General features: G+C 35.3%; 1 protein-coding gene across 1 annotated transcript; it reads right to left on the bottom strand.

The window, feature by feature from the left end:
• Window positions 1-31139: 31139 nt before the first annotated feature.
• LOC134360443 (NKG2-C type II integral membrane protein-like) lies at window positions 31140-55294 on the bottom strand. Its single transcript, XM_063074825.1, has 6 exons — window positions 55108-55294; window positions 36335-36433; window positions 35792-35845; window positions 35100-35272; window positions 33316-33416; window positions 31140-32995 (listed from the first exon to the last, which is right to left on the bottom strand). Exons 1-6 carry the CDS (start codon window positions 55292-55294, stop codon window positions 32854-32856), a joined length of 756 nt encoding a protein of 251 aa, XP_062930895.1. The 3' UTR covers window positions 31140-32853.
• Between the last annotated feature and the right edge of the window lie 16795 nt (window positions 55295-72089).

The raw sequence follows: 72089 nt of genomic DNA, 5'->3' as shown, positions 1-72089 counted from the left end.
AATTCCTACTTGATAATTTTTTTTTATTTGCAAAGTCAGTGAGTAGAAGAAAAAACCCAAGCTTTATGAATGGCTCATATTTGGTATCCAATATATTTTGAATCCCATTTATTCTCCAACTAATAATAAAATCACAAGCAATGCTGATATGGTTTGAATACTTTTGTCCTCTTCAAAATGCATGTGTTGGAAACTAAATCTCCAATGCAACAGTATTGGGGGTAGAGCCTTTTGGGGATGTGTTTAGGTCATGAGGACTCCACCCTCATGACTGGATTAATGCTGATATAAAAAGGTCTTGGGGGAGTAGTTCACTCTCTTCTGCTTTTGTGCAATGTTGAGGACATAGCATTCCTCCCCTTCAGATGATGCGGCTTTCAAGGCATCAGCTCGGAAGCAGAGACTGGGCCCTAACCTGCTGGAAGTCTTGATCCTGGACTTCCTGGTCTCCTGAACTTTGAGAAATAAATTCCTGTCCTTTGTAAATTACCCAATTTCAGACATCCTGTTATAGCAGCACAAATGGACTCAAAATTAACTACCTTATATGTATATTACTTGGGTCTTTTCACACTCTCTTGTGTCTACTCTCTTATTTTGCTAAATATGAGCATTTCCTTAATAAAGGATTGAACATACAATAAAACTGCATTTGTCTATCATGATTGATTGGAGTTTTGACGATTTTAGAAAGATATAATATTTAGCCCTAACAATCAAAAGTATTGGAAGTGTACCGGACAAAGCTAATAGTCACTGTCGTTTCTAGAAGGTACAGTAGTAGGAACAAGTGAAATTTTTCTGCTTTGCTCTTTTCTGCTAGAAAATACTGTGATTGAAATCATGGTAATAAGTAGCACTATTTAGTATGAGATTATTAAGACAATGTGAAAGCTGGAACTCAGAGAGCAAAGGAAGGAACAGAGGTAGCAGGCAAGACTCTTCCTGCACAAGTGTAAGACTTCAAAACTCAAAGAGATAAGTTTTTTCACTTATACTTAATCACTCTTCTTAGTTTGGCATATTTTATTTTCTCTTTCTCTCTGGTCATGTATTCACATGTACCTTTCTTGGATCTTTCTCTGCTCAAGACTTATATATTGATTTTCACGATGATACATTTTTCACTCCACAGTCTCCATCCATGAACTTACCTATTACAACCTTTCTTAGTCCATTCGTGCTGCGATGACAAATTACCACAGACTGTGTAACTTACAAAGAACAGAAATTTATATTATCCAGTCATCCATTGATGGGACATTTAGGTTGTTTCTAACTCTTGATGATTGTATATAGAGCTGCAATGAACATGAGAGTGCAGGTATCCCTTCGACATAATGATTTCCATTGCTTTGAGTACATACCGCAAAGCGGACCATATGGCAGTTCTATCTGTAGCTCTGTGAGGAAACTCCACACCGTTGTCCATAATGGCTGCGCTAATTTACAGTCCCACCAACAGTGCAGGAGGGTTCTCCTTTCTCCACATCCTCGCCAGCATTTGCTATTCTCTGTCCTTTTGATAATGGCCAGTCTAACTGGGGTGAAATGATATCTCAGTGTGGTTTTTATTTGCATTTCCCTCATACTTAACGAGGAGCACTTTTTCATGTTTCTCTTGCCCATTTGTATTTCTTACTTGGAGAAATGCCTATTCAGCTCCTTTGCTCATTTTTTAATTGGAAATACTACTCTACCATTTTAAATTCTACTCTACCACTCTAAATTCTGCCATTCACTGCAACATGGATGAATTAGAGAAAATTATATTAAGTGAAATAAGAAAGGCATAGAAAGAGAAATACTGCATGTCCTCATCTGTAAGTGGGAGCTGAGAAATAAATTAATTAATTCTGAAAAAAAGAAAGAAAAATGACAAGAATTTGTTGAACTTCCAAAAGAAGAGAACAGAACTGTGGCCACCGGAAGTGAAAAAGAGGAGAGAGGGTTAGCAAGAAAATTGGTAAAGGGCCATTAAAAATGATTATATTGCATAATGTTGACTATACTAATTATCCTGACTTGAGCATCACATACAGGTATGGATATTCAAAGATATACCCCACAGATATGTACAGTCAATTATGTTCTAATAATAATGAAAACAAAACAAAACAGACATTTATTTCTCACAGTTCTATATGCTGAGAAGTCTAAGATCAAGTTGCCAGCTGGTTTGGTGTCTGTTGTTGAGAAATCTATCTCTGCTTCCAAGATAGCACTTTGTTTTTTAGTTTGTGTTTTGTTTTGTTTTATTTTTTTTAACAACTTTAATGTATTTTATTTAAACCACTACATTCAAAGTAACATTTCCACTTAATATGCAAACTGAATATTTTACATTTTCTTTTTTGTACTAAGTCCTCAAAATCCAATGTGTATTTTACACTTCCAGTACATCTCAGTTTGAACTAGCCATATTTCCAGTGCTCAATAGCCACATGTGGCTAATGGCTACTATATTGGACAGCACGGTTCTAGAAAGATCACTTTTTCTTTGTGGCCTGTCACCAGTGTAATGGCGAATTCGTCTTGGGTATTAAGGTTTAATTTGTAAAATTGGAATGTGTAGGTTGGAAGTAGTGCTTAGTTAAATGTGATTTTGAAATGCTTACTGGATTATTGTTTTATGGTGATTAGGGGTAAATATTTTTGCCATGTGAGCACATAACAAACATGATAACAGATTCTGAAATATTTCAGGGTTCTTAAAATTTTTTGTAAGATGACACCCTGCAATTTTCTCTCTTCTATGAATAATGCAATGCTAATCCTTAGTGCTGTCTCTCTTTAGATTTTAAATTACAAATACATGGAGTATAAATTGAGGTTTGGGTGGTGAGAATAAGGACAGAGCCAGAAGTAAATCATGTGAATGGTTATCACATAAAGGTGAGAACCTAGGTTATACAGAATGGTAAGGTGATTGAAGCAGGGCTGAAGTTTTGGTTATATTTGGTTTTGTTTTTATTAATAACAGCTTCATTGAGATATAATTCACATACCATAGAATTCACTCACTTAAAGTGTACAAGTCAATGGTTTTTAGTATATTCAGAGTTGTGCAACCATGATCACAATTAATTTTACCACATTTTTATTACCCCAATAAGAAACCCGATACCCCTCAGCAGTCACTTTGAATCTTACCCCAGCCCCTGACAACCACTATTTTCTTGGCAAGAACTACTTTCAGTCTCTGTAGAATTGTCTATTCTAACCATCTGATAGAAATGAAATTATACCATATGTGGCCTTCTGTGACTGCTTTCACTTGGCATAATGTTTTCAAGTTTTATTCATGTTGCAGCATGTGTCAGTACTTCATTCTTTTTTATAGGCAAATATTTCACATACAAATATGCCACATTTATACATCAATTGATGGACATTTGGGGTTGTTAACTATTATAAACAATGCTGCTATAAACATTTTTGTACAAGTTTTTGTATGGTCATATGTTTTAATTTCTCTTGGGTATATAGCTAGGTGTGGAATTGCTGAGTCATGCAGTAACTCTGTTTAATGCCAGACTGCTTTCCAATTTACATTTTCACAAGGAGTGTAAGAGAGTTTCAATTTTCCCACATCTTCGCCAACACTTGTTATTGTCTTTTTTATTATAGCCATCCTAGCAGGTATTAGGTGGTATCTCAGTGTGGTTTTGATTTGCATATCCCTAATGACTAATTATGTTGAACATCTTTTTTTATGCTTATTGGCCATTTGTCTATGTTCTTTGAAGAAGTGTCTATTGAGATCCTTTGCCCATTTTGTGGAGTTGCCTTTACATTGTTGAGTTCTTAGACTTTTTTATATATTCTTGATACAAGTCCCTTCCGAGGTAGCACTTTGAATGCTGTGTCCTACAGATGGAAGGATCTCATTGGTCTCACATGGCAGGAGGCAAAAAGGCCTCCCTCCATCAAGCCCTTTCATTAGGGCACCTAATCCAATTCACAATGGCTCCACCCTACTGACTTAATCGCCTCCTAAAGGCCCCACCACTTATTATTGTTACATTGATGATTAAGTATCAACATAAATTTTGAAGGAGACACAAATGTTCAAACCAAGGCACAACATTTTCCAACCACTTTCTGGAGATCCAGCGTCTAAGATACAATTTTATTATAGACATTTTCCTGTAAACTATCAAGAGACATTGAAATGCTATATGCCATTTCACTTTTACTGAATTAATATTATCGATAGATTAGTTTCCTAGTGGTGGATAAGATTACTAACTACTCAATCACTTAATCTGAGAACTTTTACTTAAATTGTCCCATTAACAATGAGGTCTTACAAGTATTACCTCCAAAATATTCTTAAATCTTTTTTCTTCTATAGTTTCTCTTTTCTGTGTCAATAAATTATGTTCATTACTTGAAGCTACTGGTTATTTCTCCTTCATCTTTTAGGCCTCATAACAAGTCCAGAGAAGGCCCATAGTAAAAAGTCAATAAATATTTATGTGACTGAATTAAACTAAACTGAGTTGAAAGCTCACATAAAAAATTATCTTTAAAATGCAGTCATTCACTGCATAGCAACATTTAGGTCAACAACAGACCGCATATATAATGGTGGTCCATACAATTATAATGGCTGTGCCATATAGCCTAGGAGTGTAGAAGGCTATAACATCTAGGTTGGTGTAAGTATGATGTTGGCACGGTGACAAAATTACCAAACACATTTCTCAGAAAGTATCCTTATCTTTAAGTGACACATGACTTTAACATGGAAAAGCTTAGAGTTTTTGCAAACTTCATACAATTAAAGAAACAGTTCTTACAAGTAGTAAGGCAATCCTATTGGAATCTGGCTCAGGGATATTTTGGAAGAAATGAACATAGTGAAGTACTATTTCAGAGACAATTTATTCCGTGGTAGTGTCCTGAAATAGTTAAGGAGGGTACTGAAGAAAGGTAATTAGTATAATGTGGCAATTTTGTAATGGTTTTGAGAGGGATAATCTTCTAAATCCGAGAATCAAGATCTACATTATAACCAAGTATATGTATATATCACTGCACCTTTTTTTTTTTTTTTTTTTTCCTATCAAACTATTTTCTGTGCTGGGGATAAGATGATTTCTGAAGTCTTTGTTTCATATAGCGTACTTGCTGTTCACTCAATATGACATTGCTTTGTTCAGTTTTAAATGTTCTTTGTTTCTGTGAAGGTTTAGGAAATTTTATTTCTGTGCGAGTTCTCTCTTGCCTATTTACTATACCTTTATCTTGTGTATTCTAGATATTTTTGTTCTGAAAATACTTAGACTGCCTCAGCTAGATCTCGATATCTTGCCACATTTTCTCTTTAATGTCTATGCAACAAAAATGTGAGGAGGAGTTAAGTGGTCACTGCATTATCAACACAGTGAATAATGCATTCATTCTGATGTACAAGTAGCATTTACTACAGCAGTAAAGGATGGAAAAAAGAAGAAATGCAAATCTATAGCTCTCTTTCAACTTTGCAGTCTTTCTTATTCAGAAAAATAATTTCACCCTCCTTTAATAAGGCTATAATTTTTTTCCCTCTTAGAATCAAGTTTTGAAATCAGTAGATTAAGAAGTATAATATTTTTCCTTTTCAGCATTCTCTGTATAATGAATAGTGTCAATAATGCACGGACAATGGTTAAAATAAAGCTATGTATAGTAAAGAATTGAAAGTTTGAATTAGGTAAGTCTCTTTAATACGTTCAGATTGATATAAAGTTTATTTTATCACTGAAATAATCTGTGATTCAGTGGATTCTAGTATTAGTAGGGGGAAAACATCTCTTTCAGGAACTGAGTAAATTCTACATTTGTAAAAAAACAGGTATCTATTAGTCTGTCAGCCTATCATCTTTTCTCTACCTAACCCATCATATTGACTTACACACACACTCTCACACATGAAAGGGCACACATATTAACCCGCTAAATGACTGGGACAATGCCAATTAACCATCAAAAATGAACAAAAGAAATAAACAGGTATTCACATTATCCAATACAAATATGGTATCTTCAGCCTTACTTAGAAATAAATAAATGCAAATTAAAATAATGAAACAATTTTAACCAATAAAAACACTACATATCTTAAATAATTTATACTTTTCTGAATTGGAAAATGACTGTGTACAAAATTATTTATTAATATTTACTAAAACAAAATATACAGGCTTTTAATTTTCCACTTGAAGTAATTCATCTACATAAACATTAAATATATATTCCCAGTTATGCAGCTCAGATTTTTTTTTTCGTAGTAGATATATTGGAAAAGCAAAACAGAACAAGAAAGTTATCAACAAAAATGTTCATGATGAAGAAAGTTGCTAAATATATAATGATACATCTGTATGCTAATACACCATTCATTGTTAAATATAACAAGTAGTATTGATATATAAAGCAAAACAACAGATTTGTACTATGTTGTGTCTGCAGTAGTTACATGTACAAAGTGTTTAAAAGGTTTGTATTACTTTCTATTTTACTGAAAATTAAAGAACATGTTAAAAACTGCTTAAATGTGAAATTTTGAGTGTTTAGAAATATTGAATAATAAATAACTTTATATATAGGAACTTTTCTCCATATTCATGATTATTTCCAGAAAAAATTTAAAACACTGAAATAAAAAATTAAGAATTTTTACACTGTTGAATTGTTTCCTGAAAATGTTTGGCCAATTCTTATATTCACTAGTAGATATGATAGTTAATTTAAGGAAATGGTGGGATTGTAAGACTTATGCTGTTTAAATATTTGGTATATATAAACTATTTTTTATACAAGGGAAGGAAGTAAAATTCTGCTAATACAGTAAGCATGATGATAGAATCAGATTGAAAACTGGTTCAAAATTGGAGCATTATATATATTTACATCACAAATTTTAAATCATGTTCTCAAACAAATTTCAGTTAAACCAAAATGGTAACAGTAAACCATGAGATATAAAAGAATTTTTAAAAAGTACAGGTAAATAATTATAACTTTCTAGGCACACACAGGTGAGGGAAAGAGTTAGGTTCAACTATAGAGTCATGATTTTTATTGATAATGCAAAAAATTTTATCACAAATAAACATAAAAAATTGTATTTCACCACTAATCAAAGAAATACAAACCAAAATATTAATTATATATTACTTTTACTTATAAAATTAGTAAATATTTATAACCAAATACACTCACACATTCAGACAATTTGCAGGAAAGGAAAACAGGTACCTTTTCACATGTACTTCTGGATAATTTATTAATTGGCACCATTTTCCTGAAAACAGATTTGTCAGGATGTCTCAGAAGCCAAATATATGCAGCTATTGATCCAACATTTCAAAATAGTCATAACATGATGGTTTATTCAATAAGTTAATTCAGAACAGACGGTAGACAGTTGGAAAAGTCAAACAACAAGAGACTCCCAAGGCAAAAGAAACAAAAGCGATAGCTGGATTCATACCTCACACTGTGTTTTATAAAATAGAGACATACCATATTTTCACAGAAACTGCTGTATCCCCAAGCTATCATTTACAGTCTGAGTTGAGAGTTAAAAATAATAGCCAAGAACGATGGACATTTTTCACTTCTTGAAAGAAGCAAATAAATGAAAGCAATTATACTCACAAACTTGAAGAGTAAATTTGAAAGTTCTGTAGGACAGTAGTAGGTATGAAACAATATAAAATTATTGCAGACTGAAATTGATAAAACTGCATAGCTAACTACCTGGAGGTAATAACCTCCAGGCAAGATTTTAGGTTAAAGGATCTAATGACCTGTGATATTTTGTTAATCAGATTCTGTGAAAAACTACAAAGGAAGTTCTTATGTAAGTGCTGATTTGAAGTTTACATACAAACAGAATAGCTGCCAGGGTGTGAAAATGTGACTTCGATATGTCATGACCTATGATACTTTAAGATATATTTCATAAATCATAGCTAAAAACATTTAAAATGAATAAAAATATTAAATATAAAAACCACTTAATGAGAAAAATCCCAATATCAATTCTGAGGACTTAAAGAAAAAAAAAATATGAACCAGTTGAATGTTGCATTAGAGGTTACATGGAACAAGAGTAGCACAGGATACATAGAAAAGCATATAGATTTGTTAGAATGGAAATTATCTTTTTACACTTGCCAGCTAAATTATAACTAATATTTCTTAGTGGCAGCTGACGTCAGAACCCATTGCATAGTGTTTATATTTTGTTTATTATAGTGTAGTATAGAATAATGAAGTCTGGTATAGTATAATAAATAATTGCATAATTTGAAAAACTCCAGTGGTCATCAGCTTGTGGATACTCAAGATATTACCCCTCTATTGATTTCCAAATTTAGCTCTCCTGTTAGTTTGTGCCTGACCACTCAGAACCATACTACTGACGTCATTCTCTTCTAACCTCTCACACTTAATCTTCTCACAAATTAAACCATTTTCCCACTAGAGTTTATTTTCCAGTTCACGTTGCTGCCTGTGTCCTCTCAGGCATCTTCGTTATGCATCATTAACCATGATTCACAACCTTCCCCTCCGTCAATTTCTGTACCCATGATTCTCCTACATTTTGGCCACTAGGTCTCTTTGCCTCTCCACCTTCAAATAACTACTCTTCTACTCAGCCTCAGCAACCACTCGCATAGGAACACCTTGTCCTTTGTCATAAACATTAAATTTTACATCTCAAAAATGACTTATTAAATTCTGTATGGTGTTCCCATTTTGTTTATTATAGCAAAATATAGCATATCACAGATGGTATGACATCATACGTAGGACTTTGCCATGACCTTTAAATGGTTATTCTCAAAAATGTCCTGTGAAATTCTCCCATCCTCTGCACCACCTCTTGAGCTTGCATGCCAGTCTCTTTTCGACATAAAAATGCTATGATTTCACTAACATCTCCAGCCCTGTCTCCGACTCTACTTTGTTCTAATCTTTCAGTCCATTTTATTTTTTTTTCCATTTCTCCATGTCCCTATTGATTCCATGGTATGTTATTTCAAAACACTTCTGCCCATACACTGAACTCCCTTGAACCACTTTTGCCCCACTTGTTCACCAAAATTATAATCCTATACTAAATTATCTATTTCTGTAAATGCTTGAAAAGTCAAGTGCTTGTAGAAAAGGTCATATTTACTGCAGTAGAAATTCATTGTCACCAACATGAAATTTCTTTGACACTGCTAAGAGTCCTTTTATGTTTTTCAGGTCTCCACTCTTACACTTACACATTCTCTGCACTTCATTTTATTACACATTCTCTGTTCTTATCAAAAGTCTGGCTCTTCCACATTCCCTCTTATTCTGAGAAGATGACCTGCATTAACAGAGTAATAAAAGTCACCAGTTATCTGGCTGAAAATCTCTTAGCTTCCTACCTGTATATATGCATGCTTTTTTATCTTCATTCTGTCCTGTTACAAAAGTGTGCTCTTCTACTCTTGGGTGAGGTCAATTTCATCTGTATTTGACCCTCCACTCTTGCCACCCAAGAATTATACACTGTTCATCACTCCTCTTTCCTTTTGAGTCTGCAGGTTTTCTTAGTAGTATCCTTTCCATCAGCTTGAAATTATATGCCATTTTAAAGCTTATTTGACATCGACCCCAAATATACCTACTCTCCTCATTCTCTGTCACTCCTAAAAACGGAAAAGCGCTGTGTGCATTTCATTTCTGTTTCTTATATTTTACTCTCACTACTCAACCTATTACAATCTGGCTCCTCCTCTTATGACTCCACAGCACCTGCACTCTTTTAGGTCACAAGCAATCTCTGTTTCACATACAGACCCTTTTATTTCTGTTTTATTTGCGCTCTCAGTGACATTCAACACTATTCATTACTGTGTTCATCTTAAACACTTCTTCCCTTAATCTACATTTTCTTGGTATCTTCGTCCACACTCATTGTTTCAATTACTAGTAATAAGCAAGTGCTCATGAACATTCTGAAAATATTTTTTTTCAGCTCATACTTTTTTTATCAATTAAATCTCCTCTTAATGCCCCAAATACAAACTGCTCAAACTCAATGCTCCAAAATGAAAATGAAGTAAGCAATGACATCATCCACCTATAAGATGTTCCTATATTAGTAAAGATCACCACTTTTCAATGTGTTAGTAAAAGAACCTGGTCTTGTCCTACTCAGCTCCTTCTTTGTACATCCTTGTCAGCTGCGAGACCTGGCCTATATTAAATAATAAATTTTTCTCAAACTGTCTGCCTCTGGTCTGACTCTATACGTCTTTGAAGCTCCACAGACCATACACTCGCTCCACGCCATTGTTTCCTAACTCCATGAGCCATTCTTACTTACACCATGAAGGCTTTACACACCTAATGTCTTTGCCTTAAACACACTCTCCCCCTTTTCTTTACTTAAGTATCAAAAGGACAATGTTTTTTCATACCTATCTAAATTCACAGTCCCTTTAGACACCTTTAGGGAACTCCTGAAGTAGGTCAATTACTCCTATTATACTTCTCAGAGTATCATGTTTATAATTTACCTTTCCTTTTAGGCAATAGTTAAAATTGTAGTTTTTAAAAGTATTTCTATGATCATTTGATTAGTACTTATTTTTTTCAAAAATTCTAATTTTCATGAAGAAAGATCCTATGCTCATTGTTGCATAACATTTTATGTCTTGACATATAGTAGATACCAAAAATAGGTTGCTTAAATGAGTGAATCAGACAATAAACTATAGATGATTCAATAAATTGTGTTTGAACAATTGGCTATTCTTTCGGAAAAATAAATTAAAAATGTAAGAGTGAATGAAATACTAAATATAAGCAACATATGCTTAGAGGAAAAGATAAATGTAATTTTAACCTTTGAGAAGAAAAATAAATATGTTCAGACCAAAAAGTTTATAATTTATGTAAATTGATGTGTAGCCACATGTATTAAAAGCACATAGAGATCAACAAGAAAAGACTGTCAACCTTTACAACTGGGCAAAAAGTTGAACAGACATATAATACATGCACAAATGAGAGAGATTCTTTTTGGCCATTATATCGAGAAAATTAATGAGCTTCAAAATCAGAAAAGACCCATGCTAAGACTGGCAACTGTGTTTTTAAGTGGCATTCATAAACTTGGGGGTATACAAATATAAAGATTTGTTTTGTACCTAAATCTTATATTAAATAATAAAATGATGAATATGGAGAATCAAAAGTCCTTAAAAAGATTTTCTGATATCGTTGACTAATATCCTTTAGAAAGAGAATGTTATGCATTGCACATTGCACACTAGAGGCTATGTCATCAAAAACCATAAGAGTATTATATGTGCAACAACACTGAAAGAATTCAAATACTTATATCAAAAAGTAACTCTTAACAATATAATTCATTCTGTAAAATATATACGACCATGTTCATGGGGAAAAAAGAAAAATCCTATATTTATCTATTATTCAAAATATGAAAAAATGTATAGCCTTTATAATTTATAATTTATAATATGGAGTATATGTTATATTTATGTTATATGTAACATATGTATAAAAAAGGATGAAATCTGATTTTAACATAATTATTTTCTTTCTAGAATGGTTAATTAGGAGTATTTTCTGCTATATAAAATGCCAATTCTATTTTTATTTTATTTCTTGTTATTATTTTTTTAATGTGCTGCTTTAATTATAACTTTACCCTGTTTATATCTATATTGTTAAAGCAGAATTTTTCCAAAAAAAAAATTAGTAATAGAGTTTCTGGGTACAGCAGAATCTTATGAGAATTTAATAATTTGAATTATTTAAATATCTAATACAAAGCATTTCCATATACTGCTTTCTCTGTGTCAGAATACCCAATAATGATTCTAATTTATATCTTTCCCATCTAAGATATATTATTTTTAAATAGCCAAAACTTTGTGATTCTTTTCTTCAGGGTATTTATTTTTTTGACATCCAAAAATCTCTGCGTATTTAAAGTGTAACTTCATGAGTTTGGAAATGACATACACCCATGAAACCTTCACCACAATTTATGCCATAAACCTTCCTATCACTTCCAAACATTCCCTTCCACCTTGTTACTTACTATTATTATCTGTGATAAAAACACTTAAGATCTATCCTCTTAGCAAATTTTTTAAGTGTGCAGTACAGTATCGTTATTTTTCATTTTTCATCTTTATTTTTTAGTTGACGGACTGGTATGTGGATCCAAACCATTTACACTGGTATCATAACACTGTGCTCTAACTGACTGAGCTAACTGGCCAGCCCCACTACAGTTCTAGGCACTGTGCTGCACAGTTGGCCTTTAGGACTTATTCATCTTGTGAAACTAAAATTTTGTAACCTCTGACTAAAATGTCCCCTCATTCCCTGGCAAAGAACATTCTACTCTCTGTTTCCATGAGTTTGACTACTTTAGATTCATCATCAAGTGTATGTAGTATATGTTTTTCTGTGTCTTGCTGGCAAAAATTCTGTCTTGTCTGGCAAAACTTCATTAGTTTTTATGAATTGTCTTTTATAACTTTAAGAGATTTGATACAATAAGTGAAGTGGCCATATATGCCAAATTTATTGAACATGATCCAATAAAGGGATCATATTATTAGATGGAAATTTTAAAAATTAATTATTATTATTATTTATATTCTAAGATATTGATGTGGTGTAGTTGGTGGGAGCAGGGAGGAGGAAGGAGAGGGAAATAGGGTAGGAAGAGGAGAAAGGAGGAAGGGGCATGCCCGAGGCCTGTGGCACCCCCTCACTCTGGTAGGGGAGCCCAGGAGTCTAGGTCATAGCTGGACTGGATGTGGATATCAGGGGTGTGGCTGAGGCCCTCAGCTCCACCCCTGGCTTAGGAGCCTGGGGTGCTTCTGTTAGTGGCTTGGTGGTCGTTTCTGGGCTGGGTGCAGATGTCAGGGGGGCATCTCGGCTCCCCCCTACTGTAGCTTGGGAGCTGGGGGGGGGGCTTCCGGTCCTTCTAGATTTTACAGGTATTCTTTGGTGGCATTAGACCTTTACTGGTTAATATCAGAAATTTGTCTCTTCTGTGGTTATTTTGTTTTTTCTTTCACTTCTGTGTTAGATTATTCACTGTTCCTACCAATTAAACTCTGCACTGAAACTAGTTTGTTGTCCTTTGCTTACTTCTAAAATGGGGGAACTTCCTGTGAGGACCAGCACTCGAGCTCTGTGGTTGAGCTAAATTGCTGCTTTGCTGCTGATTCTCTGGGGAAGGCTTTTTGTGCAGCTCAGGATTTAATTGTTGATCTTTTAAGCACTTCTAGGTCTTGTGAGGTCTGGTACACCTGGGTTGTGTTGAATCCGGTCTGGACCTGAGTCTTGTCAGCAAGCTGCACCCCCTGCAGTTCTATATTCCTGACCAGTCTCCTCTAAGTGGGCCTGTGCTAACCGGAGGGCAGATGATCTGTCCATGCTGTGCCCCAATGTTCTCTCAGTGGGCCCATCTCCCCTACCCCCCACACTCAAACACCTCTCATGGGACGGGCCACACACTGTTCCCTTGCAATGACTCACCAGACTCTGAGTGGTCCTTATTTCAGTTGTCTGTGGCCCCTCACTCCTACGTGGGTCCACAGGAAACTACTCAGTGGTCTTGCTGGCCTGGGGACCACCAAGGTCCTCCTCTCCCCTGCCTCCTCCAAGCAAACTCATATGAAAGGCACAGCTGTGGCTTTTCCCAATTCCTGTTCCACGTGCTCATCAGGGTCAGGCTTGAAGTGGCTGGAGCTCAAAATCGTTGGAGTGGTCCTTACTTTGTCTCACCATAGCTTCTCCTGCCTTCATGCACTCTGTAGGTCTCTCCTCCTCTTCCCCTGAGCTCTAGCAGCCCCAGCTTGGCAGTCATTGTCCTTTAATAGTTGTAATTGGTTAATTGTGGGAGAGGGTGATAACGGCGACCATCTTCTGCCATCTTGACCAGAAGTCCTGGAAAAATTTTTGATAGTGTACTTTTATTTCTATATTTAAATAGCAAAAAGGTGTCTTATTATAATGTCCTCCTAATATAGCTATGCCTTTGTTTCTAAAAACCATGTGGCATCCCTATTTTGGAGAAACATATATATTGGGAATATTATTATTTTTCTTCATTTATTTATATTATACATATTTGTGGGGCACAAAGTTGACTATCAACTTTGTGTACAATTTGTGATGGTCAAATTAGGGTAAATAGCTTATTGATCATTACAGTAGGAAATCACTTTTTGTCTGTGAACTACTTTCTCATTATCACCCTTTCCTTTCTTCTCCCCGCCCCCTTCCCACCTTTAGTAACCACAGTTATGTTCTCCTTCTAAGAGTTCAGTGTATTGTGATTGTTGTTTCTTTCTTTCTCTCTCTCTCTCGCTCTTTATTCATTGCTCATTTTTTTATTTATGAATTCAATTCCCACTTATGAATTAGAACAATGGTATTTCTCTTTCAGCACATGGGTTTTTTCACTTATGATAATTTTCTCTAGACTCATCCATGTTGCTGCAAATGGTAGAATTACATTCTGTTTTATGGCTGAGTAGTAGCCCATGGTGTATATATACCACATTTTCCTTATTCTTTCATCCATCTGTGGACATTTAGGTTGGTTCCATATTTTGGCTGTTGTAAATAGAGTTGCAATAAACATGGGAGTTCAGGTATCCCTTTGACATGATGATTTCCATCCTTTTGAGTATATACCAAGTAGATGAATTACTGGATTGTATGGCAGTTCTATCTGGAATTGTTTAAGGAACCTCCATGATGTTCTCCATAACGGCTGTACTAATTTACCATCCCACCAACAGAGCAAAAGCGTTTGGGGATGCTATGAAAAGTAAACTTACTGCATGGAAAATTGCTGAGAAAGCCAATTAGGGATAGACATTTGCCTCAGTAAGCAATCAAAAGGATATATAAAGAGAGTGAGGCACTTAGAACCATCATATCAATCAAGACAGGCACAGTAACAAACAATTCCAAAATAGTAGAGGCTTACATCAACAAAAATTTGTTTCCAACAAAGATTCATGGTCTATAGCTCATGCTCTATATTCATGCTATATTCTTATTCATGCTCTATAGGTCTTACTCATATCACCTGCATTCCTGGACAAAGTTTTATGGAGGAGCCTCTAACCAGATCACTGTGGGTCCTTATGGCAGAGAGAAAAAGAGCCACAGCCAAGCATGGCTTGCCTCTCAGTCCTTCACTTTGGAAGTGTCCCACTTGAGCTCAAAGAGTGAAGGTATATAACCCTCTCACCCAGAACATCAGTATAACAAGCCATTAAATTGAATTTAATTGTTATAAATTCAACTAGCCTGACTAAATCGATTAGGCAAATGAAATAAATAGAATACTAGAAAAATATAACAATAGTGAAGAAAAAAATTATATATATATATATATATATATATATATATATATATATATATATATATAGCAGAAGTAAATACTAGCAAGGCCTACACAATTCAAAAGTTGTAAAAGGCAATGTCAGGAAGTCATGGGGTAGTTATCAAGCCAAATCATGCATCTAGACTACATTTTAAGCAGTAAGTAGTGGTTTCAGTTTAGGAATATGCTGAAGATGGCTTTTCCAGTTGCAAAAATTGTAAAAGTGGTATGAAAATCTTTCTTAGGACACAGATTTTTTAGACAAATATTTCTAAAACAAAAGGTAGACAGAGCAACCAGTGTCAGATAGGACTAAAATTGTCAGTTCAGAGAGAATGTAGAAATTTTGTCACAAGACATGACCCACACTCAATGTACTATCCGAGTTCCAGACACATAGAGATCAAAGGGAAAGTCAAAATTCTTAGATTTTTTAGTTGTGCAAGTAAAGCACTTGAAGTAAGAGCTGGTAAGTTGAATTGAAAACTTTCACATTACCAAATTTGCAGAAAAAGCAATATGTCTAAGAGATGACAATATTAGAAGTTTGTTTTTATTCCTGATATATAAATAAACTGTCATATTTAACATGTGTTAATTTCAAAATAAGTAATTTTGTACTATTTTTTTTTTGTCCTTGTACCCTGTGTTTTGATTTTTTTGGGGATTATTTGATTTTTTATTTTACTCTTTTTTAAGAATTCTATTTCAATACATGTTGTCATTATATTTGTAGTGGTTGTTCTAAAGATTACAGTATACACCCATAACTTTTTGCAGTCTGATTAAAGTTAATTTTTACAATTTAAGAAACCTTGAAACTGCACACATTATGGTTGTATGTGTTGCACACACATTTGTTGTATGTATTACATCTTATACACATTATGAACACCTGAAGATTATAATTTTTTTGTTTTTAATAGTCATATGTATTGCAAAAAATTTAAAAGCAGATAGTATTTCACACTTACCAAGATACTTACAATATTTCCTGCTCTTTTTACCTTCTCAAATACATAATTTTCAGTCTGGTGCTATTTACCATAAGCCTGAAGAATTTTCTTCTTTTAGCATTTTTTGTAGTGTAGGCCTGCTAAGTAGGATTTTCTCGGCATTTTTGAAAAATATTTAATTTACCTTTATATTTGAAGAATTTCATTGATATAAAATTCTGTGTTGTCAGATTTTCTTTGCTGTTGTTCTTTCTTGAGGTCAATTTTTGACTATCTTCTAACTTGTGTAATTTCTAATGATTTTATGAGTGTATAAAGTGTCATTAGTCTCTTGTTGCTTCCAAGCTCTTCTCATTATCTCTTTTGGATATTTAACTCTGGTGTATCTACTTATGATTTAGTTTTTGCTTATCCTCTTTGGGTTTTGCTGAATCCAAATTTGAATTTTTCAATTTGAAAATCATTTCAACCACTATTTGTTCAAATAATTTTCTTTCAGAAGTTTTCTTCTTTCCTTGTAAGTTTACAGCTATACATGTATTATATCTTCTGTTGCTATCACATTGGTCATTTTTCTAAAAATTATTTTTGCTCTTTTCTTCAGATTGGGTCATTCCTATCATGTATGTTAAATTTGATTGCTTCTGTTAAATCTATTGTGTTGTGAAGCCTGTAAAGTGGGTTATTGTACTAACATAAGAAATGAAAGACATGCATCACTATAGACCCCATGGGTATTAAAAAGATAGTAAGGGCATATTATGAACTATTTAATGCCACAAATTTGATAATCTAGGGGAAATGGACTAATTTTTTGACAGACAGAATCTGTCAAAACTCACATAAAAAGAAATAGACAATCTGAATAATCTTGTTCTCTTTATTTTGATTTAATGTTTTAAAGAAATTGAATAAATAATAACTCTCCAAAACAGAAAACACCAGGCCAGATGGGCTCACTAGTGCATTCTAACAAATAATTAAGAATGACATTATAGCAATTCTGTACAATGCAGAGAGAGTGCTCGTCAAGTCATTCTATGAGGATAGCATTACCATAAAACCAAAGACAAAGATATCACAAGAAAAGAAAACTACAGACCAATACGTCTCATGAACATAATTGTAAAAATATGTAACAAAATATTAATAAATCAAATACAGAAATGTATAAAAACAATTATAAACCCCAATCAAGTAAACTTTTTCTGAATTATGCAAGGCTCATTCGACATTAGAAAATCAGTTGATGTAATTTGTCACATCAACAGGCTAATGAAGAAAAATCACAGTATAATATCAATAGATGCAAGCATTTGACAAAATCCAGCATATTTACGGTAAAAACTATCAGTAAAGTAGAATCAAAGGGGACTTCCTTTTTTCTTTCTCTCATCGTGGCTTCCCCTGCCTTCATGAACTCTGTAGGTCTCTCCTCCTCTTCTCTCTCCTCCTCTTCCCCTGAGCTCTAGCAGCCCCAGCTTGGCCGTCGTTGCTTTATAATAGTTGTAAATTGGTTTATGTGTGGGAGAGAGCGATGCTGCCATCTTGACAAGAAGCCTCTGGAAAATCTTAAAGAATCGGCCAAAAACCTCCTGGAACTAATGAGTCATGATAGCAAGGATGCAAAATACAAGGCTAACATAAAGCATTTAATTTCTCTTCTATATACCAGCAATAAACAATTAAAATTTGAAATTATCTTTGTATCTCATGAATATTCTTAATAAGTAAATAAATAAATAAAAATAAGTAAAAAATAAAAATAAAATAAAAAAAGAAATTGAAGAGACAATGCCATTTGTATTAGCATCCTAAAATTTAAATATTTAGGTATAAATCTAACAAAATATGTACAATATTTATATAATGAAAACTGCAAAACTCTGATAAAAAAATCAAAGAAAAACTAGTACATGGAAACATATTTCATGTTATAAATAAACAGTATTTTGAAGATGTCAGTTGTTTCCAACTTAATCTATAGATTTAATAAAGTGAATTATTTATTTCACATATTGTAGTTTTTGAAATGTTCTGTTTTACACCATGTGCTGAGATTTATTTTTTCATTTATCGTGAGCATATTTTCTTAACTTTAAGTATCCTTTTAACATTGCTTTAAAAATATTTGTCTAATAATTCAGAAATCAGCATCAGCAATAAAAAAATAAAATTTGAAATTAAGGAGACACTATCATTTATATTACCATCCTAAGAATTAAATATTTAGGCGTGAATCTAACAAAATATGTACAAGATCTATATGATGAATACTGCAAGTCTCTTATAAAAAAATCAAAGAAAAACCAAATAAGTGGAGACATGTTTCATATTTATAAATAGAAAGGCTCAATATTTTGAAGGTGTCAGTTCTTTCCATCTTAATCTTGATTCAACAAAGTGAATTATTTATTTTGCATATCTATATTTTAAAATATTCTGTTTTACACCATTTGCTGAGATTTCTTCCATTTATTGTGAGCATATTTTCTTATCATCCTTAAGCATTCTTTTAATATTTCTTTAAAAATATTTCTCTAATCATTCAGAAATCCAGATCGTCTTGGATGATCCTATTTGTCATTTCTTTTGAGCTTGGTCACATTTTCTCAGTTTTGTATTGTTAAATTACATTAAATCATGAATTCCTTTTGGGAATTCTGAGATTTGATGGGTGAAAGGAGAAAGGAGGAAGACAAAGTTTGAGAACTTGGGTTCTCTTGGAAATCAGATTTTGCTGAATATTTGGGGAATAGAACTATGAAAACATTACATATGGAAAGAATTTAATCTGGTTAGACTTCATATGAAGGATCTTTGTGCATTATGTTATTTATTCTCGGAGCAACAGAACAGTGTAGCCACAGTTACAGTTATCATGTCACGGATAATGGAACTGAAACAAAGTTTTTAAGTAGAAACCACTAAGATTTTTGATTACTAATGTGCTAGTAGCTGCTTTTCAAGTGATTTTTAAATAATCCTCAAGTAACTCTATCAATAACACACTATTTCTGTCATATTTTACAAAGGAGGAAAAAGAGCCAGAAGGTTTTGTAACTAAGTCGCATATATAAAAATTAACTCAAAATGAATTAAATATTTAACCATAAGACCAAAAACAATAAAACTCCTAAAAGAAAACATAGGGGAAAAGCTTCATAGAATTGGATTTGGGAGTGATTAATATGATGCCAAAACACAGGCAACAAAAGCAAACATAGACAAATCAGAGTATGTCAAACTTAAAAACTTCTGCACATCAAACAACAGAATAGAAAGGCAACCTACAAAATGGGAGAAAATATATGCAAATCACATATCTGATAAGGTGTTAACATCACAAGTATATAAAGAACTCCTGTAACTCAAAGACAAAAAACCAAATAAACCTATTAAAAAATGATGAAGGAACTCAATAGATATTTCTCCAAATAAGATATACAAATGGTCAATAAGAATGTGAAAAGATGCTCAATACCACTAATCATTAGAAAAATGTTAATTAAAATCACAATGAAACATCACCTCACACCCAATAGCGCAGCCATCGCAAACCCAGAACATCACAAGTATTGATGAAGTTGTGGAGAAATTGAAACTCTTCTGCACTATCGATGGGAAGGTAAAACAGTGCATTCACTTGCAAAGCTTTATAGAAGTCACTCAGAAAACTGAAAATAGAACTATCACATGATCCATCAATCCCACTTCTAGTTATATGCCCAAAGGTATTGAGAGCAGAATCTTGAGGAGATATCTGCACTTCCACGTTCACTGCAGCATTATTTTCAATAGCCAGAACATGGAAGCAAGATAAACATTCATCAAAGAATGGGTGGATAAAGAAAATGTGGCACATACATGAATGGCAATATAATCCAGCCTTTAAAAAGAAGGAAATCCTTCCATTTGCAACAACATGGATGAACCTAGAAGACATTATGCTAAGTGTAATAAGCTAGACACATAAGGACAATACTACATCATACTATTTATATGAGAGATCTAAAAATAGTAAAATTCATAGAAGCAGAGAGTAGAATAGTGGTTGACAGGGGCTGGGGAGATGGAGAAATGGGGATATTAGTCAAAGTGTACAAAGTTTCAGTTATATAAAATAAATAAGTTCTAGAGATCTTCTGTGCCACATAGAGCATATACTTAACAATACTGCATTGCATAAATTTTGGCTTAAGAGTGTAGATCTTATAGTAAGTGTACATATCACAAAAAGTAATAATAATAATTAATAAAGATGTTGGGAGGAAACTTTTGGAGGAGACTAATATGTTGATGGCATAGATTGCAATGATAGTTTCACAGGTTTATACATATCTCTAATCTCATCAGATTGTATACATTAAAAATGCACAGCTTTTGTAAGTCAATCTTGCATCAATAAAGTCTTTTAAAAAATTTAAAAACTAACATGGGAGACTGGTCAAGATGGTGGCGTAGTCAGTTCTGGGTGTCTCTCTCTCCCACAGAGTGAACAATTTGCAGCTTTTGAGGAACAGCCACAGATGACCCGAAAGTGGTGCTGGAAAAGACAGGAGTTGCCTGCCATGGGACTCCAGTTCAGGTTGCTCCCCATTTCATAGAGAGACGTTAGAGCTTCTGGGACCACATGCCCTAAGACTGCCAACCAGAGAAGGCAGTCGGGGTCGGTGTGGGACTTCCAGCACAGGCCGTCCCATCTCCATGAGCGACCTGAGAGGCGCTGGACTCCCATGCCCCTGACCAGCTGGTGAAGGCAGGTGGGGCAGAACTTCTGGTCCAGGCTAGTTTCTTCTGTCCAGAAGTAGCAGTCCCTTCAGGATCCAAGCCAGACATCAGGGTGAAATGAGTGAACTGTGATACCCCTGGCCACAATGACTAAAAACACCAAAGGAAAGAAACCAGAAATACGAAAAATCAAGAAAGTACATTGCTACCAAAAGAAATTAGTAACTTTCAAGCACTAAATCCTATAGAACAGGAAGTCTTTGAAATGACAAACAGGAATTTAGAGTAACCATTCTAAGAAAACTAAACGAGATACAAGAAAACTCAGTGAAACAACACAATGAAATGCGAAAAAACATACAGGATCTGAAAGAAGAAATGTACAAAGAAATCAATGCATTGAAAAAGAATGTAGCTGAGCTTGTGGAGCTGAAGGATTCATTTAACAAAATAAACAATACAACAGAGAGTTTAACCTGCAGACTTGAATAAGCAGAAGAGAGAATTTCTGTCCTCAAAGACAGGCTGTTTGAATTATCAGAGGCAGACCAGAAAAAAGAACCAAAAAAATTGAAGAAAACTTAAGACAGACAACTGACAACCTTAAGCACTCAAATATCTGAATCATGGGTATTCCATAAGGGGAGGAAAAAGGAAATGGCATTGAAAACATATTCAATGAGATAATAGCAGAAAACTTCCCAGGTATAGGGAATGTCACAGATCCCCATATTCAGGAAGCCTGAAGAGCACCAAACACATTCAACCCAAAAAGGTCCTCTCCAAGACATGTGATAGTTAAACTGACAAAATTCAAAGACAAAGAGAGAATCTTAAAAACCACAATAGAGAAGCAGCAAGTCACCTATAAGGGAGCCCCAATCAGAATAACATCACACTTTTCATCAGAAACTCTAAAAGCTAGAAAAGAATGGGATGATATATTCAAAACACTAAAGGACAAAAAATGCCAGCCAAAAATACTTTACCCAGCAAGGCTATCCTTCCAAAATGAAGGACAAATAGTATGTTTCTCAGACAAACAAAAACTGCAGGAGTTCACTACCACACGACCAGCCCTACAAGAAATTCTCAAGGAAGTACTGGATTTGATACCACAAAAACGACCATCACTGCCATGAATACGCAAGAAAGAACAATACCTACCAGGAAAACAAAATTTCAAACAAAAGAGGAAAAAAAATAGTTTATCTATCACCCCAGGAAACCAACAAATACAGAAGACAAACAGAAAATTTGAAAGAAAGAAGCAAAAGATGCTTAAGACATCTAAACAAAAATCAGTATAATGCTAGGAGTAAATCAACACCTGTCAATAGTAACTCTGAATGTAAAGGGACTAAATTCCCCATTCAAAAGATACAGACTGAGTGACTGGATTAAAAAGATGGACCCAACAATATGCCATATCCAAGAGACTTACTGGGCCTGTAAGGACATATGTAGACTAAGAGTGAAAGGATGGAAAAAGATATATCATGCAAGTAGAAATGAAAAATGAGCTGGAGTAACTATTCTTATGTCAAATAAAGTAGACTTTAAAGTAAAAACCATTAAAAGAGATAAAGATGGCCAATATATAATGATAAAAGTATCTAACCATCAAGAAGACATAATAATCATAAATATATACACACCTAATGTTGGAGCAGCCAAATTTACAAAGCAAACACTATTAGATCTAAAGAAAGAAATAGACACTAACACCATAATAGCAGGGGACCTGAACACCCCACTCTCATCATTGGACAGATCATCTAGGCGAAAAATCAGCAGAGAAACACAGGATCTAAACAATACTTTAGAAAATTGGATTTGGCAGATATCTACAGAATAGTCCACCCAACAACCTCAGAATAGTCATTCTTCTCATCAGTACATGGAATATTCTCTAGGATAAACCACATCTTATGTCACAAAGCAAGTCTTAACAAATTCAAAAAAATTGGAATTATTCCATGTATTTTTTTCTGATCACAATGGATTAATATTAGAAATCAATAATAAACGAAACTCTGAAAAGTATATAACCTCATGGAAATTAAACAACTTTTTACTTAATGACATGTGGGTCCAAGAAGAAATTAAACAGGAAATCAAAAAATTTCTTTAAACTAATGAAAATAGTGACAAATCATACAAAACCTGTGGGATATTGCAAAAGCAGTTTTAAGAGTGAAATTTACTGCATTAAATGCTTACTTCAGAACAATGGAAAGATGGCAAATAAATAACCTATACTTCACCTTAAAGATCTAGAAAAACAAGAACAATCCAAACCTAAAGTTAGTAGACGGAAAGAAATAATTAAGATCAGAGCAGAACTAAATGAAATAGAAACACGAAAAACAATACAAAAGATCAATGAAACAAAAAATTGGTTTTTTGAAAAGATTAATAAAATTGACAAACCTTTAGCAAGACTAAGAAGAGAGAAGACCCAAATAACAAAACTTAGAAATGAAAAAGGTGATATTGCAAATGACACCTCAGAAATACAAGGAATCAGTAGAGACTACTATAAACATCTATATGCTAAGAAATTTAATAATCTGGAGGAAATGGATAAGTTTCTGATGCATACAAGCTACCAAAACCGAGGCAAGAAGATATCGAAAATCTGAACAGACCAATAACAATAAAAGAGATTGAAGCTGTTATCAGAAGGCTCCCAACAAAGAAAAGCCCAGGACTGGACAGGTTCACTGCAGAGTTCTACCAAATCTTCAAAGAAGAACTGATACCAATTTTCTACAAACTGTTCCAAAAGATTGAAACAGAGGCCATTCTCCCAAACTCATTCTATGAGGTAAATATCATCCTGATACCAAAACCAGACAAAGATGCAGGAAAAAGAGAAAACTACAGGTCAATATCCTTCATGAATATAGATGCAAAAATCCTCAATAAAATACTAGCTAACAGAATACAGCAATGCATTTAAAAGATTATACACCATGCTCAAGTAGGATTCATCCTAGGGATGCAAGGTTCTTTCAACATATGCAAATCAATAAATGTGATACACCATGTTAATAAAAGCAAAGAGAAAAACCACATGATCATCTCTGTTGACACTGAAAAAGCATTTGCCAAAATTCAACATCCTTTAATGATAAAGACTCTCCAAAAGTTAGGCATAGATGGAAAGTATCTCAACATAATTAAAGCTATATATGGTAAGCCCACTTCCAATATCCTGAATGGGAAAAAGTTGAAATCTTTTCCCTTAAAAACAGGAACTAGACAAGGATTTCCACTCTCACCAATCTTATTCAACATAGTGTTGGAAGTACTAGCCAGAGCAAACAGAGAAGAAAAAGAAATAAAGGACATCCAGATTGGAAAGGATGAAGTCAAGCTGTCCCTTTTTGCAGGTGATATGATCCTATACATTGGACTGCCTAAGGCTTCTATAAAAAAAAAAAACTCCTAGAGTTGATAAGGATTTCAGCAAAGTTGCAGGTTGCAAAATCAAAACACAAAAATCACTAGCATTTCTATACTCCACCAGTGAACATGCAGAAAAAGAAATCAAGAAAGCTAGGCCATTTACAATAGCCACCAAAAAAAAAAAATATTTAGGAATAAAGCTGACCAAGGATGTCAAAAATCTCTACGAAGAGAACTACAAACCACTGTTGAGAGACATTAAAGAGGACACAAGAAGATGGAAAGATATCCCACGCTCTTGGATTGGAAGAAATAACATTGTGAAAATGGCCATATTACCCAAAGTGATCTACAGATTCAATGCAATCCCCATCAAAATTCCAATGACATTTTTCTCAGAATTGGGAAAAGCCATCCAGACATTTATATGGAACAACAAAAGACCATGCATAGACAAAGCAATCCTGAGCAAATAAATAAATAAATAAATAAAGCTGGAGGCATAACACTACCTGACTTTAAATTATATTACAAAGCTATAATAACCAAAACAGCATGGTACTGGCATAAAAATAGACACACAGACCAATGGAATAGAACAGAGAACCCAGAAATCAAACCACACACCTACAGCCATCTGATGTTTGACAAAGGTGGCAAAGCTACATACTGGGGAAGAAACTGCCTTTTCAACAAGTGGTGCTGGGAAAACTGGATACTAATATGTAGGAGAATGAAACTAGACCCGTATCTTTCACCATACAGCAAAATAAACTGAAAATGGATCAAAAAATTTAATATACATCCTGAAACAATAAAACTCCTTAAAGAAAACATTGGGAAAACACTCCAGGAAGTTGGAGTTGGTACAGAATTTATGAATAGGACCCAAAAAGCACAAGCAACTGAAGGTAAGATAAACAAATGGGATTATATCAAACTAAAAAGCTTCTATACAGCAAAAGAAACAATCAACAGAGTAAAAAAAAAAAAAAAAAAAAAACCAACAGAGTGGGAGAAAATTTTTGCAAAATATACATCTGAAAAAGGATTAATATCCAGAATATATAAAGAACTAAGACAACTTTACAACGTAAAAACAAATAACCCAATTAAAAAATGGGCAAAGGAGCTGAACAGATATTTCTCAAAGGAAGACATATGAATGGCCAACAGACACATGAAAAAGTCCTCAATATCCCTCAACATCTGGGAAATGCAAATCAAAACCATATTGAGATACCATCTCACTCCAGGTAGAATAGCTAACATCCGAAAGACTGAGAACGATAAGTGCTGGAGACGTTGCAGAGAAAAAGAAACTCTCATCCACTGTTGGTGGGACTGCAAAATGGTGCAGCCTTTAGGCAAAATGATATGGAGGTTCCTCAAACAATTACAGATAGATCTACCATATGACCCAGCTATTTCACTGCTGAGAATATACCCAGAGGGATGGAAATCTTCACGCCGAAGGGATACCTGTACTCCAATGTTTATTGCAGCTCTATATTCAATAGTCAAGAGCTGGACCTAGCCCAAATGTCCATCATATGATGAGTGGATAAGGAAACTGTGGTACCATCTACACAATGGAATACTACTCTGCTATAAAAAAAGAATGAAATACTACCATTGCAACAACGTGGATGGACTTAGAGAAACTTATATTAAGTGAAACAAGTCAGGCACAGAAAGAGAAATATCACATGTTCTCACTTATTTGTGGGAGCTAACAATTAATAAATAAACACACAAACAAACAAAGGGTGGGGGGAAGAAGACAGAATAACCACAAAAATTCCTTGAACCATTTAAGCCAAGTGCACAGATATGATGTGGGGGGCACGGAGGGGGTGGAAAGGAACAGCTAAAGGGGCATCAAAATCAAGTACAATGTATTTTGAGAAGTAAAATTAAATTAAATTAAAATTTTAAAAAATTAAAAAGTAAAAAATGAGAAGAAAAAGTGTTTTAAGAAAATCCTTTAATGCAATGTGAATGAATCTTGAGGTCATCACACTAAATAAGCCAGTCGCAAAAGGAGAAATAATTCACTTATATGAAGTATTTATTTATTATTAGCATATTCACTATTACAAATCATAATTATTCTTTATGCCTTTACACAACCAATTACTCCTCAACCCCACTCCCTCCAGCCCTATCTCTAGTATTCTTAGGTTTGTTCTCTCCTTCCGAAAGTTCAACAAATTATTGTGGTTTTTCTTTCTTTCTCTTTCTTTCTTTCTTTTTTTCCTTCCTTCCTTCCTAGCACCCAGTATGACTGAGGACATGTGGTATTTCTCTTTCTTTGTCTATCTTATTTTCTTTAACATAATTTTCTCCAAGCTCATGCATGTTTCAACCAACGGCAGAATTTCATTCTTTTCTGTGGCTGAGTTCCATTGTGTATATGTACCACATTTTCCTTACCCAATCATTTGTCAATGGACTTTTAGGTTAGTTCCATATTTTGGCTATTGTAAATAGAGCTGCGATAAACATGGAAGCACAGGTATCCCTTCAACATGATGATTTCCATTCCTTTGGGTATATACCGAATAGTGAGATTGCTGGATTACATGGTAGTTCTATCTGTAGTTGTTTGAGGAATCTCCATACTGTTTTCCACAGTGGCTGTACTAATTTACAGTCCCACCAACAGTGTAGGAGCGTTCCCATTTCCCTGCATCCTTGACAGAATTTGTTATTCTCAGTCTTTGTAATAATGGCCAGTCTAAATGGGGAGAGATGATATCTCAGTGTGGTTTTGATTTGCTTTTCCCTGATGATTAGTGATTGTATTAGGCTGTTTCTGTTGCTTCTAACAAAATACTTGAAACTGGGTGACTTATAAAGAAAATGAAATTTATTACTTATAGTTTCTAAGGCTGAGAAGTACAAAGTCCATCTGGTGGTGGTAACAGTGACCCAGGGCTCTCACACTGCAAGATGATGGAAGCAGAGAGAGCAGAGACAGACAGACTCTCCTCTTCTTACAAAGCCCTCAAAACCACGCTCCTGACTGCCAATTTTAATCCACTGACTACTGCACTTTCCTACAATCCAATCACCTCTTCAAGGCTCCACCTTTCAATTACCATAATAGGATTTCCCACCCTCTTAAAAGTCACAGTGGGGGCTAAATTTCTAATGCATAAAACTTGGGGAACACAATTCTTGCTTCAATGTGTTTTGTGGGAATATAATTCAATCCACTACAGTGACATAGAGCATTTTTTAAAGTACCTGTTGGCCATTTGTATGTCTTCCTTTGAAAAATGTTTATTCAGCTCCTTTGCCTATTTTTTAATTGGATTATTTGCTTTTTTACCGTGAAGTTGAGTTCCTTGTATATTCTGGATAATAATCCCTTGTCAGAGTACAGTTTGCAAATATGTTCTTCCATTCCACAGGTTGTGTTTCTGCTCTGTTGATTATCACCTTTGCTGTGCAGAAGCTTTTTAGTTTGATATAATCCCATTTGTTTATTTTTTCTTTTGTTGCTTGTGCTTTGGGGGTCTTATTCATAAGCCTTTGCCCAGTCCTACTTCCTGAAGTATTTCCTCTATGTTTTCTTTAAGTATTTTTGTGGTTGTGGGTCTTATAGTTAATCCATTTTGAATTGATTTTGTTATATGGTGAGAGGTACAAGTACAGTTTCACTCTTCTGCATATGGATGAAATTTTCCCAGCACCATTTATTGAACAGCCTATCTTTCCCCCAATGTATGTTCTTGTTGCCTTTGTCAAAGATCAGTTGGCTGTAAGTCTGTGGGTTGGTTCCCAGGTATTACCCTCTGTTCCCTTGGTCCAAGTATCTGTTTTTATTCTAGTACCATGCTGTTTTGATAACAATATAATTTGAAGTCATGTAATGTTGTGCCTCCAGCTTTATTTTTTGGCTCAGTATTCTTTGGCTATTCAGAGTCTTTTGTTGTTCCATGTGAATGTTAGGACTGTTTTTTCTGTTTCTGTGAAGAATGTTGCTGGCATTTTGATGGAGATTGCATTGAATCTGTAGGTTGCTTTGGGCAGTATGGATATTTTCACAATGCTAGTTCTTTCAATCCAAGAACATGGTATGTCTTTCCACATTATTGTGTCCTCCTTAATTTTTTTCAGTAGTGTTTTGTAGTTCTCATTGTAGAGATCTTTTGCCTCCTTGGTTTTTAACCTTGATTCCTAGGTATTTTATTTTTTTTTGGTGACTATTGCAAATAGACTTGCTTTCTTAATTTCTTTTTCTGCTAGTTCATTATTGGAGTATAACAACTCTACTGATTTGGGGGTGTTTATTTTGTATCTTGCAACATTACTGAAATTGTCAACCAGCTGTGAGAGTTTTTTGATAGAGTATTTAGGTTTTTCTATATATAGGATCACGTCATCTGCAAACAGGGACAGTTTGACTTGTCCTTTCCGTTCTGGATGACATTTATTTCTTTCTCGTCTGATTTCTCTGGCCGGTACTTCCAATCCTATGTTAAATAGGGGTGATGAGAGTGGGCACCCTTGTCTTGTTTCTGTTCTTAAGGGAAAAGCTGAAAATTTTCCCCCATTCTGGATGATATTGGTGATTGGTAGTTGTTACACCAAGTGGGCTTCAGACACCTACAGAATATTTCATTGAACAACTACAGCATACACATTCTTCTCATCAGCATATGGAACATTCTCCAGGATAGACCATGTGTTAGGCCACAAATAAGGTGTTAGCAAATTTTTAAAAAATCAAAATCATTTCAAGTATATTTACAGATCACAATGGATTAAAACTGGAAATCAATAACGAGTGAAACTCTGGAAACTGTATAAATACAAGGAAACTAAACAACAGGCCCCTGAATAACCTATGGGTCTGAGAAGAAATTAAACAGGAAGTCAAAAATTTCTTGATATTAATGAAAATAAAGATACATCATACCGAAACCTGTGGGATACTACAAACACAGTACAAAGAGGGAAATTTATTGCAATTAATGCTTACATCAAAAGAATAGAAAAACTTCACATAAACAACCTAATGCTACACCTTAAAGAACTAGAAAAACAAAAATGATCCAATCCTAAAAGTAGCAGACAGAAAGAAATAATTAACTTAGAGAAGAACTAAATGAAATAGAGAACCCAAAAATGATACAAAAGATCAATGAAACAAAAATTTGGTTTTTTGAGAAGATGGACAAAACAGACAAACCATTAGCTAGGTTAACAAAAAAAGAAGAGAGAAGACCCAATAACAAAAATGGGAAATGAAAAGGGAGATGTTACAAATGATACCACAGAAATGTGAAGAATCATGAGATATTATTATGAACAAATGTATGCCAACCAATATGAAAACCTGGAGGAAATGGATAAATTTCTGGATACATGCAGAAGACTGATACTGAACCAAGAAGAAATCGAAAGCCTGAACAAACCAATAACAAGCAATGAGGTTGACGCAGCAATCAGCAATATTCCAACAAAGAAAAGCCCAGGACCATATGGCTTTACTGCTGAATTCTATCAAACATTTAAGGAGGAATTAATACCACTTCTCTTTAAACTATTCCAAAAAATTGAAACAGGAGCCATTCTCCCAAACTCATGGTATGAGGCTAGCATCACCCTGATACCAAAACAAGAAAAACATACAACAAAGAAAGAATATTACAGACCAATCTTGGAAGAACATGGATGCAAAATCCTCAACAAAATATTAGCAATCAGAATACAGCCATACGTTAAAAAAAATTATACACCTTGATCAAGTGGGATTCATTCCAGGGATGCAAGGATGGTTCAACATATGCAAGTCAATAAATGTGATATATGAAATATTTAAAGTAGCCAAAGTTATAGAAACAGAAAATAGAATGGTGATTGATGGTGGAAGGTGGTGGAGGATGTTGTTTAATGTGTATAGAGTTTCAGGTTTGCCAGATGAACAAATTCTAGAGATCTGTTGTGCTATTACAACCCTGTACTGTATTGCTGTGTAATGCTACTATAGTTAATGCTACTAAACTGTTCACTTAAAAATGGTTAAGATGTTTGATATGGTTAGGATGTAATGGTTAAGATGTAATATACTGTATGAGTCCAACTATGACTGCTGGGAAAAAGAAGTTTAATAGTCTACCATAGTGCTAGGCATGTGTAATTAACAGTAATCCATTGCATGTTCTCAAATGGCTAAGAGAGGAATTCGAATGCTTTCATCACAAAGAAAGGATAAGTTTTTGTGATAATGGGGATGCTAATTAGCCTGATTTGATATTCACACATTGTATACTTGTATTGAAATATAACTCTGTACCCCATAAATATGCACAATTAATACACAGCAATTTAAAAATAAATAAACTAAAAAAAACATTAAAAACAGAGTAGCTGAAATTAACTGAAATGAAATGCAAGTGAATTAGAAGGAAAAAAACAATAAATAGTACAAAATTATGACAAAGAACAAAATTACAGTAGAGAGGATCAATAAGGCCAAATGCATTTTCATTAAAAAGACTTATTTAAATTGATAAAAGACTATTGAAGAAAGAATCTGTAAAGGCACAAATATTTTATTTATCAATTAAACAAGGGAACACCATTATGGTTTTTACAGATACTGAACAGAAAATAAAGCCATATTATGAACACATTTTAATGCCATAAGAAAAAAAAAATTCCTAGAAACACAATTTACCAAAATGCAGTACAACAAACAGAAATCTAAGTAAATCTTATATGTATTAAAGAAATTAAGTTGGTGATATAAACCTTCCTACCAAAATATCGTACAGAGTCTATGGCCTGTACACTAGTGAATAACCTTTAAAACAGTACTCTCACACATACTTTCAGGTTATCTGTAAAAAAAGAAATGCTTCCCAATGTAGCCTTGATAGCAACCTGTCAATTTCACATAGCTATAAATGAAAACACAGCTGAATCTCCTTGTGAACATATCTTACTCTGAGTATATTATACGCACTGATTTTCTTGGAAGGGTAAAACAGAATGACCAATTTCATTTTACATTTGAAAGAAATAATGTTTGCATACTTTATAAACATTATACAGAGAAGAAATATTATTCCAAATGATAGAAAAATAATAAAAATGTAATATCGATAAAATCTACTAGAAAGATAGAATATTATACAACTCCTTCAATATCAGAAGTATGGTTTTTTAAAAACCTTTGTAAATATGGATGAAATATCAAAATCTTTTCCCCTAAATTAGGAAATCATAAGTATGACACATGTAGAACCTTTACTATACCTTTTATTCAACATTGGAAATAAAACCCTCCCTAGTACAAATGTCACCATTGCCCCTGCCTTTCCTAAACTCTAGTAAGCACAATTCTACTCTGTACTCCTAAAATTTCAAATTATTATTTTTATTATTTTTATTTTTAGCTCCCACATATGACTGAGAGCATGTAGTATTCATCTTTCAGAGAATGACTTATTACACTTAACATAATATATCCAGACTCATCAATGTTGTTGCAAATGACAGGGTTTCATTCTTTTTCATGGCTCAGTAGTATTCCATTGTGTATATATACCACATTTTCTTTCTCCATTCATCTGTCAATAGACATCTAAATTGATTCCATATCTTGGCTATTGTGCATAGTGCTGAAATAAACTTGAGGTATCTCATCACTATGCTAATACTCTGCAAGACATCAACAGCAAAAAGTACAAACATGATAGAGAGAAATTAAAGAAAACCTAACTCATTGAAGGACATATCATAATATTGATTAGAAATGTCTAATCTTTAAAAAGTACTTTAAAGATTAAATGTAGTCCCAAACATAATTCCAGGAGACTTTTTCTTAACACTTTAATTGAAGTGTAATGCACATAGCATAAAATTCATTCATTTAAGGTATAAAAATCAGTAATGTTTAGTGTATTTGCAGAGTTACAACTTTCACCACAATCAAAATGTAGCAAGTTTTCATCAACCCAAAAAAGAAACACTGTAGAAATTAGCAGTCACTTCCTATTCCAACCTCCCCTCAGCCCTTCGTAAACACTGATCCACATTCTGTCTCTGTGGGTTTGTCCATTCTTCATATTTCGTATAACAGACTCACACAAAATGTGAACTTTTAGAAAGATGGATGCCACAAACATAATGCTGAGCAAAAAGAGCCCGACAAAATGTAATGATATCTGTCCTTTGTGGTGCGTGTTTTATACTTCAATGATTGGTTTTGGAAATGTTTTTGTTATTAGAATAACACAAATTATTTTAAGACATCCAATTATAATATGGTTTCCATTTCATTCAATATAAAATTACCTAACAGACTCCAGACTCAGGTGGTTCAATTCTAAGGCTTATGCTTTCAATAATGCATTTGTGAAGATCCACACTGTCTGATTTTAGATATCCTGAGAGTAGCACAACACAATTATGTTCATGATCGCCTGATTCTGTTAACCTGCAATGGAGAAAAATGCATAATTCTATTATATATCATGGGGACAATACATGAAACAATAGCACTTTCCATGTACTGTAATAAAAGCATGTTGTGAAAATAGATAACATTTTTCATATAATATTGGTAAGAGTGGATTATTATAAAAACTGAGTAGTCTAATCTTTAATATTTATGTCAACATTTTACTAATTTTCATCATCTTTCTTTAGGTCTGTAATTCATTAATATTAAATAATATTAAATTTATTAATATTATTATTCTTAATTTCTCTTTTTCATATATTTTCTCTTATATAACATCATTCAAAAAAACTTACTTTAGTTTGAAAGTTGAGCCATTTATTGACGCCCACGGACGATCACTGCTGTTACGAAAGACTCCAACCCATGATACAAATGATAGAGACATCAGAACTTTCTACCAGAAAATAAAGAAGTTTCATCTAAATAGCCATTATGGAAGCTTTTAATAATTTTTTTAAATGCATGTAGTGTACTGTTTCATAGGATCTTTAATTTTAAAAACAAAATGAACATGTGCAAAAATATAATAAAGTATAATAAAGTCGAAAACAATCTTTCATATTGCCAAAAGCTTCACAAATGTTTGTAATTTTGATTTTAAGTGAACTTATATTTATACCCATGTACTTAGTTTATACTTAGTAGTTTCATTATTCTTCTTATATTAATAAGAAAAAACGTGATTCATATAACTTAATAGCTACCCATTTTGGGGAAAAAAACATAGCATGTATTAAAATGTTTCTGGATATTATGCATTCATTTTCAAGATACTGCGACTAAATACATGTGGTACTTTTCTATTGTGTTACTCAGACATTGGGGTTGAGACAGAAATTAACGGGTTTCCACTAAGGAATTAAATGAAATAGAAGACAAAATTTGGTTTTTAACTAGATAAGCCCCCACTTTTAACTGTATCTGTGTTGGTGAAATGCCAGTGGTCTAGACAAAGTGGCATAGAATCATTTCTCTCTGCTACTTCCTACTAAACACAACTGTGAACTCTTGAGCCAATGAAGTACAAAAGCGAAAGAGAGCTCTGAAAGGTAGAAAGAGAAAGGTAAAATGATTTGTGAACACAAGATCAGGGATCAACAGAGTGGTAGGGAATCTTAAGTCCCACATGCGACAGAAGAAAGTGACCAAGGTATGCTGTGACCCAGCACCCAACCTATCAAGGAGAGGTGGCTCAGATAAGTTCAGTCCTACCCTGTATTGAAAGAGCCCTGCCAGCAACAGGCCAGGCTGGTGCCACTGGCAAGAGGTGTCTATCAGGAGATCTGCTAAAAATCAGCAGCCAGAGGAAGTGCTTCTTCCGTACCAACAGACAGCAGTGTGAGGTGTGGGAGTGGGGGAGCAGCAAAGGGAGCCCGGGGACTACAAGTGATGACCCAGGAAGCCTCTTTACGCTGAGACATGACACACCTTTTCTATCAAGAAACAATGGATAGACTGGATTTTAATATGTCATATTCACATAATATAGTTGTAAAAATGAATAGATTACAGCTAACTGCAGTAGTATAGATGGATTGAACAAATATATGGAAGTGAAAGGAGACACATAAGATACCTACTGAATGAGTCCATTGATATCAATTCAAAAACAGGCAAAGCTTATTTGTAACATCAAAATTGATGGTAGTGGTTTAGATAGAAGACAGGGAAGTGATGGGAGCACACACAGGGACAGGGCTGCAGGAGCTGGAAACTTCTATTTTGTGATCTGACTTGTAATTACATGGATCAGTTCACTTTGGAATCAATCTGCACCATCATGAGATGTTTAATTTTCTTTCTGTATTGTAAAAGCAAAAGCAATTTTTTTTATTTTAGAAGAAAAGCATTTTCATAAGCATGATTTTCCATGAAAAGCAAGAAGAACTGAAATGATCAAATGTGCATTTAGAGCATGCAAAAATAAATAAAATAGAGTAAATTCAAACAATAGAATAGTGTACAGATTTGAAAAAAAATAAATTAAAAATATACACAGGAATATGGATGAATTTTATGAATATAATGTGGACTGAAGTCAATTTTAATAAAATGCTTAAAACATCTAAAATCTTACCATTTCTTCTTCATCATCAATGTAAAGAAGACTAGAATTCTTAGAAGCACAGGCAATCAAACTCTCATTCCAAGTCTTTCTTTCCATACTGATGAAATAACAACTGCTGGAATATGTGAACCACTCCTTTTCACAGTGACCACAATGATACACTGAAGAAAGATTATGAATTTCTATCCAGAAAAAATGTGAATATTTTGATATTAAAATTAACTTACCTATTTGCATAGAAATGAACATATGTATATATACATAGCATATCTATATACCCTAATTAAAAAAGTACATATTTTAAAAAGCATACTCATCCAACAATGACAGAACAAGGTCATCCCCTAATTTATGTGACTATATAAAGCAAACAAACAAAAATCCACCCAACACATGTCTTGAAAGTCACTGAATAAAAATTCTTTTTAAGATTAGTAAAATAATTGATCTTCTCTCATATTATAGCAGTAGGGAATTTGAGAAAATTGGGGAAAAAAAAGCATATAGTGATTTTAAATGAAAATTTCTACTTATTGTTGGAGTAAAGGGATTGCTCTACTACAATCTGTACTTATGAGAATTTAATGCTCAATTTTGTAGTTTAATTTCCCCAAAAAACCCGTATTATCATTTTGCATGCCTTAAGGTAGAGACAATGTATAAACTGTACAAATATCAAAACTTTGAAAATCATTATGTACCTTTCTGGCTTCTTGTTTTCAGAGAAGAATTATTCTGTTCCAGTATCACGGTCACTAGAAAAATTAAAATAATTCTTATAAAAATTAATATCCAAATAAATCATAATAATTTTAGAGTCTTAGTTTGAAATTTTGTGAATTATTTAGATTTGGGATGATTTGGAATGCACTGGACTTTTCCTACAAAAATTAAAGAAATGATGTGACTTTGGAAAAAAAACTCTAAAAGCCTAAAGCATCAAACTCTACCATCTCTTGCAGTATTTGATTTAAACACTTTCAAGAACTGATTTGTATTTTTAAATATTTTTCAGTCCCCTAAAGCATATTTGAGTTATGAAATCAGAATATATATCTATATTCAATTAAAACAAATGCTCTCTACAATCATTTTGCTTTGAAAAATTCAGAATAATCATTTCACATTGGGTTCAAAGACATACATTAAAATCAGAATTCTATTCCCTAATATTATGAAATGTTGAGGCACTTTCAATCATTAAAGTGAAAAGTTCCTTTATAATCTTCCAAAAATATACTTACAGTAAATAAGAACCATCAATTTTAACACAGTGACCATTAAGACAAGAGAAATGTATCCCAAGATCTCAGCAGTGAGCTTCCCTGGAGGTGACAGTGAATCTGTAGATGAAAAATGGAAACACTGACAATGGAGAGATGGACACAGTTATTTATCAAGTTTACACACAAGAGAACCCAGAAGTACAGAGAACTATGAAGATCAACCTAGACCCCAATCCCACATCTAGCACTGTAATATTTCTCTCAGAATATACCATTGCATTTTCAGTACGTAAAATCCTCTATGAGTCGTTTTTCAAGGACTACAAATTTTTGCAATGCCTGAATAAAATTAGTCTTCAGAGTTGACACTAGAATACCATACCCCAACTTCAACCTCTCATACTCACAAGTGAGGAATATTTCCTCTCCTTTCCCCGCACCTCTGCCCTCCAGCTGCACATCCTGAGAAGCATTTTGAAGGTATAATTCCCCATGGGTTATTTCCTGTTCAGTGACTGAAATGGAGCATTTAGTGTCCTCATGGTTTTTTTTCTGTTTCTTTGGGATTTTGGCCAGATTCTATTCTGGGTAGGTTACTCTTTGTTTATTCATCTCTGCAGTGGAGTCATGTCAGGGCCTGTGCTCTGTGGTAACTGTACATAGGAAGTTGACAAGTTGTGTGTGCAGTAACAACGTCACTGGTATAGTCAAACTAGGTGTGCTGAGGGGCTGAGTGACAAAATCTGTTTTGCAGTTAAATGATTTAAATGTCTGGTACTAACTTTATTAGAGCTTTAAAGAAGGGTCTCATGATACAATAGGTAATTTTAAAAAGATATTCTGCATTTTACATAATATATTGGTTAAACTATGAAAACCATTAAATTAGTGAGGAATAAGGAATTCATGAATGAGAATATCCTCATTAGTTTAAAGTCAGATTCCACAGACATACTGTAACACAATTAGAATAGCTGTGTTAAAAATTAAAATGCCATTAAGAAAGAAAGGTAATGCACTAATTTTATGAACATTTTAAAATTCATAAACGATTAAAGATTGAGTGCTATGAAATGGAGGAGTAGTAATGATAGTTTATATAGCAATTTATTCCACTACAATACTTTTAATTAGCGACTTTCATTTATTTATTAAGAGCATGATATGTTATGACTTTTATTGTGAATGAGAGGAATTTTGAGAAAGCATTAAAAATTTAAAGAAATATTTTATGTCTTGGAAAATGTTACAATATACTTATGCATGAGCTAAACAATACTAAAATATATTTTTAAATATACACTTTATTTAGAAATTAGCAAATGATTTAATGACTAAAATATGAAATCGTAGAATGATAAATACAAGTTTAGAACATCTATAAAAGAACATGTTTGATTCAAACTTCCAGAAAGATCCAATTGTTGTCAAAGTCAGTGAGGGTCACTTTATTTGCGTAATTATAAAATTCAGATAATGTAATGTAACAATTCAGTCAATGAGCTGAGCAATAAGTGAGATACAAAATTCACTCTGGCTTTGATACTTACAATGTGTGACCTTTAAAAAGTTACTTAGTGTTTAGTTACCTAGTTTACTAATCTAGAATGGGAATAATAATTTGTAAAACATAATACATGTAAAACACTTAACATTCAACCTGGCATTCATTAACCTTCAATAAATATTCCTTATTTTAATTATTTTGAAGACAATTGCCATGTTGTTACTTATGATTCATATTAGTTAGACCATGTAAAATAACTCAGCAGATAGGAATCTCTTATATAAGTGTGGTATGTCATTTTTTCAATGTTTTCTTCAGTTTCTTTAAGTCTTTCAGTTGTTTATAGTTAAGTTTAGGTGAACATTTTATGGATGCTAAGGTATCATTATTTTTGTTGGAAGTAAAAACTGCTTTACTTAATCTAAGTGTATGAAAAATTGTTTGACATTCATAATTTGAGGTGTTCATTTAAAAAATCTATTTGTAAAGGCTGAGCTAAATATTAAATATTATTATACCTGTCCTGATTTTAAAAATCCAAAATTAATTGTTCATTGTCCTGATGGTTATGGGTTTCACTTTAAATTATATTAATTAGCAAACCTAGTATCATGTGTGTGTATGCATTCAACTAATTCTCCACAGGAAATAAACTGAGTATTTTAAAAAATCCTCCAACATATTTCATATTTCAGGCTTGTTTTTCACCCTGGATAATTCACGTAAATACACCAATGTTCCACCTTGATTTTACTCTATAGTAATCGCACCTCATTTGCATCACATCTAGAAGTTGCAATCTCCCACTAAACTAGGGGGCTAGTAGAGACAGAAAAGCAGTGAAACATACCTTCCGTCACCAGTAAGTCCTGTGTCCACCACTGTGGAAGGCCACATCATGCTCGTAAAAAAAAAAAAAAAAATTATCTGTGATCTTCACAGACTGCCCTGTGAGGGTTCAGAGTGAGGCAAGTGTGGAACGATAGATTTCTCAGCGTCATGTCACTTAAGGTTTGAGCAGGAAATTCTCACACGGGCTAATCTGAAGACAGTTCATTCTCATCACACATTTTCTGAATATAGGAGACTTTGGGCACCTCATGTGTTGTTTAATTTGTTCCTTTTCAAGTGTCTCTGAGAAATTATTTTCAAATTCTAAATGATATGGGAGGACAGAAGCTTGACTACCCATTCAGTTAACTTGTTTTTGACTCAATCGCAAAGACTAAAACCTTAAACCTTGTTAAAAGGATCTTAGATGTTTGAGACAAGATCGCTAAATTTTGACATGACACACTTCTTCTTATATCCTTGTTATATTATCATTAAATGATTAAAAATTATAAAACCATAGTCATATTGTTAATAGGCATTTAAGTATATTTGTCAATAACTGTTCTGAGGAGTAACTACATTTTCAACTTTGTTGTAACTGGCCTCAGTTCCCAAACTTATCTTCTTTATTTCTCTGCCTTTGTTTTTAAAATTCATGTATTCAATTTTATTCTTTGTAAAAAGTTAATCAGACTCCCCTGATTAAAGAAAGTCTCTTAGAATGATAAAATAATAAACAATATTAAATTATATCACCATGCCTGAGATCGAAATATTAAACATCTACTCATTATGTTTTTTATTGATTCATTCTCCAATCATGACTAATTGTCTATATGTACATAGGAATATTTGTTGTAAATCGTAAAAGCCCAAGTCAAACTACGTAGGAAGAAAAAAAATAATTAAAAAAAATGTCGCCTAACTAAAAAAGTGGAGGGGGCAGAAAAAGTAGACTTTTAAAACACATGATACGTGAATATTAGAGAAGAACTTCAAATCTAAATTATCTAGTCTATATCAAATGGAAATTTTTTCATCATTCTTCATCTAGTATCAAGAAAAGGAGGAATGCTCGTTATTTGTAATTCCAAAGGATATTCGCTTCCATAAAACCATCTGGGGACTGAGTAAATCCCAAATCTTTATCTCTCTAATATCTAGAAAAATGCAACTTAAATTCATAGTTATGGTCATGGAATCTAGACTATCATTTGAGCCTTCCATAACAATGGCTAGAGTTGGCTTACTATATATGCATTTCTGTTAATTATATTTCAATATATTTTCATAAACTAAATTAATAATCATATATATGCTAGTGTATATGTATATATTTCTATTTATTGCAAATAAATGCATTTATATTTATGTATTTATCACATTTTCATAAACAAAATTAATAAACTCTTTTTAGTCATATTTTAGAATTAAAACAATGAAATCATTCATTAGAGATGCCAAATAATATCACATTCACTACTGTTCTCTTTTTAAACTTGAGATAATTATGTCTACTATACATACAGATATCCACTTTGTGTTTTCAATTAAATGTTATATAACGTGTCCTTTATTGCATGCAATAATATTTATCTTTACTCTTTAAGCATTTAAGATTAATAAAGTCTGCAAAAAAATATAATAGCACAACAAAAATTACTCAAAATAACCAGAGTAGTTAGAATATATTCTACATGATAAACGTTAAGTGTGTATACATATGTGTGTGTGTATGTGTATATATATATACACATAAAGAATCTAAACACGTATTACGGTGACTATTTTCAATAATGTCAACATGTAGTATCCTAAGAGAGACAGGTAAATTGGGAGTCAATAACAATTAAAAGTATCCTTTTAATATGATGGCAAAATACATTATCAAGGAATTTTAAAAAATGGACTCAATTACTAATTCACTGTAACTGAAGGATCTTCTAAGATGAAGCATTTCCTCCCAATAAAAACTTGAACACGCAGAATGGAGACTTGATGAAAAAAATGTGGGTATATTTAAATGGATATTGAATGGATAAAACATTAAGAACCAACTTTTAAATTGTAAAATATATGTTTGTATTAGAATTCAGGGAGCAAATACAGCATAAGCAATAATGAAAGGGAGGGTTATTTTAGTCAATTTGTGCTGCTATTTCAAAATACCGCAGACTAGGTAGTTTATAAACAATAGAAGTTTATTTCTCACAGATCTGGAGGTGGAGAAGTCCAGCAGGTCTGGTGTCTGGTGAAGCTGTTCTCTGCTTCCAAGATGATGCCTTGTATCTGGGTCTCCACACAGTAGAAGGCAGAAGGACAGAAGGACAAACACTGGTTTGTCCTTTCATAAGGCCCTACAGCCCTTTCATAAGGCACTAATCCACTTATGAGTGCAGAGCTCTCACGGCTTAGTCACCTCCTGAAAGACCCCACCTCTTCATACCACCACACTGTGGATTAAGTTTCCACTTAAACTTTGGTGAGGACACTAACTTTCAAGCCATAGCAAGGGTACTGAGAACAGTTCACTGTGTAAGAAGTGCTAAAAGAACTAATTTGTTAGTATTTTAATGAGTAAAGAATATATGGTGTTAAATGCAGAGCATTAATAAAAGTATATTAACAGAACATTAATTAACAAGTTTGTATAGTGGAAAGTGAACAATAAAAATATTGTGAAAAGATTTTTAAAAAGCAAGTAGAGTTCAAAAACTTAGTAGTCAATCCAGATTAAATAAAAATTATATTATAATATATAATTGTATTATATTTAAACATTTACATAAAAAGAAAATGAATAATTATATATTAAAATTTGATAATTATATGAAATATAAATAGAACAATTTTAATTAAATACAAATAGTGATTATATTAGAAAAATAACTGCTGTCTAAATGAGACACTCCTTTAATATAAACATAAGCTAGCAGGTTACCTCACTTGGTTAGAGAATGTTGTTGATAACACCAGGGTTTGATCCTTCTACTGATCAGTAAAATAAATTAGCAAGCATAAAGAAAGGTGAAAACCAGGAGATGAAAAAATATAGCATGTAACACAAACCAGTAGAAAACTGCTATGGTTATATTAGTGTCATAAGATAAGGCAAGAACCGCAACTGCAAATAAAGAAACATGTTTTATAATCATAGATTCATTGTCCAAAACTTTTGCAATAATTTTTAATAATTTATATGTACCTAATAATACAAATTTAACATAGAATTTAAAGAAATGAGCGAGTAAACTATCATAAATGATGATTTGAACACTTTTCTCTCACTGCTAATATCACAAGTAGATACTCAATAGACTGTAGAAAGATTTAAACTGTAAGAGTACCCAAACACAAATGCATAAGCACACATACTCACACATAAGCTTTATACTAACACAGAATATTTATATATTAAAAGTCACATGAAAATTTTACAAAGGTACACTATATTTTCATATTCCCAAGGTTATTAAAATAGAAAGTACAGAACTGTGCAGTAAATGCAATAACCACTAGCCAAGTATGGCTGGTTAACACTCAAAATATAGCAATTTAATTTTAATATTAATTAATTAAAAATAAATAATATTTCAAATCAATTTCTCAGTCACTAGCCACATTTAACCAAAAATAAAACAATCCCAGCCTAGTAGAAAATTTTATAACTATAGTTTAACTAAAATAAAAGTGAGAAGTGGTGGACTAATGGGTACAAACTATGCTATCTACCCTAAGTGAATCATTGTTCAGTGATGTATTGAACTGACATACTGTATCTCACAAATGAGTACAAGTATATGTTAAAATATTTTGAATAAACATTTTAAATAAAAAGTAAAAGAAAAAAGTCTGTAACCAAATTTTGAAAATTGTATATGATTTTTGATTGAGTGATGTAGAGTGATGTATTTCTAAATAATTTATGAGCCAAAAATATTATTACAAGAATATTCACAATTATTAGGTGTATAACAAGGAAAAGAAAGTAAAAGTCTGTCACATAAACATATGATTGCTTAGACACATAAAAAATGCACAACATCACAAAGCATCAGGGAAATGCAAATCAAAACTGCATTGAGAGATCATCTCACACCAGTTCCACTGGCTGTTACCAAAAAGACAGAAAATAACAAATGCTGGAAAGGATGCAGAGAAAAGGGAATTCTTTTGCACTGTTGTGGGGACTGTAAAATAGTGCAGCCATTATGGAAAACAGTATGGAGATTCCTCAAATAAATACAGATAGAACTGACATATGACCCAGCAACCCCACTGCTGGGTATATATCCAACGGAATAAAAATCGTCATATTGAAGGGATACCTGCACTCCCATGTTTATTGTAGCTCTATTTACAACAGCCAAGAGTTGGAACCAACCTAAATACTCAATGGGATACTACCCTGCTATAAAAAAGAATAAAATTTCTCCCATTCACTGCAACATGGGAGAACTTAGAGTAAACTAGGAGACATAAGCCAGGCTCAGGAAGAGAAATACCATGTTCTCAACTCATAAGTGGGAACTAAAAAAAGAAAAACAAAACAAAACATAAATTAAAAAAAAACAAAGAGAAAGATATAACAATCAATAATTTGCTTAATTTTCAAAAACAGGGAACAGAATTGAGGCCCCCTCAAAGGTGAGAAAGGTGGGGGAGGGTAGTAAGAAATTGGTAAAGGGCCACAAAAAATGATTACATCGTATAATGTTGAATCTACTAATTATCCAGATTTGAGCATCACATATTGTACACTCTTATTGATATTCATTGCTGCACCCCACAGATACATACAATCAATTATTTGTCAAGAAAAAATATATAAACATAAAGAAAATGCTTAAATGCATATATTACTTAAAGTGAAAGCAAAAATTTAATTATTTAACAGTGCATCAAAAGAAATTAAGAACCAAAAAGCTGAAATTGAACACAAGTAAAGTAGAAAGAAAAAAAAAAATATAATACAAAATCATGATAAAGAATGAAATTACAATAGAGAGGATCAATAAGGCCAAAGGTATTTTCATTGAAAAGGCTTAATACAATTGATAAGAGATTACTGAAGGAAGAATCTGAGAAGGCAGAAATATTTTATTTGTGGATTCAACATGGATACACCATAATGTTTTTCACAGATGTTAAGCACATATAACTTATAACATACTGTACTATGAATACATTTTAATATCCATATGAAATAGAATATTCTTAGAAAATGCAAAGTACCAAAATTCAGTACAACAAACAAACTTGAGCAAACCCTACATGTATTAAAGAAATCGAATGTGTTATATAAACCTTCCTAATATTCTAAAATATTCTGTGAACTCAGATGGCATCACTAGTGAATAATATTTAGAAATAAGAAAATTGTGGGAAGATGGCAGACTAGAGAAACCTAGGATGTGTTTTTCCCACAGAAAAAGACCAGAACAGGCACTTTCCTGCCAGCACTGCACTTTCCTGCCAGCACTGCACTTTCCTGCCAGCACTGCACTTTCCTGCCAGCACTGCACTTGCAGTGACATCATCAGGAACTGGAACCATCACCCACCTTCCTTCTGTGAGTTTCGCCCCATCCCATGCTGCTGTTGCCTGCAGTATGGCTGCAGCTGCTGCTGTTGCTGGAAACTACCCAAACCAGCACTACAGCAATGACCAGGCTAGATGTGCACAGGATCCCTGCCCACACTGCTAGGCCAGTCAGCCCTACCATGTGTGGGTCCTCTGCCACAGCCACCTGCAGTGCAGCATACTTTGCTAGCAGCTGTCTACACCACTGCACCAGCCAGACCAACAACTCACAGGACCCCTGCCAAGCAGCTTCAACAGCCAGCTCAGCCTCTTGCGGATCCCCTGCTGTAGTTGCGCACAGTGCGGCTGCTGCTGCCCTAGCCATCCATCAGTAAGACCAGCTGGTCTGAGGGAGTGAGCAAGGAAGTGGCAGACCCCAGCTCTGCTGATTCCAATATGAACTAACGCTGCAGCTGCAAAGCCACAGAGGAAGTGATGGAGAGAGCACTGCCCCTGCAGTGAATTGACCCTGCAGCCACCAGGGCCACTGCAGACAAGAGTGGCACAGTTGCAGCCATTGCTGCTGCTATTGTCAACATAAGGTAACTCCGCTGCCACCTAGGACAACACCAAGGACACCACAGAGGAGAGTGAGGTAGTTCCAACCACCGGTGGCACTGCTGCCCTCCTGAGGTAACATCCCTACTGCTGTGGACACCACAGAGGTGTCAGAGGCTATTTCAGCTAAAAGTACCATAGCCACCCCACAAGGTAGCCCTGCTTCCTTTGCTTTCACTGAGGACATCATAGATGGGAGGGAGAGAGGTGTAGCCTCTGGCACCACTGCTGCCCACACCAGGTAACTCTGCAATCACGGCAGACACAACAAACTCAAGGGAGGCAGTTGCAGCTGCCAGTGCTGCTGCCACCCTCACAAGGTAACCCCACTACTGCTGTGGACAGTGTAGATGCCAGGGAAGCAGTTACAGCCACTGGTGCAGCTTCCACCTCTGTGAATTAACCCAGATGTTGCTGCAGCCACTGTGGCTGCACCGGCAACTGTGGAGATCACTACAGCCAAGCAGGCAGCTAGTGCAAACATCACTGCTCCAGTCACTGCCACCACCAGCACTATCAGATAGCCACAATCATTGTGCAAGTAGCCTGCCACTGCTGGAGCCACTTCTGTCACTCAGGCAACCCGCCAAAGCCACTGCCACACGAGGGTGACCTGCTACCACAGGTGAAGCCATAGCAGCCACTGCAGCTGTGCAGACAGACAACCAATCACTCACTCATCTGAATTGACACAAAGAAGGCCACCAGCAGAGTCCAGGGAAAGAGTAATAGAAAAAGGACAGCTCTTCCAGATAACTAAACATCAATGTAAAGATAAGAAAAATATGAAAATACAAGAAAATATGAGTCCACCAAAAGAATATCATGACCCTCAAGAGCCAGACCCCACAGAAGAGGAAACACTTGAAATGACTGAGAAGGAATTCTGTGTAAAAATCTTTAGGAAACTAAATGAGATACAAGAAGATACAGTTAGATGACACAATGAACTGAGCAAAACTATCCTGGATATGAAGGAGGAAATCTACAAAGAGATTAATACTTTAAAAACGAATGTAACAGAACTCATGGAACTGACGAGTCATTCAACAAAGTAGACAACACATCTGAAAGCATAAGCAACAGGATAGAGCAAGTGGAAGAAAGAATTTCTGATCTTGAAGACAATCTCTTCAAAATGACTCAGGCCAATTAAAAAAAGAATTTAAAAAATGAAGATAATCTAAGACAGAGAGTAGACAACCTTAAGCATGCAAACATCCAAATCATGGTTATTCCTGAAGTGGAGGACAAAGGAAAAGTCATTGAGACCATATTCAATGAAATAATATCAGAAAAATTTCCCAGGTATAAGGACAGACATGGACCTTCAGATTTGAGAAACTCAACAATCCCCAAGCAGCTTCAATCCAAGAAGGTCTTCTCTGAGACACATTGTAGTCAAACTATTCAAAGTCAAAGACAAAGAGAGAATCCTAAAAACAGCCAAAGAAAAGTGTTAAGTCACATATAAAGGAGTCCTCATCAGACTAACAGCAGACTTCTCAATAGAAATTCTACAAGCCAGAAAAGAATGGGATGATATATTCAAAATACTGAAAGAAAAAAACTGCCAGCCAAGAATACTATATCCCAGGAAGCTATCATTCAGAAATGAAGGAGAAACAGTGCATTTCCCAGACAAACAAAAACTGTTCACCACCACATGAAAAGCCCTACAAGAAATTCTCAAGGGAGTCTGGCATCTGGAATACAAGAAACAATAATCACTTCCATGAATACATAAGAAAGAACAAAACCCACAAATAGCACAAAAATGCAAATGAGAAACAGAAATAAACAGTATCTCACCACTTCAAAAAAACAAAAATACCAAACAAAAACATCAAAATGGGAAGAAAGAAACATGAGACATTCAAAACATCCAAATGAAGATCAATAAAATGACAGAAGCAGCAGAACACTTTTCAGTCACAATCCTAAATGTAAATGGATTAAATTCCGCACTCAAAAGACACAGACTGGCTAATTGGATTAAAAAGATAGACTCTACTATATGCTGCTTACAAGAGACATACCTCACCTGTAAAGAAACACACAGACTAAGAGTGAAGGGATGGAAAAAGATTTACCATGCCAACAGAAATCAAAAATGAGCAAGAGTAGTTATTCTTATATCAGATAAAATACACTTTGAGCCAAAATATATAAAAAAGACAAAGAAGGCCACTATACAATGATAAAGGTATCTATCCAGCAAGAAGACATTACAATCATAAATATATATGCAACCAACATTGGAGCACCCAGACATATAAAACAAACACTATTAGACTTAAGGAAAGAGATAGACCCCAATACTATAACAGTAGGGGGCCTAAACACCCCTCTCTCAAAATTGGACAGGTCATCTAGGCAACAAGTCAATAGAGAAACACAGGATTTAAACCATGCTTTGGACCTATTAGATTTGGTGGACATATACATAACATTTGATCCAACAACTACAGAATACACATACTTCTCGCCATTTCATGGAACATTTTCCAGGATAGTCCACATACTAGGTTACAAATCAAACCTCAACAACTATTAAAAAGTTGAGATAATTTCAAGTATCTTTTCAGACCACAATAGATTAATACTAGATATCAGCAACAAGTGAAACTCTGGAAATGATACGAATATGAGGAAATTAAACAACATGCTTCTGAATGACATATGGGTGCAAGAACAAATTAAATAAGAAATCAAAAACTTTCTTGAAACTAATGAAAATAATGAAACATCATACAAAACATATGGGATACTGCAAAAGTAGTTCTAAGAGGGAAGTTTATTGCTTTAAATGTTTAAATCAAAAGAACAGAAAGTTTTCAAATTAACAATTTAACATTACAAATAAGAAAATTAGAAAAACAAGAACAATCAAATCCAAATCTAGTAGACAGAGGAAATAATTAAGATCAGAGCAGAACTAAATTAAATAGAAACCTGAAAAGCCACACAAAAGATCAAACAAAAAGTTGGTTTTTCAAGAAGATAAATAAAATAGACAAGCCATTAGCTAGATTAAGAAAAAAAAAAAAAAAAAAGGACGAGAGAAGACAAAAATAACAAAAATCAGATATGACAACCAATACCACATATATGAAAATCTGGAAGATATGGATAAGTTTGTAGATGTATACAAACTACCAAGACTGAACCAAGAAGAGATAGAAAACCTGAACAGATCAATAAGAAGCAAGATGTTTGAAGCAGTAATTAACAATATTCCAACAACAACAACAAAAAAGTCCTGGTCTGGATGGTTTTACAGCTGAATTCTATCAAACTTTTAAAGAGTAGTTAATGCCAATTCTCCTTAAAATATTCTGAACAATTGAAACAGAACATACTCTTCCAAACTAATTCTATGAGGCCAATATAACTCTGATAACAAAACCAGACAAAGATATAACACAAAAAAGAAAGTTACAGGCCAATATCCTTGATAAACCTAGATGCAAAAATCCTCAACAAAATATTATCAATCAGAATACAGGAACATATTTTAAAAATTATGCACTATGATCAAGTGGGATTCATCCCAGGGGTGCAAGGATGATTCAACATATGAAAGTCAATAAATGTGATACATCACATCAACAGACTCAAGAACAAAGACCATATGATTATCTCAATAGATGCTGAAAAAGCATTTTACAAAATTCAGCATCCCTTCATGATAAAGACTCTCAACAAAGTAGGTATAGAAGGAAACACAACACAATAGAAACCTCAACACAATAGAAGCCATCTAAGACAAGCCCACTGCCAGTACCACCTGAATGGGAAAAACTGAGGGCATTTCCCTTTAAGAACAGGAACAAGACAAGGAAACCCATTCTCACCACTTCTATTTAACATAGTACTTGAGGTACTAGCCAGAGCAATCAGGCAAGAGAAAGAAATAAAGGAAATCCAGATTGGAAAGGACGAAGTCGAACTTTCCCTATTTGCAGATGACATGACACTATATATAGAAAAACCTGAAGACTCTATCAAAAAACTCCTAGAGCTGATTAATAACTTCAGTAACACTGCAGGATACAAAATAAATGCCCCCAAATTAGTTGCATTTATATACTCAAATAATTAACTAACAGAAAGAGAAATAAAGAAAGTAAGCCTATTTACAATTGTCACCAAAAAAAAAAAAAAAAAAAAAAAATAGAACACTTAGGGATCATTTTAACCAAGGAGGTGAAAGACCTCTATCATGAGAATTACAAACCACTTCTGAAAGAAATTGAAGATGCAAAAAGATGGAAAGATATTCCATGCTCTTGGATTGGAAGAATTAACATTGTGAAAATGTCTATAGTACCCAAAGCAATCTACACATTCAATGAAATCCCCATCCAAATACCAACGACATTCTTCACAGAAATGGAAAAAAACAATCTTACCATTCACACGGAACAACAAAAGACTTGAAACTGTTACATTACCAAGGGAAAATATAGATGAAACACTTCAGCAACTAGGTCTGGGCACAGATTTTATGAATATGACCCTGAAAGTACAAGCAGCAAAAGAAAATATAAACAAATGGGACTATATCAAAATAAAAAGCTTCTACACAGCAAAGTAAACAATCAAGAGAGTGAAACAACAACCTATGGAGTGGGAGAAAATTTTTTCTACCTATGCATCCAACAAGGGATTGATTAATATCCATAATGTACAAGGAACTCAAGCAATTACACTGTAAAAAAAAAAAAAATACAACAAATTACCCAAAGGAGCTGATTAGACATTTTTCAAAGGAAGACATACAAATGGCCAACAGATACATGAAAAAATGCTCAACATCACTAGTCATCAGGGAAATGCAAATTAATACTATATTGAGATACCACCTCACCTCATGTAGACTGGCTATAATAAAAAAGACAGTGAATAACAAAAGCTGGAGAGGGTGTGGAGAGAAGGGAACACTCCTACACTGTTGGTGGGACTGTAATTTAGTACAGCCACTATGGAAAACAGTATGGAGGTTTCTCAAACATCTACAGATAGATCTTCCATGTGATTCAGCAATCCCACTCTGGGTATATATCCAGAGGAATAGAAATCATCATGTTGAAGGGATACTTGAACTCCCATGTTCATCACAGCTCTGTTCACAATAGCCAATACATGGAACCAACCTAAATGTCCATTTATGGATGATTGGATAAGGAAAATGTGGTATATATACACCATGGAATACTACTCTTCCATAAAAAAGAATGAAACACTCCCATTTGCAACAACACGGATGAGCCTAGAGAAACTTGTGTTGAGTGAAATAAGCAAAGCTGAGAGGGATAAATACCACGTGTACTCACTCATATGTGGGAGCTAAGAAGAGAAAGAAGGCAGAAAAGAAAGACCACAGTAGTGCATTGGACTTGCAGAGGGAGAGAACATTCCTTGGGCTACAAAGTTGAGTTGGGGGGAAACGAAGGAAGAAGGAGGTTGGGGATAATTGGGTGGGGGATATGGGGTACAAATGCAATTTGTGGTAATGGGTATGCTGCCAGTATGAATCTGGCCCTCACATCATGGGCACAAGGGGTAACAATCAGCTTTGTATCTCATAAATATTCACAACCAGTAAAAAAAATTAATTAATTAATTAATTAATTTTAAAATGGTCAAAGGAAAAAAAAAAGCAGGAATATATGAATGTGAAATACCTACATATCTGTATGATTTCAATAACAAAAAATACAAAATGGAAAAAATCAAAATATATTTGCAAAAATCTGATACATTGAAAGACATAGCTTGATAATGATTAGAAAAGTCAATATTATAAAGAAGACTAATCTTTAACAATTACTTTAACGATTAAATGCATTCCCAAACATAATCCCAGGACAGATTTTCTTTTAACACATAATTTATTGAGGTGTAATGTACATAGTATAAATTTTATTCTTGTAAAGTATATGTCACTGATTTTTAGCATATTCACAGTTACAATCATTACCACAATCAAAAGTTAATACGTTTACATTACCACAAAACGATACACCGTAGCAATTAGCAGTCACTTCCTTTTCCAACCTCCCCTCTGCCCCTTGGGAGCACTAACCCACTATCTGTCTCTACGGCTTTGCTAATTCTTCATATGTCCTATAAACAGACTTGCACAACTTGAGAACTTCTAGAAAGGTTGAATGCCACAAATATAATGTTGAACAAAAAGGGCCAAACACAACAGGAATGATATGCGCACTTTGTGGTATGTGTATTATACTTCTGTAACTGCTCCTGAAAATATCTTTGTTATTTGAACAAATAACTCTATTTAAAGACAGGCAATTACAATATGAATTCCATTTCATTCCACATAAAATTACCTGACAAACCTCAAACTCAGGTGGTTCAATTCTAAGGCTTATGCTTACAATAATGCATTTGTGAAGATCCACAACTGTCTGATTTAAGATATCCTGAGTGTAGCACAACACATTTATGTTCATGATCTCCTGATTCTGTTACTCTGTAATAGAGAAAAACGTAAAATTCTGTTATATATCCTGGGGACAATAAAAGAAACAATAGCATCTTCCAGGTGCTGTAGTAAAAGCATGTTGTGAAAATAGAAATGTTTTTCATATAACATTGGCATGAATGGATTACTATAAAAACCTAGTTCTTTCTTTAATATTTATATCAACATTTTACTAATTTTCATCATTTTTCTTTAGTTCTATAATTCAGTATAAATTTAGTAATATTATTCTTATGAATTTCTCTTTTTTATACATTTTTTTCCATATAGCATCATTCAACAAAACTTACTGTAGTTTGAAAATCGATCCATTTATTGACTTCCATGGATGATCAGTGCTGTTACGAAAGACTCCAACCCATGATACAAATGATAGGAGCATCAGAACTTTCTACCAGCAAAAAAGAAGTTGCATTTAAATAATAATTATGAAAGCTTTTAATAATTTAAAGAAACGCAGGTAGTGTAGTGTTTCATAGGATCTTTAAAAAAACAAAATGAATATATTCAACATTACAATAAAGTTGAAAATCACTTTTCATACTGCCAAAACCTTCACAAATGTTTGTAATTTTAATTTTAAATGAACTATTGTTTATACCTTATGATTTATACTTAGTATGTACTTAGTTGTTTCAGCCTTCTCATATTAATAAGGAAAATTGTGATTGATGTAACTTATAGTTACAATGTTGACAAAATAAACATAGTACAGATTTGAATAAGTTTCTAGATATTGCGCATTCATTTCTCCTGATATTGTGACTAAATTCATGTATCTTTCTATTGCCTTACATAGATACTGGGGTTTAGAAAGAAATTCATGTGCTGCCACTGAGGAAATAAATAACAGAGAAAACAAAATTTGTCTTTCTGGGCACAATATCATCTTTTAACTAGATAAGCCCCCACTTTTATCTGTGTCTGTATTAGTGAAATACCAATGGTCCAGAAAAAGTGGCATAGACTCGTTCCTCTCTGTGACTTCTTACTAAATACAACTGCAAACTCTGGAACTAAAGAAAGACAAAAGCAAAAGAGAACTCTGAAAGTAGAAGGAGAACGGGAAAATGGTTTGTGGCCCAGTGGCAGGGATCAACAGAGTCGCGGGGCATCTTAAGTCCCCCAGACAACAGGAAAAAGTGACCTAGACATGCTGTTGCCCAGCACCCAACCTAGCAAGGAGAGGTGGCTCAGGTAAGTTCAGTCTTGCTCTTATTGAAAGGGAGCCCTGCTAGCGAAACCAGATAAGGCTTATCCCACCGGCAAGAGGGGTCTATCAGGAGACCTGCTGAAAATCAGCAGCCAGAGGAAGTGCTTCCTCCATAACCAGACACACCAGAGTGGGGTGTGGATATGGGGGCCAGCAAAGGGAACCGCACAATTGCAAGTGTTCCGCCCAGGAAGCCTCTTTGTGCTCATGTGTGAGCCTCCCTTGTTGATGTAGAAACACTGTATAGAATGGATTTTAATTGTTATATTCACATAATATAGCAGTGAAAATCAACAAACTACAGGTAACTGCAGTAATATGGATGGATTGCACAAATATATGGGAGTAAAAGGAGACAGACGAAAAATGCATGCTGTATGAGTCCACTGATATCAATTCAAAAACAGGCAAAGCTTATTTGTAATATCAAAAGTGAAGATAGTGGTTTAGGGAGGAGGCAGGGAAAGTGATGAGAGCACACACAGGGCCAGGGCTGCTGGGGCTGGAAACTTCTGTTTTGTGATCTGACTTGCAATTACATGGGTCAGTTCACTTTGTGATCAATCTGCACAAGTATGAGATGTTTAGTTTTCTTTACATATGGTAAAATTAAACAGCAAAGTTTTATTTTGAAGAAAAGCATTTGTGGAAGCATGATTTTCCATGAAAAGCAAGAACTGGAAATAATCAAATGTGCATTAGAAGTATACAAAAATAAATAAAATATTGGAGGGTCAAACAATGGAATACTGAACAAATTTGAAAATAAACTAATATATGGGAATATGGATGACTTTTACAAATATATTGTGGACTGCAGTTGCTTTTAATAAAATGCTAAAAACTTTTAAAATCTTACCATTTCTTCTTCATCATCTATATAAAGGAGAGTAGAGTTCATAGAAGCACAGGCCATCAAACTTTCATTCCAAGTTTTTCTTTCCATATTAATGGAATAACAATTGTTGGAATACGTGAACCACTCCTTTGGACAACAACCACCATAATGTACTGAGGAAAGACTATGAATTACTTTCCAGAAACAAGATAAATTTTTTAAAAATGAAAATGAATTTATATATTTGCATAGGTATAAAAATATATGTACATAGCATATCTATGTACACTCACTGACTTGTACATAGGAAACAAAACATAATTGCTCATACAAACAACATAGAAAAGTGTCAGCCTGTCACCCCCTAATTTATATGCCAGCATATGACAAAGGAACAAACAAGTCCATCCTACACATTTGCCTGAAAGTCACTGAACAAAACCCTTATTTTAGAATAGAAAATTATTTATCTCATCACATTACAGCAATAGAAAATTTGAGCCAATTGGTAAAAAGACTTTATAGTAATTTTAAATGAGTACTCATAAACATTTATTGCTCATTTTTCTAGTTTATTTTTCCCCAAATAAATATCTATTGCCCATTTTTCTAATTTATTTTTCCCCAAATAATTTATAATTTTTGCATGTCTTAAGTTAGAGACAAAATATAAACTGCACTAATTCAAGAACTTTTAAAATCATTCTGTACCTTTATGGGTTCTTGTTAGGGAAGAATTGTCCTGCTCCTGTATTACAGTAACTAGAAAAATTAAAGTAATTCTTACAAAAATAATATCTAAACAAATCATAGTAATTTTAGTTACACAGTTTGAAGTTAATACATTGTTTAAAATTAGAATAATGTGAAATAAAACTTATTTTACCAGGATAAAAGTAATAAAGTAATGAAAGTTTTTGGGAAAATTACTTAAGGAGCCTAAAGGACCAAAGTTCACCACCTTTTACAGGATTTGATATAACTACTTTCAAAAGTTAATTTGTTTATCTCAATAAGATTTTTCAGGATCCTAAAGCATATCTTTGAATGATGAAATAAGATCATATACATACAATTAAAAACAAATGCTCTCTACAATACTTCTGTTACATATACTTTTGACAAATTCAGAATAGCCATTCCCCAGTCAGTCCAAATGTGTACATTGAAATGAAAGCTCTGTTTCCTGATATTATGAGATGTTTAAAAGCACTTCCAATCATTAAAGTGAAAAGTTCCCCTATAATCTTTCAAAAATATACCTACAGGGAGTAACAACTGTCATTGTTATCACCACGGTGGCCATTAAAACAAGGCACATGGTTCCCAGGATCCTAGCAATGAGAGGAGGTGATGGTAAATCTGCAGGGAGAGAGGCAGGAACACTGAGAAAGGAGCTGGAGACGGCTGTTCAAAAGGTTTGCATTCAAGAGAGCCCTGATGCGCAGAGAATAATGAACATAAACCTGGACCCCAAATCCACAGCTACCATTGTGATCTGTCTCTAGAATACGCCGTTGTATTTGTAGTAAATATAGTGCTCCATGAGATCTGGGTCGAGGACACACATTTCAACAGTTTATGAGTAAAATTAGACTTCCTATTTCACGTTAGAATAACATCTCGACTTAGAGCTCCTGTCCTCACACATGAAAAATCCGGAAACTTATTCCCTGTTCTCTCCCCACACCATCGCATCCCAGCTGCACACCCTGGAACAGCTCAAAAGTATCACATGCTTTACCTTTGCAGGGAGAGCGCTGGTCATTTCCTTGAAGATCCTGAGAAGCGTCTGGAAGGTTTAATTCCACATAGATTATTTCCTGTTCAGTGACCGAAATGGAGCTTTTTGTGCTCTTAGGTGTCCTTTGCTGCTTCTTTGGGTTCTTGGCCAGACTCAGTTCTGAGTAGGCTACTCGTTCGTCATTCATCTCTGCAGGCGAGTGATCTCACGAGCTGTCCTCTTACAATTGTCCTCAAGAAGTTAATGAACGGTGTGCACAGGACACGACCCCAAGTGCAGTCAAAATGGGCGGGGTGACGAGTGAGTGTCGTGCTCGTTTGCAGCTGGAGAACCTTAGAGTCTGGGACCTTAGAGATGCGAACCAGGGTCGCACAGTCAAATAAGTGAGTTTAAAAGATATTCTTCTTCTGACATATTTTATTCATGGGACGATGAAAAGCAATAAATTAGTGTGAAGAATAAAGATGTTCATAAAAAAGAATATCTTTGTTAATGTCAGTTTCCACAGAAATATTTCAACACCATGAGAATACCTGCACTAAAAATTGAAATGCTATATTACAAAAAAGTTATGAACTGATTTTTAAGATAATTTTGAAATTCAATAATGGCTTAGACTAAGTGTTTTAAACATGAAAAATAAGATATATTAATATCAATAATAATTTTTTGCACTAGGTTACTTTTATTTAGTAGCTTACATTTATTTATTAAAATGGATTAGGGATTATTAAATGGTCTTCTATTTTGATAATTGAAGATTTCTGAGAAATCATTAAAAAATTAAGGATATTTTATCTGTTATAACATGTTACAAGACACAATAAACTTATGCATACTTAATTTTGGAAAATTGCAAAAAAAAATTTAAATAACTATTTTACGGAAGAAATTGGGAATTGATTTAATGGCTAAAATATGAAACCATAAGTGATAAATAAAAGTGCAGACCATCTATGGAAGAACACTGTTGGTTCAGACTTTCAGAAAGATCTTATGGTGGTCAAAGTCAGTGAGGGTAATTGTGTGAGTAATTGTAATAAATCAGATAATGTAATTTAATAATTCAGACAAAGGATTCTGGAGTCATGGAGATCTAGAATTAATTCTAGCTTTGAAACTTACACTGAATGACCTTTAAAAAGTTAGTGTCTAATGACCTAGTTTATTAACTTAAGATGGAAATAAGAACATATAAAATGTAATTCCTGTAAAACACTACTCAAATGGGCACTTAATAAATGTTAGCAATATTAAGTCATTATTTTAGTTACAATTGTTCTATTATTGTTTTTTGATTCATATGAGTTATACCATGTAAAAAAAAAAAACGATTAGACAAGAGTTTCATATCAATGTGGTACACTTTTTTGCAATATTTTGATGATTTTTTTTCAGTCTTTTCATTGTTTATCGTTAAACATTTTATATAATCTAATTCATTCTTATTCTCATGAAAAATCAAACTGCTTTTGTTTAATCTAAGTAAGTCTGTGAATTATGTTTAGGCTTCATCATTTAAGTAATTCCTTTTAAAAATCTATTAATTGCTGGATTAGTATATTATTATTCAAAGACACACAGTGTACTGATTACAACATCTAAAATTATTTATTCTTTGCCTATGGATTTCACTTTAAATTATATTGCTTAACAAAACATAATATGTGAATATGCACTTGACTAATTCTCCACAGGCAATAATTTGAATCCTTTAAGAAATCCTTCACCATATTTGATATTATTTAGGCTAGGTTTTCACCCTGAATTATTCAATGTTCTACTTTGATTTTACTGTATATTAATTTTACACCAATGGCATCACATCTAGCATTTGTGATCTCCCACTAAATGAGATGAGCTAGTAGAAAGACAGGAGAGCAGCGATACATACCTTCTGTCACCAGTAAGTCGTGCATCCTTTAGTGGGAGGCCTGGCTACTCTCATGAAAACGCCTACTGTGGCTGAGCAAGAAGTGAAATTTAAAGACATAAATCTAGGACAAGAGCAAACAATGTCTGTGATCTTCACAGATTGCCCTGTGAAGACTAAGAGTGACTCAAGCGAAAAAAAGTAGATTTATCATAAATGCATCACTTAAGGCTTGAACAGGAAATTCTCACACTTGGGCTATTTTCAAATCAGTTTATCTCATCACACACCTCCAGAATATAGGAGACTTTCAGCTCCTATTGAAAGACAAGTAGACCTCTAAGTGTGTCATTTAGTTTGTCCATTTCCAAGTGCATCTGAAAACTTTTTATCACACTCCACAAGATATGGGGACAGAAGCTTGACCACCCATGGAGTTAACTTGTTTTCATCTCAATCACAAACAGTGCCAAGGTTAGCTTTAATAAGAGTATCTTAGATATTTATCTCTTTATTAGTCCATTTTTGTTGCTATAGCAGAAATACCAAATAAACCTCTGTTCTTTATAAATTACCCAGTCTTTGGGTAATTTATAAAGAACAGAGGATTATTTGGCTCACAATTCTGGGATAGCTGCATCTGGCACGGGCCTCAGGCTGCTTCTACTTATGGCAGAAAGCGGCAGGCAGCCGGCAGGTACAAGCAGATCATATGGAGAGAGGAAGCAAGAGAGAGATAGAGAGAGGGGAGGTGCCAGGGTCTTTTTAAAATTTATTTTTAAAAAGATGACCAGTAAGGGGATCTTAACCCTTGACTTGGTGTTGTCAGCACCACGCCCTTCCAAGTGAGCTAACCAGCCATCCCTATATAGGGATCCAAACCCTTGGTTGGCCTTGGTGTTATCAGCACCTCACACTCCCGAGTGAGCCACGGGCCGGCCCATGCCAGGGTCTTTTAAACAATCATGAAATTAATAAAGTGAGATCTCACTCAGGACCCTCACCCACCAGGTAGAGCATTAATCCATTCATAAGTGATCCACCCCCATGACTCAAACAACTTCCAGTACTGCCATATTGGGGATCAGATTTCCACATGAGTTTTGGCAGGGACAACACATCCAAACTCTATCAATGTCCTACTTTTATTACGTATTTGGCAGCTGGCCAGTACAGGGATCAAACTCTGGACCTTGGTGTTATCAGCACCACAGTCTAACCAACTGAGCTAACCAGCCAGCCCCTACGTCCTGCTTTTAGAAGGTTGCTAAATCTTAGCATAACATACTTCTTTCCCTCATAACCTTCTTATATCATTTCTATTTGATGAAAAAAATTACAAATCATACTAACATTATCAACATATATATGATATTTGTCACTACTTATTCCGAGAAATTACTACATTTTCCACTTATTGTAGTGGCACAAACACCTTCATCGCCTAACTTATCTTCTCAATTTCTCTGATTCGCTTTTTAAAATTCTTGCATTTAATTTTATTTTTAAAATAAGTTATTTAATTTTCATATTTCTCTTGATAAAAATCAATGTATCTTGAAAGGATAAAACATTAAACTCTCAAGCTATATCAGCATGTTAGAGATTGAATTACTAAAGAAGTACTCATAATATTATTCACTTATTCATCTTCCACCATGACTGTCTGTGTTTTAATAGGAATATTTAGTTTTAAATAACAAAAACCCAACTAAAACTATGTAGGGAAAGAAAAGTAATTTTTGAAAACTTCACCTCGGAGGTTATGTTAACAAGTTGATGAAATAGAAATTTCCTCACTCTTATTCACCCGGCAACAATAATTTTGAACAAAAGTGCCTTTGTTGGAGGCGTGGGATTCAAGTAGGAGTTTTTTAAAACCCTAGTGGAGCCCAAGATCAAGGGGGGTTTTTCTGAGAAAGTAGACCTGCACCCAGGTCACAGACTCACTGACTGTGATCTCATCTCCAGACCTGGAAACAGCCCATTCTGTTTCCTGTCCTTAGCTACATCCCTATTTGATGTTGGTCCTGCTACTGAAAACCATCCACAGGGGACCCAGGAGGAGTCAAACACACAAGTGCCTCAGGAGACAGGCCCATTGACCTCAGTCTCAGCTGTAGACCCTGAGACAGCCCTCTAACTTGGCTTCAGCCCCTCTCAGCTAAGGTCTGAGATCAGTCTCGCACTCACAGTGACCTGCTGGGAGAAACATCCATCTGTGTCCCCAGGGCAGGCTTGCCAACATCAATGCCACAGCACATCCTGCAATGGCCCTGAATCTCAACTCCAGCCCCTCTCAGGTGCAGCTTGAGAGCAGACCTGCCCAGACAAGGACGCAGAAGGTGACACGCTTGTCAGTACCCTGAAGTTTGACCTGCTGAACTCGGTTCCACTGTGGATTTTAAAATGGCTCAGGAATTTGGCTCCAGTGCCTTTCAACTGCAGTCTGAAGCAGACCTTGCCCACGCAGGGACCCACCAGGAGACACACTCATCTGTGAACCCGGAGACAGGCCTGAAGACCTCAGTCTCAGCTGTACATCCTTAATGAGCTCTCAGACTCGGATCTAACCCCTCTGAGCCATGGATTGAGGCAGTGCTATCTGCCCAGGACCCACCGGTAGGAGCTTTCCCACGAACCCAGAGAAACTCATTCTTATTCAAGCATCTAGTAAAATGCTCACCATCTGCAGACCCTGAAGCAAACCACCATACTAGTGCCAGCCCTATGGACCAAGTTCCTGGAGACAGTCCAGTCTATTCAGGGACCAGACAGGATCCATGCCCGCTAGAGCCTCTGGTAACAGGCCCATGAACCATAGACTCTGCTATGGACCTAGCAGCAGGCACATAACCCAGCTCCATGAGAAATAAATAAAAGACATCCAAATCTGAAAGGAAGAAATTAATTATCACTCTTTGCAAACTATATAACCTTACATACAGAAAACCCTAAAGCCTCCACCAAGCAAGTTTTATAAGTAATAAACAAATGCAGTAATGTTGCAAAATACAAAATTAATATACGAAAATTGGTTGCATTACTATACACTAGCAGCATGCAATCCAAAAAGGAGGGAAAGAGAACAATCCCATTTATGATAGCTAGAAAACAATAGGTATAAATTTAACCAAGATGGTGAAAGATCTGTGCACTGTGAACTATACATAAGGAAAATAGAAACAGTTTAGTCAGGCTTCCTCACCTCTTATCAGACAAGTTATGATTCAGCATATTTCAGCATGTATGCTGTGAACTAGTTATACAAGAGCAGTGTAACTACACATGTGCACTTATGTAATCTTTGGTTCATGACCACTATTGTGTACTTGTAAGAGTACAACTGCTCTGAGCTGCCAACCAGCAGAGCAGGGAGAGCTGGCAGAGTTCACATCTGAAATAAAGCATGTCTGTTGTGCCTAAAGCTGCCAGAATCTTCTTTCAACTACCTGACTCATGACCTGCACAGGATGGGGCAGAGAGATCTGTGATCCCAGCTTGACAATCAGCATAGTCAGTAGCATTCTGAGCACAGAAGGGAGCCAGGAGCCTCTAGGGAGGGGGAGGATATCTGGCCACCCTCAAGCACATGATATCCAGTGGTAGCATTCCTGTGGACTTGGGCTCCACCAGAAACATGGGACCAAGTGGATGGGTCCCTCGAGAGCATAGAGAAATCTCTCAAAGTATTGGGCTCTACAGTGAAAGATGAGGAGTCCTGGAGAGCAGCTGGCAGAATGGAATGGATATTGCTCACTGCCCTGTGAGCCAATGTGGACCAGGAACTCCATAATATGGCATGGAAACAAAAGGCAGACATGCTGGAGACCGAAGTATAGCAGCAGGTCACCCCCATTCCTGAAGGTGAGGGTAATGACGAACCTGAGGGTGAGTTGGGAGAACATGTGCATCTCCTGGCATAATCTGTTGTTCATCAGAAAATGAAACGTCAGCAACCCGTGAGTTGGGTGGAGTACTGGTGAGCAACCTACTGGTTGACTTGGGTATACGGTTTCAGCAGAAACAGGGAAAGCCCCTAGCTGCTTCGCTCCTATGGTTGTGGGACCTAGGGGTGGAGGGCATAATGTACAGCATGTGTTGGCATTGGTAGATACTGGCGCAGAATGTAGCCTGATACGTGGCAACCCAGATGAGTTCCTGGGGCCACAGTTAATATTGATGGCTATGGAGGCTAGACTAATAAAGTCAAAGCTGTGTCCTTGCTGCTGGGCATAGGATGATTGCCCCCCTGTGTATATGCTGTGTATGTATCCCCAGTAGCTGAATACATCTTGGGTATAGATGTACTGTATGGATTACATCTGCAAACAATGGTTGGAGAATTCTGGTTGTGGGTCTGGACAGGAAAGCCTGTGTTACAAGGATATGCTTAACATGACCGACAGGTATTACCCAAGCCAAGACATGTAGTCAATATGAAACAGTATCACTTGCCAGGAGGACATGTGGAGACAGGTGCCACTATACTGGAGTTAGAAAAGGTTGGCATCATTCATCCCTCACATGGCCCATTTAATGTCCCAGTGTGGCTGGTGAAAAAACCTGATGGTACCTGGAGAATGACTGTGGACTACCAAGAACTGAACAAAGTGGTGCCTCGTTTGCATGCAGCTGTGTCTGTGGCTCACAACTTAACGCATCAGCTGGTGACCCAGCTGGGAACTCGTCATGATGTACTGGACTCAGCAAATGATTTTTTTCTCTATCCTAATCTCAGCTGACAGCCAAGATCAGTTTGCCTTCACTTGGGAAGGAAGACAATGGACCTTTCAAGTGCTGACTCAAGGCTATCCACACAGCCCAACCATCTGTCACGGTTTAGTGGCTGGGGACCTAGCCAAGTGGACTAGGCTCAGCATGGTTACAATGTTTCATTATATTGATGATGTTACTAACCTCCGATTCTCTTGCAGATTTAACCAAGGTGGCTCCAATGCTGCTAGGCCATTTGCAACAAGGGGGGTGGGCCATGAACACAATCAAAGTGCAAGGACCTGGGCTGTCTGCCAAATTCTTGGCAGTTGTTTTGTCGGGTAAGTCATGAGTCATCCCAGAAGCTGTGGTAGCTCAGACTCCCACTCTGTCTAAATGGGGAGTGTACATAGAGCAGAGAAGTCCTGTGTCAACTAATACTTTGTCTAATGAGTTGCAAACTCTGTTAGAACAGTAGAGGTTGTGGCGGTAATTTTGGCACAATCCTTACTTTACCCATGGAGGTGGAGGCCACATCATTCCATGAGGGACAGGGACCCATAGTGGAGCAAGCCTCATATGCAGATGGCTCCAGCATGGGCCCCTCAGCATCATGGATGACTATTGCCATCCGGCCCTTAACAGATAACATGTGGTATGAAAATAGTATACAGCAAAGTAGCCAGTGGGCTGAATTAAGAGCAGTGGATGATAAGCCACCAATCACTGTGGGGACAAGCCATGTGGCAAGAGTTATGGGAATTAGGACAGGAAAAAGAAGTAACTCTTTTTCATGTCACAGGACATTCCCCTTTAGCCAGTTCAGGTAATGATGAAGTTGATGCACTGGCTAAGGTGAGATAGCTGGGGAGACCCCCAGCCACGGATGTAGCCCAGTGGTTACATCAAAGAATGCAGCATGCTGGCTGCAAGACCATGTTGTCGATGTCTCAAAAGAGGAACCTGCCCATAAAATGGGAGGATGTTGTAAACGTGTGCAGCTTTTGTCCGGTATGGCCCAGGAGAGTCCACACACCAGACAGGTGCCACATACCGAGGGGCAGATAACTTGTGGCAGGGTGCCCCTGACTCAATGGCAGGTGGATTTTGTGGGACCACTGCCAAAGTCAGAGAATTTCAGGTATATTTTCACAGCCATTGATACAGCTACTGGTCTTCTGTTTGTATGGCTTTGTAAGGCCCCCAGACCAGGTAAGCACTGAAAAGGCACTGAATGGCCATACGGCCATGTATGGTCAACCTCTGGTAATAGAGCATGATAATTGAACCCATTTTACTGGACATAAAGTAAAGAAGTGGGCTTCCCAGTTGTCCATTTGGTGGAAGTTACATGTGCCATATCATCCTGAGGCAGCGGAAATGATCAAATGGTACAATGGTCTTTTGGAAAAGGGACTAAGGCTATCTGCCCAACCCCCAACCCTGAAGTGGTGGACATGGCAGTTGTGGCTCACAGAATCTTGAATGAGAGACCCCACAAGGGTGGGCCCTCTCTGTTGGAGGCTCTGTTACATAGAGCTGCAGCATCTATTCAATTGCAGGTTACTACTAAGGATGAGCTTCTGAAACCAGGATATGGTAAGAATGGAAACATTCTCTTACCAGCCCCTACCTATTTACAACAGGGACAGACAGTACAATGGTAATGGCCTTGGAAAATAGAAGCCCCCCAATGTATGCTGGGTAGGCCTAATTTGACCTTGGTGGAGAGGCTTAGAAGATTTACAAGTCTCACCTTGGGTGATGAATAGTTGCTCTCCCTGAGAAAAGGTAACATGGTCTGGAACTGATAAACATTCTATTCTAAAGTGTACATCTATGCTATCATTGTGGCCAATTACGAGTTCCCCTATATTGTTACACGTAGAACCTACAGATCCAGCAGTGTTAGCTGATAATGTATGGTATCATAAACCAAGTAAGACACCTGTTCCAGCAGCCATTCTTTCTCAGGATGGTAAGCTGGCATGTATTCTGCCAGAGGGACAAGAACTCCCTCTATTGGTGCCAATAAGTCTTTTGTCTTTTTGCCTATAGTCTTGTGGCTGTCAGCACCATAGTTGGCTGGGCACATATGTATGCTTGCATGGCTAATGTGTCTGCTTGCTGGATATGCACAGATGTTCCTACCATTGTGGCTGCAGGATTCCTGTGGTAGATTAACCTGATGATGACGGCTAACTGGACCTGGTTTGAACAGAATGTTGTATGTATGTCCCTGACTATCATCATAATGTTACTCAAGCTTTGCAGCAATTAACTAATAAAATTCATGCTATTCAAAAAATGACTGGAGGTTACCTCCAGGAGTGGTGGGCTAATATGTCATCTTCCTGGAGATGGACATTAGCTGTACTAGGAGGGAGCACCTGTGTTCTAGTAGCATGTTAGCATGTTTCTGTAGTCTATATTACTGCTGTGGCTTATGGATACAAGGGTCATCTATCCTCACTAAGTGAACATTGCAGAAGATCTCAAGCACATAGATTGCACAGTGAGGGAGCCTAAAGGGGTGGACTGTAAGGAAAATAGAAACAGTTTAGTCAGCCTTCCTTGCCTCTTATCAGACAGGACATGATTCACCATATTTCAGCATGTACGCTGTGAACTAGTTATATAAGAGTAGCATAACTGTGCATGTGCACTTATGTGATCTTTGGCTCATGGCCACTATTGTGTACTCTTAATATAAAAGAGACAACTGCTCTGAACCACTAGCAAGCAGAGCAGGGAGAGCTAGCGGAGCTCAAGTCTGGAATAAAGCATGTCTGTTGTGCCTAAGGCTTTCAGAATCTTCTTTCAACTATCTGACTCACGACCTGCACAGGATGGGGCAGAGGGATCTGTGATCCCAGCCCAACATTATAAAACCTTGATGAAAGAAATTGAAGAAGATACAAATAAATGGAAAAATGTCCCAAGTTATGGATGGGAAGAATTACTTACTAAAAATGTCTATACTTTCCTAACTGATCTACCAATTCAATGCTATCTCTATCAAAATTTCCATGACATTTGAAACATTTTTCAGGGATATATAAAAATCAATACAAAAAAAAAAAAAAAGATATGGAACCCCAAACAACCCTGAAGAATTAAGGCAATCTTGAGCCAAAAGAACAAAGCCGGAGGCATCACACTACTGCATTTCAAAATATACCACAAAGCTATAGTAATCAATTCAGCATGTCACTAGCATAAGAAGAGACGTATAGAAAAATGGAACAGAATAGATAGCTCAGAAATAAATTCACACACTTATGGTCAACTTTTTGACAAAGAACAAGAACACACAATGAAGAAAAGACAGTCTTTTCAATAAATGGTGTTGGGAAAAGGGATATTTATATAAAGAAAAATAAAATGAGATACTTATCTCACCCCATATAAAAAAATCAACCCAAAATGGATTAAAGACTTAAACATAAGACTAAAGCTTTAAAACTGCCACAAGATAACATGAGGGGAAAGCTGTACAACATTGATCCAAGCAAAATGTTTTAAATGTGGCCCCCAAACCACAGGCAACAAAAGCAAAAATATACAAATGGGATTTCATCAAACTAACAAGCTCCTGCATAGCAAAGTAAATAGTCAACAGAATGAAGAGATGACCCGTGGCATGGGAGAAAATACTTGCAATCCATACAGCTGAGAAGGGGGTAATGTCCAAAATAAATAAGAAACTCAAGCACCTCAATAGGAAGAAAACAAGCCAATTAAAAATGGGCAAGTTACCTGAATAGACATGTCTTAAAAGAAGACATACAAATGGCCAACAGGTACATTTAAAAAAATGCCGAACATCATTAATCATCAGAGAAATGCAAATTTACATCACAATGAGATATCACTTCATACATACCTGTTATAATGGCTAATATTGAAAAGACAAAAGATTAGGTGTATGTCTGGTTGTGGAGAAACAGGAATCCTTGAATGTTGGTGAATGTAAATTAGTACATCAGTATGAAAAATAGTATAGAGGCTCTTTAAAAATTTAAAAATAGAACTGCCATATGATCCAGCAATTCTACTACTGGCATTATGCTCAGGGGAAAAGACATCAGTATGTCAGAAAGATATCCACACTCCCATGTTCATTGCAGCATGATTCACAATACCCAAGATCAACTTAAGTGTCCATCAGCAGATGAATGGATAAAGAAAATGCGGTATATATACACAATGAACATTAAAAAAAAATCCTGCCATTTGTGACAACATGGATGAAACTGGAGGGCATGATGTTAAGTGGAATAAGACAAGCACTGCATGATCTCACTTATATGTGGACTTTTAAAAATCTAAGTCAGAAGAAGAGAGTAAAATGGTGGTTACTAGGGACTGGGGCGGGGAGAGGTCAGGAAGAGATTGATCTAGGAACACAAAATTTCATTTATACAGAAGGGATAATTTCAAGAGATCTATTGTACACCATGGTCCAATTGAATAAAAGGGCCATCTCAATTGTATGCTGCCTTCAAGAAACCAGTTTAAAATATAAAGGCATAGATAGGGTAAAAAATAAAGAATTTAAAAAGATACACCATACAAACACTAATCAATAAAAAAAAACCTTTATGGCTACATTAAAACCAGAGAAGGTAAAATCCAAAACAAGGAATATTACCAGTAATAAAGGAGACTGTTCCATAATGATATAGGTTTGATTCACCCATAAAATATAACAATTCCAAATTTTTGTGCACCTAATAACAGAGTTTCAAATGGCATGAAGCAAATCTCATAGACCTGAAAAAAGAAATAGACAAATTCATAATTACAGTTGCAGACTTTAGAACTCTGTTCTCAGTACTCAATACAACATGCAGACAGAAAAACATTAAGGTATTTAACACACAGAAGACTTCAAAAACACCATCAACTACCTTGACCTCACTGACATGTATGAAACACTCAACAACAACAAAGAATACACTTTTTTTTTTTCACGTGGGCATAATACATTCACCAAGCAGACCATATTCTGGGCCACAAAATAAAGTTCAAAATTTTTCAGGATAAACATTATTTGAAGCATGTTATTTGAACTCAGTGCAATATCATTGAAAATCAGTAACAAAAATGTATTTGGAGATTCAAAACAAACCAAAACATCAAAGAGGATGTCACGAGAAAAATTAGATTTAAACATTGAATGTAACAAAATAAAATCACAGCATTCAAAATTCGTGAGATGTAGCTAACTAATTCTTAGAAGAAAATTTATAGAATTAAATTATTTCAAGAAGGAGAAAAGGTCTCAAATCAATGATCAATGTTTCTACTTTAAGAAAGTAAAAAGAGACGAGAAAATTTTAACCAGATAAACAGGAGAGGACTATGTAAATTTAAGAGGATAAGTCAGTGAAAATAAAAATTTTAAAACAGTAAGAAAACCAAAACTTGTTCTGTAAAGGAAAAATTAAATTGATAAGCTTCTACTCAAACACATCAAGAAGGGAAAAGAAACAAATTCCATATACAGATATGGAAGAATAGACATAAGTATATATTTTTAAAATATCAAAATAACAAGAATTATAATAATTATTAAAGATAAATATTTTAAGAGGTATTGTAGACCTTGTATATGACACTTTGTGGAAAGATTGTGTGTTCTTCCTGTGCTGTTTATAAATAACCTTTATTGAAGTATACACAATACAACGCACTGATTTGCAGTATATAGTTCATTGAGTTTTGACAAATGAACATATCTCTATAATTACCTCTCAACTAAGAATTAGGATATTTCCATCACCCCAAAACTTCACTCATATTCTTTCCCAACTAATGCTTGTAAACCTAAACTCCATACTAGACAATTGTGGATCTAAATTATATCATTGTAGATTATTTTTGCCCATTTAAACAAATCATAAAGACATAGTCATTTAATATGAACTCTTTTGCATCTGGCTTCTTTCACTCAGTGCAATGTTTTTAAAAATTTATCTATGTTGTGTGGATAAGTATTTCATTTCTTTTTATTGCTGAATACTATTCTATTATAGGACTAAACCACAATTTGTCACCTACTCATCTGTTGATAAATATTTTAAATGTTTATAGTTTCAAGTTATTATGAATAAAATGTCTACAAACACCTGTGTACATGCTTTTTACAATCATATGTTTTCATTTCTCTTGTTTAATTGTTTAAGCATAGAGTAACTTATGCATGTGGTAGTGCCAGTCACTCCATGTCCTCACCAACACTTGGCACTGTCAGTCATTTAAAATTTAAATCATTTTTGTGGAGATGTAGTGATAACTCACTGGGATTTTAATTTCCACTTCCATGATTAATTCCTATTTGACAAATTTTTATTTTCAAAGTAAGTGAGTGGAAGAAAAAACCCAAGCATGCTGAAGGGCTCATACTTGGTATCCAATATGTTTTTTATCCCATTTTTTCCCTAGTAATAATAAAATCACAAGCAACACTGATATGGTTTGAATACCTTTGTCCTCTCCAATATTTATGTCTCAGTATCTAAATACCCAATGCAATGTGTTTAGGTCATGAGGACTCTACCCTCATAATTGGATTAATGCTGCTATAAAAAGGGCTTGAGGGAGAAGTTCACTCCCTTCTTCTCTTCAGCCTTGTTGAGAGCAAAGACTTCCTTCTGTCCAGAGGATGCAGCGTTCAAGGAGTCAACTCAGAAGCAGAGAGACTGGGCCCTGGCCTGCTGGAACTCCTGATCTTCGACTTCCCAGTCTCCAGAACTCTGAGAAATAAATTTCTGTTCTTTATAAATAACCCAGTCTTGCATATTCTGTTATAGCAGCACAAATGGACTAAGACAATTGCTTCCATCATATTTAGATTACTTTGGGTCTTTTCACACTCTTTTGTGTCAACTGTAATATTTTACTTAATATGAGTATTTCCTTAATAAAGGATTGAATATGTGATAAAATTCCATTTGTCTATCATGATTCATTGCAGTTTTGTGGATTTTAGAAAAATATAACATTTTACCCTAAAAATCAAAAGTATTAGAAGTGGACTGGACAGAGTTAATAGTCACCATCATTTCTAGAAGATAGAGTTGGAATAAGTGAAGTTTTTTTGTTTTGCTCTTTTCTGCTACAAAATAATGTGGCTAAAATCACGGTAATAAGTAGCACTACTTAGGATATAATTATTAAGACAATGTGAAAATTTAGTCTTGGTATCAGATCGTTGAATATATATCATATTGTTAACGTTGTAATAAGAAGAAATTATTTTATTAATTACCCACAGATTGCAAGCAAGACCGTCATCAAGGACCGTACACAGGACTCCTAGGTGGCCAGTTATCACTCACCATGCAGTAGACCGGGTGTGTAACAATAAAGGAAAAGGAAACAATGATTGCATTTGATCATTTCCCAGAACTCTGCAAAAATAAAATTGAAAATCATTACATCTCACACTCAGAGGGCAACCTTCCATTTTCTAAATCATGAATGGGTTCATCCTAAACACAACTATTTCTTAGCCATGCTGAGAACCTCACTTCTTTGCTCTTCAAATTTCCTTGCTGACCATTAGCTTCTGATCTGAGTCTTGCATTACAGAGGGCTAGGGAGACAGAATGGTCTTGGGGACAAAGGCCAAGATGCCCTTCATGGGGTTGCTTCCCAGGGCCACCTCAGGATGCTGCTCCCAACAGCAGCACCCCAGCTGCTTTGGCTTCTCCAGCCATGGCTAAATTGGCCCCAGGTATGGCTGGACCTGCAGCTTTGTAAAACACAAGCTGGAAGCCTTGGTGGCATCAGTGTGGTGTTAGGCCTGCAGACTCACAGAATGCCAGGGTTGTGGAGGCTTGGGAACCTCCACCCCAGTTTCAAAGGATGTATGGAAAAACCTGGCTATGCAGAAAGAGATCTGTAGCAGGGGCCAGGTAACTGAAGCTAGCCTTTGCCAGAGCAATGCTGAATGGAAACATGAGGTCAGAATTGCAGCAGAGAAACCCCATCACTACCATGTTTAGTGGAGTCATGGAAGGGAAGCACCGTGGAGACCTCAGAACCGTGGAGCTATGAGCATGCAGCCCCAGCCCGGGAGAGCTGAAGTGTGGCCTCAGACCAGGAAAGCCATAGGAGCAGAGCTATCTGAGGACTTGGGGGCCTAACCCTCACCCCAGCATGCAGAGGACACCGAACATAGAATCAAGGTACTTGATTCACCAGCTTTAAGATTTACTGCCTTCTCCGCTGGGTTTCAGACTTGTTTGGGATCTGGTACCCCTTTCTTTTGGCCTATTTCTCCCTTTTTGAAGTGGAATATACATCCTGTGTTTGTCCTACTATTGGATCTTGGAAGTAGATAACTTATTTTGATTTCCTAGATGAGACTTTGGAAATGGAATGAATGTATTTGTATGTGAAAAAGACATGAGCTTTTTAGGGGGGAATAGGGGCAGAATGCCTTGGATTGAGTGTCCCCTCGAAACTTAACCCCACTGTGACAGTGTTAAGAAGATGGGGAATCCTATTATGGTATTTCAATGGTGGGGCCTTGAAGAGGTTATTAGACCATAGGACCATGCCATAATGAATGGATAAAAATGGAGGTCATGGGCTTTGTTTGGAGGCCTTTAGAAGAAGAGTGAATGAGGAGGCTAGTTCTCTCTCTGCTCCTCCATTTCACGATGTCATACCATGCCATCACTGAAGTCCCAACCAAAGACAGCCTTCACCAGATGTGTTCCCTGTACTTTGGATTTCCAGACTCTGAAACTGTAAACAATAAATTTTGTTTTCTTGTAAATACCCACTTTGAGGTATTTTATTATAAGCAACAGAAATGAACCAATATAGTTGCTGTAAGAAAACTCTATTATGTTAGCACAATAACAAAACTGCCTAACTCATTCCTCAGAAAATATCCCTGTCATTATGCAATGCATGACTTTAACATGGAAAAGCTTAGAATTTTTGCAAACTTCATACAATTAAAGAATAAGTTCTCAAAAGTAATGCAATTTCTGTTGGAATCTGAGTCAGTGATATTTTGGAGGAAATGAACAGAAGGAAGGACTATTTCAGAGATAGTTTATTTCAGGGTTGTATCCTGAAATAGTTAAGGAGGGTGTTGAAGACAGATAATTAGTATAATGTGGCAATTTTGTAATGGTTTTGAGAGATAATCTTCTGAACCTGAGAGTCAAGATCTACCTTATAACAAAATGCACACACACACACACACACACACACACAGTACTGTACATTTTATTTTTTTCTCTAACAAACCATTTTCTGTGCTGGAGGTGAGAAGATTCCTGTAATTCCTGTTTCATGTAGTGTACGTACAGTTTATGCAATATAACATTGCTCTGGTCTCTCTTAGCTATTCTTTGTTTCCGCTAAGATTTAGAAAATTTTAGTTCTGTGCAAGTTTTCTCTTGCCTATTTACCATACTTTCCTTTTGTTTATTCCAGCTATTTTTATTCCGAAAATACTTAGATTGCCTCAGCTCAAATTTGATAACGTGCCATGTTTTCTCTTTAATGTCTATGCAGCAGAAATGTGAGGAAAAGTTAAGTGAATATTATTCAACACAGTGAATAATGCATTCATTCTGATGTACAAGTAAGCATTTAGTATAATATAAAGGGGTGGAAAAGGGAAGAAGTGAAAATCTATTTTTATTCGAAGAATGGATTTATTGTCTCATAGTTCTGAAGGCTGGAAATCCAAGATCAAGGTGTGGGCAGGGTTGGTTCCTTCTGAGGGCTGTTAGAGGGAATCTGTTCCAGGCCTCTCTAGTAGCTCATGGCAGTTGTTAGCAATCTTTGGTGTTCCTTGGCTTGTAGAAGCATCAACCTAATCTCTGCTTCCATCTGCACATGGTGTTCTCCCTGTGTGTGTGCCTGTGTCCACATGTCCCCTTTTCATTTTATTATTTTACTTGGTATTAATATATTTATTTATTATTATCATTATTATTCTTTACATTCTAAGATGTTGTGGAGCAGTTGGGAGCGAGGGGGAGGGGGAAAGGGGGGCTTAAGGTGGGAGGAGGAGGGTGGTGTTGTCTAGGGCTGCGGCACGACCCTCATTCTGGCAGGGGAGCCCTGGAGGCTTATGGCAGTGGCTCGGTTGGGGCTGGGCTTGATGCAGAAGTCAGGAGTTCTTGGTTGAGGTTATTGGCCCCCCATTGACCCAGCTTGGAGTCCTGTGGCACTTCCAGTGATTGCCTGGTGGTCATTGATAGGCTGAATGTGGATGTCGGGGAGGCATGGCTGAGGTCCTCATCTCCACACCACCCCAGACTGGGAGCCCACAGTGCTTCTGGCAGCAGCTTGGTGATCATTGTTTGGCTGGATGTGGATGATGGGGGAGATGGCTGAGGCCCTCGGACCCCCA

The sequence above is a fragment of the Cynocephalus volans genome, chromosome 12 (genome assembly GCF_027409185.1).
Source record: "Cynocephalus volans isolate mCynVol1 chromosome 12, mCynVol1.pri, whole genome shotgun sequence".
NCBI classification, from domain to species: domain Eukaryota; kingdom Metazoa; phylum Chordata; class Mammalia; order Dermoptera; family Cynocephalidae; genus Cynocephalus; species Cynocephalus volans.
Note: the sequence above shows the minus strand (reverse complement) of the source record. Positions and strands in the feature narration are given on the sequence as shown.

Coding starts and splice junctions, on each gene's coding strand:
- LOC134360443 (XM_063074825.1), bottom strand. CDS start 55,294: ATGAATGACGAACGAGTAGCCTACTCAGAACTGAGTCTGGCCAAGAAC. Junction 36,434..55,107: donor CCAGCGCTCTCCCTGCAAAG/GTAAAGCATGTG, acceptor TTTCATCTACAG/ATTCACTGTCACCTCCAGGG. Junction 35,273..35,791: donor GAAAACAAGAAGCCAGAAAG/GTACATAATGAT, acceptor TTTTCTGGATAG/AAATTCATAATCTTTCTTCA.